Source organism: Apium graveolens, chromosome 3, assembly GCF_009905375.1.
Source record: "Apium graveolens cultivar Ventura chromosome 3, ASM990537v1, whole genome shotgun sequence".
NCBI lineage: Eukaryota > Viridiplantae > Streptophyta > Magnoliopsida > Apiales > Apiaceae > Apium > Apium graveolens.
In genome coordinates, this window is record NC_133649.1 from 189,879,480 (window position 1) to 189,951,568 (window position 72,089).

The 72,089-nt window shown below is 38.2% G+C and overlaps 1 protein-coding gene across 1 annotated transcript; it reads left to right on the forward strand.

Annotated features, from left to right (window-relative positions):
• Positions 1-35,861: 35,861 nt before the first annotated feature.
• Positions 35,862-49,289, forward strand: LOC141714753 (uncharacterized). The gene is made up of 2 exons (XM_074518254.1): positions 35,862-36,119; positions 48,762-49,289. Exons 1-2 carry the CDS (start codon positions 35,862-35,864, stop codon positions 49,287-49,289), a joined length of 786 nt encoding a protein of 261 aa, XP_074374355.1.
• The last annotated feature ends 22,800 nt before the right edge of the window (positions 49,290-72,089 follow it).

Here is a 72,089-nt window from a genome sequence, read left to right on the forward strand (position 1 = left end):
TTTTCGAAGGAATAGGTCGTTAAAAGTTGACCTCTAAATAAGATGATTTATTCATCACTTTTAACTCAATTGATCTTTGGGAGTTGTCGGAGTTTTGAATTTAAAATCATTTTCAAATCCCTATTTGTAGTAGGGTGACACATATATTACTCACTTGTTCTTTATTGAACGAGGAAGCAAAACTCTTATGCTTCTAGACTAAGTTCCCTAAGGTTTTTATACGTTTCAAATGATTAATCTCTTTCAAGATTTTTGAATAATTTAGAAAGTACCTTTGGGAACTATGTCTATTTTTAAATAAGTTTTTAGAAGTCCGAAGATATTAAATATCTAAGGTCTCATAATAATTTAAGAGGGATTCAATGAATTGATAAAATCTTATAAATAAAACATCTCTGTATAAGGTTCAATGAATTGATAAAAACCTTCTATATAAAATATCTCTGAATATGGATCAATGAATTGATAAAATCTTAAGTACAAAGTATTTCGAATTAAGGTTCAGTGAATTAATAAACCTTAAATACAAAATATTTCTGAAATACAAAATATTTCTGAATGAGGTCCAACGAATGGAGACACCTTAATCAACTAATCAAAACAGGGTTTGGTATCCTATAATTGCTCTTTGAATAGTTAAATCTTTATTAAATAACGTGAAATGATTTATAAACTATTCAGTATATTTTTAAATACTTTCTGGATATTTAATAATCCCTTAAGTATCGCTTTATAAAATAATCAATCAAGTAAGGGTGTCCCTTAAATGAATAAACCAATATTTCTCGAAGTTTAAGTCAAAATCTCAATCGTTCGCTTGATATCTATATTATGCGAAAGGTACTTTATTTATGGAAATAGAAATCTTTCGCGTCCGGCTCTCTCCGGAATTAAATCGCTATTAAAATATCTCCAACTCCCATTATCATATATTATATTTGAAATACATTTCAATTTCTCATACTCGTGTAAAACGAAATTTGTTTTCGTAACAATCGCATAATTCGTATGCATTGATATCATAGACAAGCATATATATTTGAAATGTAAATCATGACATCAATATCACAATAGTATATATATAGCATGGATAGTATGAGATAGGGTTTCAAAAACTTGCCTCGAGTAATCGAAGTGGTATGGTCTCTGGTGTTTGGTTGGCGATCTATAAACAAGAACCAACGGTCTAAGTTAGTACGCGATTAACGTCTCGCTTTTATTAAGCAACTTTCGCAACTACTCAAGTATAACGAATCTTCGATCGTCACATTCTCAACACTTATATTCTCACTTTATAACATGGTCGAGTTTTGAAATCGATCGTTCGCTTTAGAAAGTCCATTTCGAGTTTTAAGCTGGAACGTGAGAAAACGGGCGTCAAAACTAGGTTTTTATGCGTTTCTCGCTTGCGCTCACTTTACCAAAACATTTTTATAAAATCGAAAAATTAATATTTTCTCAAAATTCTTTTTGTACAGTCTTCTCTACTGTCATATCCATTTTTTATAAGTTTTCCAGAATCTCAGAATTATTTTAAGTCCTTCAAAATTACCATGCAAGTGGACTTAAGTGCAGTTGGCTAATCACAGAAATGTTTTACACTAAAACGACCATAACTCCTAAACCGTAAATCTCCTCATGATGATCTACACATGTATAGAAACTGAAAAACAATATCTATCTATTCATGGCCAGTGGTTTTCAAATTTTAACCATTTTCATGGCCGAATGTCCTGCAGAAAACAGATCAAGTGCAAGAATGCCCAAACTCAATTTCTACTACTTGATCTTAACACAATCACTACCTATAACCATCATAAACACAAGTACTTCTCAAGATCCACCCACATGAACCTTATATGCTCTATCTAGTACCACATACATGGATTACAACTCAACATCTCAAGCCTTTAGCAAGAACATAATCAATACAAACTCAAACAAACACAATCCTTTGGATCTTAACACTACAACAAACATAACTCTTAAATCCAACCATAAAACCTTAAAGGGTTGAAAGTTATACCTTCTTGGACACTAGTAAGGTTAGTTCTAGGATGATTGAGGCTTGGTTTTCTTAGAAAACACTTAGAAGGGCTAGATCCTTAAGAAACAAAACCAAGAAACAAGTTAAAATTTCGGAGTAACCTTTCTGCACCTCATTCAAACATTTTTATAAAATTGAAAAAAATTAATTTGAGGCTGAAATTTGTTACGAAGCTTACCCATGATATAGAGAAGCTATGGTAAAAATTTCATGATATTTGAATGAGTATATTTTGAGTTATGAATTTTTCTTTCTCCCTTGCTCAGAAAATCCGAACTGCTGGAATGAAAAATGGGAGAGCTTTAAGTGAGGGAAAAGGGGTTGTTTTCTTTTGTGGCTAAAGTGTGGGAGTGTATAATGAATATATGGGATGTATGCAGCAGATTTGACAATAATTTGGCAAAGGTATGGGTTGGTTTGATTGTGTGGTGAAGTGAGAAAAGGGAGAAGTATGGCTTGTGTACTTGTTTGTCTCCCATCACTATTCAACACTATTCCACTAACTATTCTAGTTAGCTTCTAATCATCTAGTTACACTCCTAACTACTAGTTAGGACTTGGTTATGCATGGCCAACTTGCATGGGATTTAATTTCTCATTCGTTTTTTTATCGTAAACGCAATCATCGTTCCATTCCGATAGTTTCCACGTATAACGACTTGTTTCGTAGAGATTTCTTTTATTGCTTATAATCCTATAACCAATTCAATTCCTTCTCTTGATCATAGAAACACCTTGATATATTATTTATTTCACGTAGTATTCCCGGTTCTACGCCATTCTTTACGGATACGAAAACACGTAGTATAATTGTGAATCTTCGAATTTCGTCGGCTTTTACATTCACTTATTTTCCTCGATAAACAAGAATATGATCTCGGATTCTCAAAATTCCACTATTCATTTTATGATGATCCCCATACGTATTAATTAATTAGCTCAAGTTACTATTCACAGAAGTTTTAAAATATTACAAAAATCAGGGTTCTTACAGTCTCCCCCCCTTAAAAGGATTCCGTCCCGGAATCAACTCACAAATAGATGGGGGTACCTTTCTCGCAGGTGGCTCTCTAATTCCCAAGTCGACTCCTCGACCTTGGGATGTCTCAATAAGACTCTGAATAGCTTGACACTCTTGTCCCTGAGTACTTGCTCTTTTCAACCAATGATTTCAACTGGTTGCTCAATGTAGGACAGATCTAGTACTTACTCATGTTTCACTATATTCTTGGTATCCGCATTATACTTTCTCAACATTGGCACATGAAAAACACTATGAACCTGTTGAAGGTTTGGAGGTAAAGCCAATTCGTATGCCACGGTTCTATTTGTCACAAAATCTCAAAGGACCCATATATCGGGAACTCAACTTCCCTTTCTTTCCAAATCTCATCAGTCCTTCCCATGGTGACACTTTCAAAAATACCTGGTCACCCACTTCATACTCTCTGTCTTTTCGTGCTAAGTCGGCATATTTACGCTGTCGGTCATCCTCTGATCAACTCAACTATGTCCCTCGTTCTTTACACCAAGTCGGGACCTAGTAACTTTCTTTCACTAACTTCATCCCAGTACAAGGGTGAATGGAACCTCCGACCATACAGCGCCTCATGTGGGGGCATTTCTATACTCGCATGATAACTATGATTGTAGGCAAACTCTATCAAAGATAGGTGTTCATCTCAATAACCTTAAAAATCAATTACGAAATTTCTCAACATGTACTCCAATGTCTGAATGATTCACTCACTTTGTCCATCGGTTTGGGGATGGTATGCAGTACTCACATTCAGTTTGGTTCATAAGCATTCCTGAAAGCTCCTCAAAAAAATCTGGAGTTGAATCGGGGATCTCTGTCAGATACGATAGCTACAGAGACTCCATGTCTTATCACAATTTCCTTGATGTATAGCTCTACTAATCTATCCACCATGTAGGTTTTCTTGATTGGAAGAAAGTATGCTGACTTGGTCAGTCGATATATAATTACTCATATTGCATCACGGTTAGCCTTAGCTCGGGGAAATCCTACCACAGAATCCATGGCTATTTGTTCCCACTTTCACATAGGAATTCCTAAGGGTTGTAGGAGTCCCCTCGGTCGCTGATGTTCCACCTTCACTCTTTAACAGGTCAAACACTTACTGACCCAATTGGCCACGTCTCTTTTCATGTTGGGTCATCAATAATATTCCTTTGGATCTCGGTACATCTTGGTACCTCCAGGATGAATTGAATATCTAGAATTATGTCCTTCGCGTAAAATTTCATCTTTTAATTCTCGAACATTCGGAATCCAAATCCGGTTCGCATACCTCATAATTCCCTTCTCATCTTTCTCATATTTGACTTCTTCTCAGTCAAAGATTCTCACTCTTCATTCATCTTCTCTTCCTGATAATGTCCCATCTTTTCTAACAATTCCAGTTCTAATTTGATCTCAATTAGTCCATCAGTCCCTTTACCAGTGACTTCACCTCTATCTCCATCTCCTCGAGTTCTCTCACTAGTTCCTCCGGCGTTGTCAACATCTTGAGTATCTCTTTACTACTAAAGGCATCGGCCACCACATTGGCCTTCCCTGGGTGATATAAAATCTCACCGACATAGTCTTTCATTAACTCTAACCATCTCCTCTGTCTCCTGTTGAGTTCTTTCTGAGTAAATATATACTTAAGGCTCTTATGGTCGTGTAGATCTCACAATTTTCTCTGTATGGATATTGTCTCCAATTTTTCCAAGCAAAACTATTGCTGCTAATTCTAATTCATGAGTAGGGTATCTTACTTTATATTCCTTCAGCTGCCATGAGGCATAAGCAACCACTTTCCCATGCTGCATGAGCATGCATCCTAATCCTTTATGTGACGCATCACTATAGATCACAAATCACCCTTTCCATCGGGCAATGCCAGCACGAGGGATATTACCAAACTTCTTTTTAATTCCTGAAAACTTTCCTCACATTTTTCATTCCACACAACCTTTTTCGTTTTGCAAGTAGGCCTAATCAAAGGTCCTGATATCTTAACGAAATCCCGTACGAACCTCTCATAAAACCAGTTAATTCCCAAAAAGTTCCTACTTCCGTAGGTGTGGTTATTTTTTTCTCATTGAAATACTGCCTCAACATTGGTAGGGTCAACTAACACTCCTTCACTGCTCATCAATTGTCCTAAGATCTGAACTTCATTTTGCCAGAATTCGCACCTTCAGAATTTGGCAAACAACTTTTCTCTTCTCAATGCTTCTACCACTATCCTCAGATATTCCGCATGTTCTTCTTCCGTTTTAGAATAGACTAAAATATTATTAATAAAAAAATAATGACGCACACGTCCCAATACTTTTTAAACACTCGATTCACAAAGTCCATGAAAGCTACTGGGGCATTCTTTGGCCCGAATGACGTCACCAAGAACTCATAATGTCCATACCTCGTGCGAAATACGGTATTTGTCCCCTGTTTTAATCTTCAGTTGGTGATATTCCATTCTTAGATCGATTTTCAAAAAATGTACCACTCCTTCAAGTTGGTCAAACGAATCGTCAATTCTAGAAAGAGGGTATCTGTTCTTAATAGTCAGCTTATTCAGTTCCCTATACTCTGTGCACAATCGCATACTACCATCCTTATTTTTGACAAACAACATTGGTGTGCCTCATGGTGACACATTAGGTCTCATCATTCCTTTATTCAACAGTTCTTGCAACTGTGAAGTCAATTCTTTCATTTTAACCGGGGCTAGCCTATATGGGGCTTTTTGAAACTGATGTCGTTCCTGATGCTAATTCGATAGCGAACTCTATCTCTCGGTCAGGTGATAATCCTGAAAGGTCTTTGGAAAACACATCCTCAAACTGGTTAACAACTGGTATGTCACGTACATCGGGGCTTCTCTCTTGGTACCCGCCACGTATGCTAAATACGGTTTGCTATCTTTCCTTAATAATTGCTTTGCTTGAGCAATATTAAAAAATTTCTGGGTCTGACGCTGACCCTTAATCACAATTTTCTTGCCGTTAGGCATTCAGATTTTAACTTTCTTTCCTTTATAATCAATCTGAGCACCATTGCTCGACAACCAATCCATTTTTAAGACCACACCAAATTCTCTCAGCCTGAAAGGAATTAAGTCCAACTTAAAGCCCTTCCCTCCTAGTTCCCACTTGCAGATTAGATGAATCTCATTAATTGGAATAACCTCTCGATTCACTATTTTTATTCGCAATATTTCTCGCGTTGGAATCACATTAAGTTTTAACTTGGCCAAAAATCTCGCGATATAAAATACTTAGTTGCTTCAGAATTAAACAGAATATTTGCAGTTACCAAATTGAGTAAAAGGTTACCTGCTATCACGCCCTTGCTGGGTTGGGGCAGTTGCTAGAATAATGTCCTAGTTGGTTGCAATTAAAGCACCTCAGTAGCTCTTTTCCCAATTACATACCCCGGGATGTTTCTCCCCACATGACTTATGATCCTGTAGGGGTGACCGAAACTGGTTATGAAACGTAGTCTTATATTGACCACCTCCCTGGGCGATACTCTTGCTTACCGGTTCGCTAAAGCTATTTCCGCCAGCTACGGTAGTGGCGAACCTGGTACCCACTACGGGTTGGGACACAACTCCTCTCTCAGTCCTAATCGGAAACTTCTGTTTATCGCTCTGCCGCCTTGGCTTCCGAACTCCTCTTCTTGCTCTCTTCCTCTTTTTGACTTTGCTCACTCTCTGCCTCTACAATCGAGGCCTTTTTGCACATAGTCTGTTATCTAAAGTAATGACACTCGGTCCTGAATCCATTGTTTCAGCCCTTGCTGAAATCTCCTCGCCTTTTTCTCTTTCGTGTTCACAAACTCCGGCACGAATCTCGACAGTTCAATAAATTTGGCTTTGTACACAGCCACTGACATCTTATCTTACTTAATCTCTAGAAACTTCAACTCCATCTGAGCCTCCATAAACCTGGAAAATACTTTTCCCCATGTGATAATCACATCAGTCTCCAGGGTTCCTTTAGGTTTCCACTAATAATTTGCTTCTCCTTTTAACATATAAGTGGTGAACACAGTCTTTTGCGTCTCTTCTATGGGCACTATCTCAAAGCTTTTTTTCCATTTCTTTCAGCCAAGCTCTGGCCTTAATAGGTTAGCAGTCCCTTGAAATTTCTGGGGGTTTTAACCACTTAAAGGCCTTAAAGACATTAGTAACTGGAACATGATCCACCTGGGTTGAGGGTGACAATTTAAATTCTCTCGAAGAAGATTCATAATTTGGTCCATGGGGTTTCCTCTCTGGCCTTCCCCCTCGTTAGTATCCATAGTTTCTTCTTCATTGTAATACTCTAAGCCGAATTCATTATATTCGACTTCCTCGTGTTCTTGGTTATTTTGGTTTACCAATTCAGCAGGGTTTGCTCTAGTTTCCAAATATGTCGGGGTGGCATCTTGATGCTAATATAAAAGATCACCAATATAACATTATTCACGTCTCTACTCATTATGTTAAAGTCGCTTAATAACTCGCTTTGTCACAAATACATTCTTCATTCCTCTTTAGTTACTCGCAACGTTGTGCCCACGCACCTGATTTGATGCGTTAACAAAAGACGACATCCTGTCGAGAATATACACGTAGCTCCTAGTGACATCCCACTCTTGGAATTCTGCGCCAGACTTATTGGTCTTCTCCTCTAGTAGTTCGGAGCTTGCTGCGTTGATTGCAGGAGCATGAAACTTTTCAAAAAATATTCTGTCGATTCTCGCTTTCCGTGCCGAACCATAATGGCTTAACGGATGAAATGATTTCGTATTATCGCATAGCATTCTCATCTTGGGACACGCTAAAATCTTCCTTATAGGACATAGATTCCTCAATGGTATAGCGAATACCCTTCTTGGTAGAATCGATGTTCGTCATGTATTGAACCCTTATTATCGGAACAATACTTTCAACCAATTCAGGTAACGTAATAACCTTAATAGTAAAAGAATTAAGCATCTTGATTCTTGCCTAATATGTCTCCTCAAGGACACTCTATAAAGAGCTATGAGTGGCAAGACTCGGGTTTTCCAATCAACCCATGGTATTGGGGTATCGTCTTCATCCCGCTTTCTCCGGAGACTTAGCTCCACTTCGATATCAACATTATAAAAGAATCATGTACAATTTTCTCCTTTCCTCATTCTGTCGATCTTAAACGATTCCATCAATTTCCGTATAACACTTCACATAAACACTTCAACATAACTCCTGGTAGTCCATCAACAAACTCTATCGGCTTAACCAATAGACTCTATTTCATATATAACTCTTAGAAATCTTTTCTCTGAGTGCTACAACTCATTCTCTTCCCTTCATGTTGGCTTTTCAATCGACTGTTAATAACTCAACCAATGCCTCAACTCTTAAGGCTAAGGTCCCCTTGGGTACTACCGTCGCGACTACTCCATAGTAATCCGACTACGAACTCGATGAGAGTTCTTGTTAACTTTTAGATCCTCAATCTACCCATTTTACTTTTACTGTTTCCAAGACTTATAACCTTTGGCTCTGATACCATTTCTGTAACACCCCCAAATTCAAGGTCGTGAATTCGGGTCGTTACGATCACTTATTAATTAAATAATTCTCTTTTCACAATATTACTCGACCTTTTATTCAAACTCACATACACACAGGTTATATGCTTGGAAACATTATCAAATAAATCATTTCCACTTATCTACCTGACGGGGCTGGCGCACAAAAAGCCTACGGAACTCACGAGCGTTCCTTACCCGCCTAAGGACAGCAGTCCTGGTCTGATCCATGCTGGTAGTCTGTTGTGATATGATATATAAAAGCAAGGGTGAGCATTAAAGCTCAGCAAGGTATATATCCCCATATTTAAGTATGTAAGGATAAATAAAACCAATAATTATACTTTGTATCTCCAAAGCGTTCTGAAAGTTTATATGCTTATCAAATTTATAATATTCTCAAAATCAACTACAATAGTATATCCAATGAATACTTGTATTCATCTCTTTCTCAAAATCATTTTATACTCGTACTCATTTTATTTCAAAATCTCAAGATGTTACTCGAACCAAGATTCTCATATGGGTGTGATATATATTCGTCAACATCCCAATTTAAAACTCAGCCTTATCGGCAGATTTCACAAATGGATTTGATATATAATCATCAACATCCTTATTTAAACTCAGCCTTATCGGCAGATTTCTCAAATGGATTTGATATATATTCATCAATATCCTTGTTTAAAACTCAGCCTTATCGGCTCTCTGTTGTATATTTCACAACAGTTTTTCCAAAATGGAAGAAAGGGACTATACTGGAATAAAACACGTATCGGTGATCAGCCGAATACGAAATTTTCTCTACTAGTAGAAGGAATACAAACCTAGCCGCCTTTGGGCTCATCAAGACACTACACGGTGGTTTCCCATTGCCGTGCAAGTCCGAAAGTCAATGGTCACATAGACCATATAACCGTACAATGCGCCACTCCACGCTTGCATAATGCGCCACTCCGCGCTTGGTCACTGCCCGATACCACTCCGTGTCGGGCATGCCACATTTCAGTCCCAAAACAATTATATCTTTTGCTCAAAATCCTTTTTCGAAGGAATAGGTCGTTAAAAGTTGACCTCTAAATAAGATGATTTATTCATCACTTTTAACTCAATTGATCTTTGGGAGTTGTCGGAGTTTTGAATTTAAAATCATTTTCAAATCCCTATTTGTAGTAGGGTGACACATATATTACTCACTTGTTCTTTATTGAACGAGGAAGCAAAACTCTTATGCTTCTAGACTAAGTTCCCTAAGGTTTTTATACGTTTCAAATGATTAATCTCTTTCAAGATTTTTGAATAATTTAGAAAGTACCTTTGGGAACTATGTCTATTTTTAAATAAGTTTTTAGAAGTCCGAAGATATTAAATATCTAAGGTCTCATAATAATTTAAGAGGGATTCAATGAATTGATAAAATCTTATAAATAAAACATCTCTGTATAAGGTTCAATGAATTGATAAAAACCTTCTATATAAAATATCTCTGAATATGGTTCAATGAATTGATAAAATCTTAAGTACAAAGTATTTCGAATTAAGGTTCAATGAATTAATAAACCTTAAATACAAAATATTTCTGAAATACAAAATATTTCTGAATGAGGTCCAACGAATGGAGACACCTTAATCAAATAATCAAAACAGGGTTTGGTATCCTATAATTGCTCTTTGAATAGTTAAATCTTTATTAAATAACGTGAAATGATTTATAAACTATTTAGTATATTTTTAAATACTTTTTGGATATTTAATAATCCCTTAAGTATCGCTTTATAAAATAATCAATCAAGTAAGGGTGTCCCTTAAATGAATAAACCAATATTTCTCGAAGTTTAAGTCAAAATCTCAATCGTTCACTTGATATCTATATTACGCGAAAGGTACTTTATTTATGAAAATAGAAATCTTTCGCGTCCGGCTCTCTCCGGAATTAAATCGCTATTAAAATATCTCCAACTCCCATTATCATATATTATATTTGAAATACATTTCAATTTCTCATACTCGTGTAAAACGAAATTTGTTTTCGTAACAATCGCATAATTCGTATGCATTGATATCATAGACAAGCATATATATTTGAAATGTAAATCATGGCATCAATATCACAACAGTATATATATAGCATGGATAGTATGAGATAGGGTTTCAAAAACTTGTCTCGAGTAATCGAAGTGGTATGGTCTCTGGTGTTTGGTTGGCGATCTATAAACAAGAACCAACGGTCTAAGTTAGTACGTGATTAACGTCTAGCTTTTATTAAGCAACTTTCGCAACTACTCAAGTATAACGAATCTTCGATCGTCACATTCTCAACACTTATATTCTCACTTTATAACATGGTCGAGTTTTGAAATCGATCGTTCGCTTTAGAAAGTCCATTTCGAGTTTTAAGCTCGAACGTGAGAAAACGCGCGTCAAAACTAGGTTTTTATGCGTTTCTCGCTTGCGCTCACTTTACCAAAACATTTTTATAAAATCGAAAAATTAATATTTTCTCAAAATTCTTTTTGTACTGTCTTCTCTACTGTCATATCCATTTTTTATAAGTTTTCCAGAATCTCAGAATTATTTTAAGTCCTTCAAAATCACCATGCAAGTGGACTTAAGTGCAGTTGGCTAATCGCAGAAATGTTTTACACTAAAACGACCATAACTCCTAAACCGTAAATCTCCTCATGATGATCTACACATGTATAGAAACTGAAAAACAATATCTATCTATTCATGGCCAGTGGTTTTCAAATTTTAACCATTTTCATGGCCGAATGTCCTGCAGAAAACAGATCAAGTGCAAGAATGCCCAAACTCAATTTCTACTACTTGATCTTAACACATCACTACCTATAACCATCATAAACACAAGTACTTCTCAAGATCCACCCACATGAACCTTATATGCTCTATCTAGTACCACATACATGGATTACAACTCAACATCTCAAGCCTTTAGCAAGAACATAATCAATACAAACTCAAATAAACACAATCCTTTGGATCTTAACACTACAACAAACATAACTCTTAAATCCAACCATAAAACCTTAAAGGGTTGAAAGTTATACCTTCTTGGACACTAGTAAGGTTAGTTCTAGGATGATTGAGGCTTGGTTTTCTTAGAAAACACTTAGAAGGGCTAGATCCTTAAGAAACAAAACCAAGAAACAAGTTAAAATTTCGGAGTAACCTTTCTGCACCTCATTCAAACATTTTTATAAACTTGAAAAAAATTAATTTGAGGCTGAAATTTGTTACGAAGCTTACCCATGATATAGAGAAGCTATGGTAAAAATTTCATGATATTTGAATGAGTATATTTTGAGTTATGAATTTTTCTTTCTCCCTTGCTCAGAAAATCCGAACTGCTGGAATGAAAAATGGGAGAGCTTTAAGTGAGGGAAAAGGGGTTGTTTTCTTTTGTGGCTAAAGTGTGGGAGTGTATAATGAATATATGGGATGTATGCAGCAGATTTGACAATAATTTGGCAAAGGTATGGGTTGGTTTGATTGTGTGGTGAAGTGAGAAAAGGGAGAAGTATGGCTTGTGTACTTGTTTGTCTCCCATCACTATTCAACACTATTCCATTAACTATTCTAGTTAGTTTTTAATCATCTAGTTACACTCCTAACTACTAGTTAGGACTTGGTTATGCATGGCCAACTTGCATGGGATTTAATTTCTCATTCGTTTTTTTATCGTAAACGCAATCGTCGTTCCATTCCGATAGTTTCCACGTATAACGACTTGTTTCGTAGAGATTTCTTTTATTGCTTATAATCCTATAACCAATTCAATTCCTTCTCTTGATCATAGAAATACCTTGATATATTATTTATTTCACGTAGTATTCCCGGTTCTACGCCATTCTTTACGGATATGAAAACACGTAGTATAATTGTGAATCTTCGAATTTCGTCGGCTTTTACATTCACTTATTTTCCTCGATAAACAAGAATATGATCTCGGATTCTCAAAATTCCACTATTCATTTTATGATGATCCCCATACGTATTAATTAATTAGCTCAAGTTACTATTCACAGAAGTTTTAAAATATTACAAAAATCAGGGTTCTTACATCATGTCTACAGGCTTGACAAAGCACTTTATGGCCTTAAGCAAGCGCCTAGAGCATGGTATGAGACTCTGACTCAATTCCTTCTGGAAAGTGGATTTCACAGAGGCACAATTGATAAGACTTTATTCTACCTGAACCATGAAAAGGACTTACTTTTGGTACAGATATATGTTGATGATATCATCTTTGGCTCTACAAATACAAAACTTTGTGAAAGATTTTCCAAATTAATACAGTCAAGATATCAAATGAGTATGATGGGAGAACTTAGCTATTTTCTGGGACTTCAAGTCAAGCAAACTGAAGAAGGTACTTTCATAAATCAATCCAAGTACACCAGAAATTTACTCAAGAAATTTGGAATGCAAGACTGTTCAACTACATCCACTCCTATGTCCACTGCAACCAAGTTAGAGGTATGTGGAGCATCAGTAGATATTACTAACTACAGAGGTATGATTGGATCTTTACTCTATTTAACTACAAGTAGACCTGATATTATGTATGCTACCTGTCTTTGTACAAGATTTCAGGCTGATCCAAGATAACTTCCTCTAATAGCTATGAAAAGAATTTTCAAGTACCTCAAGGGTATAGCTGATCTAGGATTGTGGTATCCTAGGGAATCAGATTTTAATCTAATAGGTTACTCAGATGCAGATTTTACAGTATGCAAAATAGACAGGAAAAGCACTAGTGGAAGCTGCCAATTTCTTGGAGGCACATTGGTTTCTTGGTTTAGCAAGAAACAGAAATCAATTTCTACATCAACTGCAGAAGCATAATATATTGCTGCAGGAAGCTGTTGTGCACAGATTCTTTGGATGAAGAATCAGTTACTGGACTATGGGTTAGAATTTTCTAAAATACCCATTCACTGTGATAATCAAAGTGCTATTTTGCTATGACTGGTAATCCAGTTCAACACTCAATGATAAATCACATCAGCATTATGTACCATTTCATAAGGGAACAGGTGATGGAAGGTACAGTGGAATTGCATTTTGTTCCAACAGATCAACAACTAGCAGATATCTTCACAAAACCACTATGTGAAGCTACTTTTATAAGACTGGTAAATGAACTTGGAATGGTTTCAGGTTCTTTCTCAAAATCTGCTTAGTTTTTGTTCTCATGCATCAGACTTTATGATCAGTATTTACAGATTGTCTGATCTCAATGTAATCTTTGCTTAAATTGTAACATATTAAATACTAATTGTTATCTGATGTGATTCTATAAACTCTGAAAGTGTTTTAAATATTCTGTGACTATTCACTCCAATGAGGATTATTTGTTAGATGTTGACTTAGTAGTCTTTAACAAACTGTGTATCCCATGTTTAAATGAGTTATTTATGTGGAAATCCATAACACAAGCAAACTCTGATTTTGATCTTAGTCAAATTTACTCCTTGTATCTTATTACTAAGTCACAAACTAGATTATTGCTTCTTATCTGTCAAATTCTGATGTCAGTAAATCTTAAGGATGAACTACATGCTTGATAAGCCTCACTTATCTGAAGAAAATAAAAGAAAAGAAAAATTGAAATCAGGTACTCCTTTGAGATCTAGAGTAAATATCTGACAGGGAAGACCCAAGTGCATTGCTGGTATTAAGTAATATGCATTAGAAAAACAATTTTTTCTTGGTGACTTTTCACATTCTCTGATTACTGGAGAAATATTCTGATAACATCATAAATTCTGATAGCAGTTGTAACTCATTTACGTTGAGAAGCCACTGTCAAAAGAATTTCAAAAGATGCTGAGGAAGGGGATCAGGAATCTCTGATCTCATCAGAACCAATAGTCATTAAAGCCCTTCCAACACCTGAAGACACTGTTCCAGACACAGTGATCACACCTCCTATCTCCCCATTCAAAGAAATAGCTACATTTGAAAATTCAGGATTAAGTCCTGAAATTGATATTCACAGGTTACATATACCAACTGTCTTGTATCTGGAAGCACCACAAGCTAAGGAGTCAACTCCACCTGTTTCTCCATTAAATGCTGATATTCCTACTACTCCAATTCTGGATTTGGATCCTGAAACAGATGAAGTAGTTACAGAATCTCCTTCAGCTACACACACTGTTGTGTTATCATAAGATGAGGAGATGTTATCAAGTTCTGGAGACAGTGCTCCAGTTAATGTTCCAATTCTTGGAAAGGAGGCACTACTTAAATTTGTTGAAGAAGATGCTCTTGTTCCATGGGAAGAAAATCACAGAGGAGTTGAATGGACCAAGAAGTGGAATGAACCTGACTTCATTCCAAGCTCAAATATTCTGAAAGATCATATTTTAAAAGCTGATGAGTTGCTGACAAATTCTGATTTAAAACACAACTTAAAGTCACTACTCTCAGTACCAAATCTCTTCCAAGGTCTACACTCCACAACTCAAGCAAAGGTTGATAAACTTCAAGAAACAGCGGATAAGCTAGACATGGAGATCAAATTAGACAACAAGAGATTTATCAGACCTATTCAAGAGAAAGTGGAAGCAATTGAGAAAGTTGAAAAAAAGCAGCAGGCCCAACTGGATGAGGTCTTGCAAAATCAAGCTGCTCAACAAATTCAATTAATTGAAATCCAATCTTCAGTGGAACTTCTTCTCTCACTACTCCCGACAGATGATGCCAAAAAGGGGGAGAAGGTAGTTAAACTTAAATGCTCAACTAGCCAAACTCTGAAGAAAAATGATGATTCTAAAGATGACCAGGGAAATCCTAGCAAAGGCAAATATCAAGGTCAAGTTCAAAGCAGCAAAGTTTCTTCACATAAACTAATTTTTGATTCTAGCAAATCTTCTACACAGAAGAATACAAGTTCTGAAGCTGTGAATGCTCAAGTTCTGAAAGCAAGTTCTGATGATCAAAGTCTGATGACAAAGCCTGATATTCTGGTTCAGTCTGGAAGTCAAGACTCTCAGAAGTTTTTACAAACTCTGAAATTTAAGGGAAGGGAGACTACTGTCTACTATAAAGATCCCAAGATTCAGACACTTGATGAAGAAATTGCTAGAAGATTGTTTCTCAAGGATAATCCTGGAATGAATTTAGAGACTCTAAAGGAGGAAGAAGTTAGATTTGCAGCTGAGAAGACAAATCTTAAATCTAAAGCTTCTAATGCAAAGAAACCTCCAAGGCCTAGGGAAAAAGGCATTGTGATCAAGGAAAGGTCACCTTCTGAGGCTTCAAAGCCCAAGACAAGATCACAAGTTGAAATTAATCCCGAGGCAAAAGGGAAAGGAAAGATTGATGAACCAACAAAGAAACATGAGATGAAGATTACTCAAATCATGATGAAACCTGTGTGTAAAATGGTTCAGGTTTTTGATGATACAGCTGTAGAAGATGAAACTGTTGAAACTCTGAAAAGAAAGAAGATAACGGAAGAATCTAAGACAACCTTTGACATAGCTCAAGTTGTTCAGAGTGAAGACATTTCAGAACATCAAGGTATAAATGAAACAGCAAATCATGATCAAGTCATCAAGACATCAACCTCTGACAGAGCTCAAGTTGATTTGAACAAGATGACAATTGCTGATAAGAAGAAGCTGCTATGGAACAAAGCTACTCCAGTGGAACCTAAGTCTAATCTAATGATTAATCAACTTGCAACATTTGGGTTAAGAGCCAAGCAACCTAGAGATAGAGCTGGATTAGGTTCTGATGAAGAAAAGATACAAACAGGAGTAGAAGTTACTCTCAGAGATCCTTTCATGTTGACAGGAAAACCATATGAACAAATCAAACAAAAGCACCTTGACAAAGTGTTGTCTACTCAAATTGTGATGGATGCTCATGATAAAGATGATCTAAAAGAGAAATTGATCTTATTTCTCAATGATGGCAGAACTTATAGACTAGCTGTACTGATGTGCTAAAGAAGTCTTTCAAAGAGCTTCAACATATTCACTACCTTGTGGAAGTAAAATCCGATGTTACAAGAAGATGGTCAGAATATATTTTGAAGGCTATAAGAAATCTTCTTAGAATCTCTAGTACAAAGGCTTCTCAGTACATTCCAAAAATAACTGAAGATGATGGAAGAGAAATTCCTATGAGGAAGAACTCTGCTAAGGTGGAAGTTATTCTGAAAGGAAAGTGTCTATGCTACAATGAAGACTCTTCACATCCTAGAATTATCAGACTTGGAGATGGTCTTGAAAGAAAATCTATTCCAGCACTCAGAACAACCATTTATCAGATTGGTGACACTGAAGATGAAGAACAGATGCAAGTCAAAGCACAGTTAGTTGAAGTTATGAGAAAAGCTGAAGACAAGCTGGTAAAAGACTTTACAAGAAATCACTTTGGATTCAGATTGATCCAGTGATATTGGTAAAGCTACATGTACTGTAAGTTGTAGTTAGTTGTCTAAATAAACTCTCATTACATTTGTACTTAAATGTTTTTGATATCATCAAATTTATTAACTTGTATATTTTTCATAATTTACAAGTTGGGGGAGGTTGTTAGATATATTTGTGATATCATGTCTAAACTAATTTATTTAGTTTCAGAACTTAATATCAGGACTTATCAGGACTTACTGGAAATCAGAACTTACTGAAGTCAGAACTTATATCAGAACTTAAGGCCGTCAGGATTTATATCAGGACTTAAGTGCGGGTACTTCAGATAAGGAATGCAGCTGATTTACAGTAAGCCCTGATAAGTCCTGATATTAAGTTCTGAAACTAAACAAATCAGATTAGACATGACATCACAAATATATCTAACATTGTACCGCCAAAACAATCTCATCTGTTAATATGATATAATTAAAAATATACGGTTAAAATTATATCTTATTAGAACAAGTATATTTTTTCATACAGCCAAAAATAGAAAATAATTATATTATTTTAATAATATTCAAATATCAATTTGCAATACAATAACCTAATACAATCCCAAGTAGAATATAATAAGAGATTTAACCAATCATAAATATAAAAAGATTATATTGTTCTACTACTATTCAAATATTAAAATATTATAGAATATGATTATATATTGAATTCAATTTCTCATCTGAATATTTATCAATGTATACATTTTTGTTGCAATAATATTACAATAAAGGATCAAAAATAAAAATAGTATTACAAACAACGTCAGAAATAACGATATACACATACATTAAGAAAGGTAAATTTTTAAAAAAAGAAGCTAGAAGTAGCCTCTTTGATTGGTAGTCGGCAGTGCTACAGGCTATAAGCTAGTATTGAAAAAAACGGTGATGCGGTAAATTGTGACCCATCTTGTAACGAGCTATCTGGTAATCAAAATAATTAATCGAATATTAATTACATATATTAAATAATATATAAATTTACTTTTCTAACCTTAATATATTAGCTTAAGAAAAATACTTTACATTTAAGTCGTTCTCCCGAGTTAAAATTGAGAGAAAGAGAAGATAATGGAATATAAATTCTCCCTAGTTAAAATTAAGAGAATAGAAAAGAGGATGGAAAAGAGATTTTTAAAATTTAATATTAAAATCTTGCTCCCAAATTTTTTAACCGTAAAAAATAAAAGATTGAAGGAGAAAAATTTTACAAACCTCTTCAAAAGTTTATTCCCATAAATGAGATGATTGAGAAGAAGAAGTTTTATCTTATACTTGTAAAATATTTCCCTCCATCACATTATGTTCCAATGAACATGCTAAAAAACACTTTTTTCTTTTCAATTGCTCCCGTCCTCTACCAGTGGGAAGCACGGCCTTTTTTAAATTTTAAAAATCAAATCAATAAACCACCTTGTAATATTTAATCTTTAATTGGAAAATTAATTGATTAAATAAAAAAAATTATAACTGTGAATTCAATCATGGCTTATTATCTTTCTTTTTCCTTTCTTTATTCTTAATCATTGTCAGCGTGTAAATTATCATCATATAATAATGTGCACATTTCTAAGGTGGTTTATTTTACTTTGTAAGTAATAATTTTTGTAATATTTTTTTAAAATTATTTTTCCTAATATTAAAAGTAGTTTAACAATAATTTTGCAAATTTCGGAATTATTAACACAAAATTATAAGATTTAGGGGATGCATTCAGTTTAGATTTTGACATATTAATAATAATTCATGTAATTTTGATGATTTTCATTTATTTTAATTTTACGTGAAATTTGACGGAATTGATGAAGAACTAGCATTTTATCCTTACCATACATTGAATGCATATGTTTCAGTTTTCTAGTAATTATGTTTATATATTTACAAGTAATCATCATAATAAAATTTTATTTTATTTTTTATGTTTGTTTTTAAACCATTACATTAAGTTTTTAATTATTTTATATTAATAAACATTATCCAATTTAACATATATTCACGCCTAAGAGATTGGACTCTTTTAATGAGCTGTTAATCTCCCTTATTTATTAATTACGAAATTAATAAATAATCAGAGTTTCGGGCCTCGTTAATTGGGCTTCGTTACTGGTTCATTCCAGATCTAATTAATTCAACGTTAATTATATTTCTAGGCTAATTTTAGGCCCATATCATTTTCCCCCCAACTTCTGGGAAACCGTAAAAGATTTCACAAAAGTTGAGTTCATTTGTTCCCTTATAGGGTGTCATTTTTGCGTAAAGTGTGGAGCGACCTACACATTTTCAACGATTTGCCTTGCACACGGCTTCAGGGTTATTTTATAACCTCTCTATTGTTTTCCTTACCTTATTCCTTCTTTTTAGGAATTTTCTGGTATTTTTCAAGAATTTTCTCTTTATTCACAGGAATTTTCCCTTAATTTTGGGGATTTTTCCTTAATTTACAGGAATTTTTCCTTAATTTAGGGGATTTTTCCTTAATATTTTACCATAAATAATTTTTGAAAATTATTTTCTAATTTTCCCTAATTTTCTGGGATTTCATGCTTATTTTCCCTATTTATTGGGAATTATTAGCAATTTTCCTAATTTTATCCCACTTTTCTAATTAATTAAATAATCAGAAAAATAGAATTTTGCTGCTCAATGCATCCTAGGCGTTGTTGATCCACGCCTAGGAGACAGTTTCCTAACAACGTCTAGGAACAATGCACCCTGGGCGTTGTTGGAGGCTGATACTTCCTGGGCGTCGTTGATCCACGCATAGGAGACAGTTTCCTAATAACGTTTAGGAACAATGCACCCTGGGCGTTGTTGGAGGCTGATACTTCCTGGGCGTCGTTGATCCACGCCTAGGAGATAGTTTCCTAACAACGTCTAGGGACAATGCGCCCTGGGCGTTGTTGGAGGCTGATACTTCCTGGGCGTCGTTAATCCACGCCTAGGAGACAGTTTCCTAACAACGTCTAGGAACAATGCACACTGGGCGTTGTTGGAGGCTGATACTTCCCGGGCGTCATTGATCCATGCCTAGGAGACAGTTTCCTAACAACGTCTAGGAACAATGCACCCTGGGCATTATTGGAGGCTGATACTTCCTGGGCGTCGTTGATCCGCACCTAGGAGACAGTTTCCGAATAACGTCTAGGAATAATGCACCCTGGGCATTTTTGAAGGCCAATCCGTTCATAATTCCTAGGCGTTGTAGACCCACGCCCAGGAGACATCCTTCCTACAGCGTCTAGGAAACTTGCATCATGAGCGTTGTTGGAGGTTAACACGTCCATAATTCCTAGGCGTTGTAGACCCACGCCTAGGAGACATCCTTCCAACAGCGAGTAGGAAACTTGCGTCCTAAGCGTTGTTGGAGGTTAACACGTCCATAATTCCTAGGCGTTGTAGACCCACGACTAGGAGACATTTTTGACACTACGCCCAGGAATCATGCCCTCTAGGCGTGGTTGGACTTTCAAGCCTTAATTTATTCAGTGAATTTTGGTTTTCTTTTTGGTTTAGAACGTTCTAGATCTTTTCAAAATTCAAACTTTATGGGCTTCCCGCCTCTACTAGGCCCATTTCTTTTGGCCCAGAAACGTTTGAGCTTCCAAACACTCATCTATATAAGAAGTCAAGTGTGAGCTCATTTCTCACACTTCACTTCCATAAAATTTTCTTCACCTCTAGATTTTTCACTCTGCAAATATTCTCTCAAGAATAGCCACCGCAAAGCAAATTCCGGCATTCTACACCACCGCTTTCTGGGCTCATTTTGAAGATTCCGTTTGAATCTTCATCTTCTTTGATTATTTTCAAGAGCTTTATGGGTTTCAGTCTTCATCCATGGCGGATTCCGGTTCATCCCACTCCCAGGTTCCCCAAGCTGTTACCCATCCATCTAGGGCCAGCCGAGGTAAAAAATCTCTCATCCATTCCTCAGTTATTTCTCTTAGAGATCTTTTAACCGAGTTTGGGCAAGCCTTCCCTAACATGTTACACTTAGATGCATATAACTATCCTTCTAGATTTGGTTCAGAACAAGTAGGTACCATAGCTCGCCTTTTTGGTATTTCTCACCCTTATAGGGCCGATGCTCCAGGCCCAAATGATAGGGCCTGCTACCCAAATCCTGGGGCCATTCGGGTCTATAATGAAACCTTTTATGCTGGTTTTCATCTTCCTCCTCATCCTTTCATTTTTCACCTTTTGGCTGACGCTCGAGTCTGTCCGACCCAACTCACACCGAATTCTTGGCGTTTCATTCACTGTTATATGGCCCAATCACGTAAACACGGTTTTGAGCCCAACGTTTATGTCTTTCAATATTTATTTAAATTTGTAAATGCTTCTGAGGACCAAGGATGGGTAAAAATAGTTCATAGATCCTTGGCTCGCTCCTGCTTTGTTTCTGGCACCAACCCTGACTCGTATCTAACTTGGAAAAGCGAGTGGTTTTATGTATTTCTGGATTCCGAGGAAGGTTGGGACCATTTTTTTAGGCCCAACTTCTCAAAACGTATAGACGGGTCTTTAAGAGACCTAAAATTGGGGATAGATGAGGATGCGGCCATCAAGGCCATCACAGCTGATAACTTGCATCATTGCGCTCTCATCCTTTCAGAGGGTAATTTGCAAGATTTAGGTCTAAGTGACCTAGGTCCCGAGGGTATTTCTTTCCCCTTTTATTCCATTTTCTTAATTCCTTATTTGTCCTTCTTCTTACGTGCCTATATTTTTTTGTAGCTAGGTCAGCTCTGGACACGATCTTCAAGAAGCGGGAGGCCCGTGCTGCCAAGGGCTCTGCTGTTGAGCCTTATCGTGACAAGCGGGTTAGGATTGGTGACGGCCCTTCAGTCACGGTTAAGGAGGCCGTCCCTACCTTTTTATCCCAAAGGCCCCTTAGCCTTATTGAGGATACCTCTCCTTTCACCGTCACTTGGGGCCTTTAGAGGAGGGACATAGTGGTAGGGAGTTCCGAGGCTGCCGCTGTTTGGTCCGAGAGTGTGATTACACCTCATGACAAGGCTGAGATAGTAGAGTCTTCTGATGACCTACAAATTGAGCATCTGGGTGCTCAGGCCGTGGCTTCTGTAAGCTTCTTCCTCGTCTCCTTTTTGACTATTTTTCAATTCTTTCATACTTACTTACTGTATTATGCTCGTGTAGATGAATACCTATCTCCAGGCTGCCCTTCACAATCTAAAGGATGTGAGGACTAGCCTGACCATTGCTAAGAGAGATAGGGACAGGTACCTCAAGGCTTCTGAGGCCAACTTCACTCGTTTCCGTGAGGTAGAGAAGGACCCGGGCTGAGCTGGATGCTCAGAGGACCCGGGCTGAGGTGATAGCTGAGTATAATGCATCTCAGGATTTTCAAGATGTCTTGAATGCTGAGTACGATGCTAACTTCCCAGAGACCTTTTCTAGCTGCTGGGAGCAGATAGTGGAGGAGATTGGGAAGAAGATCCCGGAGGTGACTCTCCAAACCTATCCAGTCCCTGCTATTCCTGGGCAAGGGCCTCTTCTTGAGGATATTCCTCTCTCTCCTACTCTCACTACTTCTGTTGAGGCCACAGCTACTTCTCCTCGAGATGTTGATCCTATGGGAGACAAGCCCATTCCCCCTTCTACTTCTGCCGATGAGGGAAACATTGATGATGACTTTTTCAAGGATCTTGAGTAGTTTGTTTTTCTTATTCGGCCCATCGTGGATTTTTATGTATTGACTTATTCGTATTGGGAACTTATTACCCTTCGGGGTTTTATTATGTTATTTTAAGTTATTTGTTTGTTTTTCTACTATCTCTTTCAAGTACTTGTACTATTAGTTTGCTAGCTTTTTAAAAGCTGTCCCTTATTTTCCTCGTACTTGTACTAAAATAGATAAGCAAACTCAACCATATATAGTATGCACCAAACAATTCTATGATAAGATGAACTAAACAATTATAAAACAAGTTTATGGCAACTCTTGGAATTCATCCCCTACACAACTCCTAATAATCCTAAAAAATAAAGCTAAAACATGTAAATCCTATGCAAGCAAAGCTTCAAGGTGCATTTCAACCTACTTGTCATCTTGACAAGTGAGAATCATGTTTAATGGCTTCACACATAGTAAACCTTCAGGTTTTGTGCATGCCAAGTTCTCGGAACTTCAATACCATCCATAGTCTCCAGCTTGTAGGTTCATCTACCCTGTACACTCTTGACCTTGTATGGCCCTTCCCATTTTGGGGCAAGTTTCCCTTTCTGCCCTACACCAGAAGCTTCCACCTTCCTCAAGACTAAGTCACCCTATTTGAAGAACCTTTCTTTAACCCTTAGGTTGTAGTAGAACGAAGCCTTTTTCTGATACTCCACTATCTTCGCATGTGCCTTGTCTCGGACTTCATCAACTAGATCCAGGGCTAATCTTTTCCCTTCCTCATTCTCCTCAGCATTGAAAGCTCGTATCCTGGGAGAGGAATATGATATCTCTACGGGAACAACTGCTTCTGCCCCATATGCTAACATGAAGGGAGTTGCTCCAGTCGTGACTCTACAGGTAGTCCTATAGGCCCATAGTATTGGGAGTATTTCATCTACCCAGTTATTCCTCGACTTCTCGATTCTTTTCTTTAGTCCATCCAGGATTATCCGATTTGCCACTTCCGCTTGCCCATTGGATTGCGGATGAGCTAAAGAGGTGAATCGTAACTCAATTTCATTCTCTTCATAATACTTCTTGAAGTCCTCATTATTGAATTATGTTTCATTGTCAGTGACTAGGATGCGGGGAATTACATACCGGCACATGATATTTTCCTACAGGAACTGTGCAACCTGCTTAGTTGTGATTTTGGCCAAGGTCTTGGCTTCAATCCACTTGGTAAAATAATCGATGGCTACAATCAAAAACTTCCTTTGTGCCGTGGCCATGGGAAAAGGCCCAAGTATATCCATTCCCCACATAGCAAAGGGGATAGGTGAGTTGATGGATGTCAGCATCTCAGGGGGTTGTCTAACAACAGGTGCATGCTTCTGACAGCGGTCACACTTCTTCACATATTCTTTGGCATCTACCATAATTTCTGGCCAATAGAAGCCTAAACGGGTTATCTTATGAGCTAATGCTCTTCCCCCCAAGTGTTGCCCACATATGCCTTCATGTACTTCTTCAAGAGCTAAACGTGCCTCATCGGGCCTGAGACACCTTAAGTAAGACACCACAAAAGATCTTTTATATAAAATCCTATCTATTAAAGAGTATCTTAGTGCTCGAACAACCAACTTCCGTGCTTCAGTAGCATCATTTGGCAACCATCCGGTTTGAATATGAGTCTTAATGGGATCAATCCATGAAGTCCCCAGACCTATAGGAGCTACAAGCTTAACATCAATGCTCCATGTCTTCAGAACGCGGAAGTATACACTTCCCGAACTTTCCTCTATCTCGGATGAAGCAAACTTTGATAACGCATTTGCCTTAGCATTTTCCTCCCTCGGAATATGTTCAATATGGCATTCTTCGAATTGGGTCATCACAGCCCTTACTAGGCGGACATACTTAGCCATCGTATCATCCCTTTCCTCAAACTCTCCCTTTACCTGGGATATGACCAGGTTCGAGTCTCCATAGACTTTTAAGTTCTTGACTCTAAGTGTCCCTGCTAAACCAAGGCCAGCTATCAGAGCTTCATATTCTGCCTCATTATTTGTGGTTGGGAAGTCTAACTTCATGGCATACTCAATCAAGAACCCATCAGGGCTTTGTAAAACCAAACCTGCTCCACTTGAATTTATTTTTGATGCTCCATCGAAATAAAGGACCCAATATTCTTTCTCCTTATCAACCTTTTCCTTGTCCTCCTTATCTATTTCCTTGTCTTGAGGTATGGTATCCTCTTGCCCCCCGACTTCTTGGTCGGATATGGTACATTCCACCATGAAGTCAGCTAATGCCTGGGCTTTTATTGTCATTCGTGGCTTATACTTGATGTCGAATTCTCCTAGCTCTATCTCCCATTTGATCAGTCTCCCACTAGCCTTAGGACTATGGATTATATTTCTCAAGGGTTGATTCGTTAGAACCTCAATTTGATGAGCCTGAAGGTAAGGACGAAGCTTTCTCGAAGCCATTACCAGGGCTAAAGCAAACTTCTCAATGGTTGAATAATTCAACTCAGCTCTATGCAGAATCTTGCTGACATAGTATACGGGTTTCTGGATTTTCAGTTCCTCCTTAACCAACACAGCGCTCAAGGCACTCTCTGAAACGGCCAAGTACAAGTATAAGACTTCATTCAAAGCCGACTTGGCCAACAACGGGGCCTGGGCCATATATTTCATTAATTCCTCGAATGCCTTCTGGCTTTCCTCATTCCATTGAATTTTTTTGACCTTTTTTAAGGACTTGAAGAATGACAGGCACTTGTCTCCTGACTTTGAGATGAATCGTCCCAGCACAGCAACCTTTCCTGTGAGCTTCTAAACATCTTTGACAGTTTTTGGTGGCTCCATATCCAGGATTGCCTTTATTTTATCGGGGTTGGCCTCGATCCCTCTCTTGGAGACCATCAATCCCAATAAATTTCCCGATCCTACTCCGAAAGCACATTTCGTAGGATTTAAGATCATCTTCTGGTACCTCAGGACCTCGAAAGCTTCCCTCAAACGGGTTATATGATTAGTCTTTACTAGACTCTTGACTAACATGTCATCAATATATACTTCCATAGTCTTGCCAATAAGATCCTTAAAAATTTTATTTACCAACCTTTGATAGGTGGCTCCTGCATTCTTGAGACCAAATGCCATAACAAGATAACAATAAACACCAAAGTCAGTGATGAATGATACCTTTGAAATGTCGTCCTTATGCATCCTGATCTGATTGTATCCACTAAATCCATCCATGAAGCTCAGCATCTCATGCCCAGCAGTGGCATCTATCAAAGTATCGATACTTGGTAACGGGAAACAGTCCTTATGACAGGCATCATTTAGATCAGTGAAGTCCACACACATCCTCCACTTTCCATTGGCCTTCTTCACCATTACAGGGTTTGCTAACCACTTCGGAAATTGAATCTCCTCAATGAAACCAGCCTCTAAAAGCTTCTCCACTTCCTGTTTTATAGCTTCTTGTCTTTCTGGAGCAAAACTTTTTTTTTGTTTCACTGTCTTCCAATTTGGGTCCACATTCAGCTTGTGAGTAATCAGTTCCGGGTCTATGCCAGGCATATCAGCTGCTGACCATGCAAACACGTCACTGTTTCCTGCAAAAATTTTACCAACTTCCCTCTAAGGGGCTCCTCGAGCGTGGCTCCAATAAAGGTCACCTTCTCAGGATCTTCGGGAGATAAAGGAATTGAAATCAAGTCTTCTGCTGGCTTTCCTCTTTTCTCATCATTCTCTCGGATATCCAGATCTTCAATAGGAAGAACCTCCCCCCAACTCCATCTGCCCTCAAAGAGGCCACATAACAACTTCTAGCCATTTTCTAATCTCCTCTCTCTTCTCCAATCCCATCCCGGGTTGGAAACTTCATAACTGAATGATAGGAAGAAGGGACTGCCTTGAAGGCGTGTATCCCTATTCTTCCCATGATAGCGTTGTAAGTCGAACTAGCCTTCACCACTACAAAGTCCAACATCTGAGTTGCTTGCCTTGGTTCCTGTCCTATGGTTGTGGGAAACTTGATTATCCCTTCTACAGGGCACTCCACCCCCGTAAATCCATAAATTGGCATGTGGGTTGGGGTCAATTGGGAGTCGTTATATCCCATCCTTAAAAAGGTGTCATAGAGCAATATATCCACTGAAGCACCATTATCCACAAGGACCCTTCTCACCGGGATGTTCCCTATTATCGGGGTTATAACTAACGGGTCATCATAGGAAAATTTCACACCCTCCAGATCAGAATCATCAAAAGACATTGTTACTCCCGTCCTGGCCCTCTTCGGGGCTTCTCCAACAATATGCATAACTTCCCGGGCATACGCTTTCCTGGAGTTCTTGGATAGCCCGGCAGCGGTTGGTCCTCCAAAAATTGTGTTTATCACAGGCCCTCGGGGTCGTGATCCTCCGAAGATTGTATTTATCACCGGTCCCCTGGGTTGGGGATTCCGCCCCTGATCGTCTTGGTCCCTTCTACGATCTTCAAAGTTCTTTCTTCCATTGTGATTCCTATCGCCTCCATCTCCAGTATACTTGTTCAATCTCCCTTTTCTAATAAGGAACTCAATTTCATCTTTTAGTTGCCTACACTCATCGGTGTCATGACCAATATCCTTATGAAATCTACAATACTTGCCCTTATCTAACTTGGCAGGATCGGCCTTGAAGGGTTTAGGCCAGCGAACATCTCGATCTTTCTCGATTTCCATTAAAATTTGGCTCCTTGGAGCATTAAGCTTAGCATATTCAGTGAACTTTTGCCTAGGTCCTCCCTTTTTGGGGGTCGAATCAGAGTTTTGTTCGGTTCTAGGGTACTTGTCCTTAGCGATACATTCCAGGTCGGTTTCCGCTTCTTGCCTCCACTGGGCTCATTACTCACTAAAGTCTTCCTCATGCTCTCTTCCACCTTGATGTACTTCCCGGCTCTATCATGGAGCTACAACATGCTTTCAGGGGGGCGTTTGGCCAAGGACATCCTGAAGAATTCATCCCTAGTTCCCTATTGTAGTGCTATCATGGCTACCTTGTCATCAAGGTCCGGGACTTTCAAAGCCTCCTTTGTGAAATGATTCAGATATTCTCTCAAGAATTCCTTTGCTCCTTGTACAATACTCATGAGGGATGCTGAACTTTTCTCATGCACTCTCCCACTGATAAACTGCTTAATAAAAGCTTGACTTAACTCTCTAATGGACCCGATAGAGTTCGGGGGCAAATGACTATACCATCTTTGAGCCATACCCGACAGGGTTTGAGGAAAGGCCCGACACTTAATAGCGTCATTCACGGGTTGCAACAACAGTGCATTAGAGAACGTCCTGACATGATTAGCGGGATCTCCCGTGCCATCATAAGCTTTGATAGTGGGCATCTTAAACTTTCCCGAGATATGGGCATTCATTATTTCTTCAGTGAATTGTGGGGTAGGATCATCCGGATCTCCAAGGGGAAGAAGAGTGCTTGGATCAGCTTTTGGGACTACAACCCTTCTCTGTATCGGACCTTCCAGGTCTATAATAGGGGGAGGATTCCTCCCCTTTGGGGATAATGGGGGTCTGGTGGTCTGGTGCACCTCCAACTCGCGCTTCAGTCTTTGAATCTCAGCCTCGTGAGTCCTGATCCTTTCCTGTACTTCTTGGGGATTCATCCCTTGGGTACTCTTAGGACGTTGGCTACCATCAGCCATCGGCTCTTTGCCAGCACGTCTCCTTCTTGGGGCTACTTCATCATCCGAAGATTCAGATTCTTTCTCAGTGTAAGGACCAGAAAATTCCTGATCCTCATGGATATGAGCCAAACCTCGTATGTAGGGGGAGATCGCCCTCGTGCTTCACTCCGTCCAGCATGTCCACTTCCTCCAACCTCGGGGTAAAGGGGCATCCCATAAGGGGGGTTAGTAGTAACAACAGTTGAATAATCGTACCCAATGGGTCTAGAATTCACAGGTGCATGTAGTTGTTGAACTTGATGATTCGTAACTTGAGTAACCGAGGGAATCGTTCCTTGTGGCTGAGGTTCAGTTGCCCCTATCTGGGCTCCTCCTTGTGTGGCTGCATAAGTTGAATGAGGAGGTACCTCCACAGTTGACGAAATCACTTGGGTTGTCTCCATTGGTGTTCCTCCTTCGAGGGCTCTAACTGTTCTCTGTGTTTTCGCCATTATTTTTTGTTGTGCTTTCCCACAGACGGAACCAAATGTTATGGATAAAAAACTAAGGTTATTATTTACTGTATTTGTTACTAAGGTTCGAGAGCTCAAGGCCTTTAATGGCTGCTCTCGTGTTTCGTAGCTTAACTCTGCCTTTACGAGATGCCTACGTATCTCTGTGAATTAGAGAATCAAGCCAAAAAACGTAATTCTGATCTATGGGGTGAGACCCCTTATATAGATGTTGAGAGTCCTTGAATTGGACTAAGGATATGAGACTTGTTGATCATGTTCTCAGACTTTGGATAGACTTTGAAGTCCTAGAATAGAGGAATCAGATTCCTAGTTGGTGTAGGTGCCCTTGTGGCTATCTTTTATAGATTTATATCACTGATTGGACTATTTTAATGAGCTGTTAATCTCCCTTGTTTATTAATTACGAAATTAGTAAATAATCAGAGTTTCGGGCCTCGTTAATTGGGCTTCGTTACTAGTCCATACCAGATCTAATTAATTCAACGTTAATTACATTTCTAGGCTAATTTTAGGCCCATATCATTGGCATTCTTAGAAAAATCAGACATTTATTACTTGATAAAATCCTTGATCATTGAACTATGGGGATGAGTAGGCAAAATAGAAGGACCGATTACTTGGTGAAGTGGAAAGATGAATCAGAAGTGGATGTTACATTATAGAGAGATGTGACTTTGTGGAAATTTGAAAATCAGAGTATAGAGTACTTGGAAAACCTCTAATAAGGACATTGGCGCTTGAAGGGGGGTTTATAAGCACTTAAGGCTGGAGTCAGTTTTGGCTTGGCGGCGACTGATCCCCAAAGCTGTCAGGACCAGGCACTTGAAGCCAAAGTGGGCGACTACATATGATTAGGCGTTAGACGCCGAATTAGGCGACTACATGGAGCTTGATTGACGCTTATATGATGGGCTTATTTATACTTAAATGACACTAGTTGGCTTGATAATAATCAGATTGTATTAGGCTGGATATGTGGCTAGTTGGGTAGCCAAGATTCATTATATTATTGGATTCAAAGGCTGGGTTAATTATTGGGATCATGTGGGGGAAATAAATTTTGGGCTACAAGTGGCATGCCTATGAGATAACATAAATATGGTAACAGTTGGACTGCATATGTGTGTGTGTGTGTACACAGGGGTGGCCTTGGCTATAGGCGGACTAGTCTTGTGCCTAGGGTCTCCAAAATACAAGGGCCCTCAAATATTTTATAGGTATGTATATATATAATTGTGTTTTTATTATTTTCTTTATATTATTGATCAAGCTATTTCATCATTTGTTACCATGTACATATATATGATTTATTTTAAAATTATGAGATATATTAGTCATACAATTTTAATATATATTTTTTAATTAGGTTTCAACAATTACAAAGTTTTGAAGAAAAATTTGGAATTTTATGGAATTTTGAGAAGTTAAAGTCCATTGAGCCTGAAAAGTTGAGGACCTTTTGTGATAATCTTGCAAACATTACAAATTATGGTGAGAATTGAGATCTTAATGGTGATGATTTGTATGAAGACTTGACTATATAAATTTGATTGATATTTTTGCATCAAAAAATGCAAGACGTGTTATATTTAAGTAATATAATAAAATTAGTTTGCATAATATTTTGTTTTTCCTCTTATTAGTATATTTGTAGCTCTCGATATATATTTTGTACATGATTTATTAATTTATAAGGGCCCCATAATTTGAGTTCGCCTAGGTCCCCTCAATTCTCAGGGCCGACACTGTGTGTACATATATTGATGGGTGCCTAGAGATTGCTAGCAATTGCACTGCTGGAAATTACTTGGATGAGAGTAACTACTCATGTAACTGCTCAGCAAGGGAGAAAATCATGGGGAAATATAGATAGACATATATTTGATGTAACATGTATCTTGTATTCATTATTCTACATATAGAAAACTGTGTAGAGAAAGATATGCAAATATTGTAGTCTTGGCTTATATTCTGGTTGTGATGACAATGAAAAGGTTTGGAGTTTGTCTCCTGTAAATATTGTTGTGTGCTTATATGTACTAATGTATATAATCACATTAGAATAAATCAAGTGTTGGTGATATAAATGAAGTGTATTGGCTGCTGCTCTTGTGTGATAAATGTACTCTCAGTGGTGACCTCAGGACAAAGCATGCATGAAAAGGAGCAATGGAGGATTGTTTTTACTAACGTATTTATTGTAGGTACTCTTTGAAGAATTCCCTCCTTGAGACGGTAAATGAGGGAAATGTCCGTGAAAAGCTTGAAGGCCTCCAGGGGTATGCCTGATGATTGAAGGCCTCCTCCTGTATTCAACGGGTGTTCTCGTTGGGGATGCGGGGTTAACTTTGGTGTGTGCTTTGGGAACTTTGTTCTTGTATTCAACGGGTGTTCTTGTTGGAGAACTTTGGAGTCATCCTGCACTTTGCACCCAAGGGCTTGGGATCCCCTGTCCTGTTATCTGGTGGGTTATCCTCATTCGGGGGACAGGGATGCATCCGGCATTTGGGGTGAACCGTGGCTATACCTGCGTCCGTAAATCAAGGGAGATAGCTATAGAATGTGTTATCCTTGCGTAGGGAAATGCATTATCCGTGAAGTCCTATGATTACAGACGAGCCTTGGGCCTTTGCGGTCGGGCCTCATGGTTGGACATTCCTAAAGCTAGCTGAAGACGGATTCTAGATGGGCTTTTACTGGGCCTAGGGATAAGAAGTCTAAGCCCATTAGATTTCTTGTTCCCCAAGAACTACGTCAAGCTTGATCCCTATACAACGGGTACGTAGGCACATTGAGAGGGGTAAGAAGTTGAGAGCTGATAAGGGAGACACCACTTACTCTGATCAATCTAAGCCTAAAACAACCACAAACCACCACACACCGCTTGATTTTCGGGCGAAGAACCACCATCATAGATCTTAATTCCGGTGAGAAACCTCAATCTTTGTTGTTACCAGATTCCTCCATCAAAAAATTGGCGCTAGAAGGAGGGGCTGCTGATTAAGATCATAATTTTGGGAGGAAAAGATGTCTTACAATCACGATGGAAGTTCTTTTGATGGAAGTGATAGCAGATCTGAAGGAGAAGACGAAGGAGGCTACGCTCGCCATGAACCTTATGTGCCCAGAAACATGGCAGATCGACCGAGAGCTCCAGATGTGGAAGGAACACCTCCAGTTCTCATCAGCAACGCTGATATCTTGGAACAGTTATACCGCATGGGGGATACTCTTAACAGTTTTTGCTCAAGGCTGAATACGGTGGAGCGTCGCAGGACGAGGAGGGGTTGTCATTTCCCCCGTCGCGGCCACGCCGTGGGAAAGGCACCCATAGTTGAAGGAGATGCTCAGGCCAGTGGAGAAAACCCGCAAATCACTCGGCGATGCTTGGAATATTCTGATGATGTAGAACCTATTGTGGAGTTTGTTGATGAGGACACTAACGGTAGAGAAAGGCCTCGTCTTGGTAATCAGGTTATGCTGCACCCACATAGGTCTGGGCGTACGATGGCGAGCGTCGTTGTGCGGAAAATACTCAGAATCAAGATAAGGAAAGAAGAGATTTTTCGACCTTAAAATGAAGGCTTGGCATAAGGTTGGAAGATGATGATTTGAGAATGCTGCTGGTAGAATGGCAAAAGGAAGGAAATGCTGGAGAAGCGAGGCCCTGTGATACAACGCGTGTGCCCTCTACATACCCTAGGGATTATAGGGTGCGGCACCGCGAGCACGAGCGCGCCCCTCCGCGAGGAAGGTTTGGGAATTATGGCCGAGGTTATCAACGGAATGGACGAGGAAGAATGGGATACCAATATGGAAGGGCACCACCCCTCCGTGACTGCGCAAGCTCCTTCCCCTTTTGCTGCTGTTCTGAGGGAAGCGCAACTGCCTGTAGGATACAGGAATAGAACCAATGACTTGCATTTTCATGGAAACTCCGACCCCTTGGAATTCCTGGGGTGTTTCAATATTGAGATGGATGTATATCAAGTACCTGACTTGGCACGATGCCGTCTCCTAGCGGCTACCTTCAGAGAAGGTGCTCAACAATGGTTCCAAAAACTTGGTCCAGGGGTGATCACATCTTGGGAACATATGAAAACTTTGTTTCTAACTCAGTTCGAGGATGCAGTGAAATATACGCCATCGGTTACCACACTGGCCAGTATGAAACAGAAGGAAGGGGAAACCTTAACCTTATACTTTAAAAGGTTCAATGCAGAGTCTACCTTGGTGAGAGGCGTGACAGATGAGACATTGAAAATACTCCTTATAGCTAGTCTGCGTGTGGGAACAGATTTCTGGAAACACCTGCAAGGAAAATACCCTGTGTCGTTAGCTGATGTACTCGCGCAGGCGGAATCCTTCAAAGTGATTGAACAATCGCTTGCTGAAACAAAGAAGAATGATAGTAGTCATAACTCCAAGGGGTGAGCTAAGAGGAGAGATAGATCCGTGAGTCCTGATTACTGGCGGAATTCCTGAAGCCCTAATAGGGTGAATACCTTGAACACGCGGAGAGAATGGAGTCCACCGTCGAACTATGAAAGGAGGGTAAGTAATTACACTCCACTAGCAGCGTCCATTAATCATATCTTCGAGGTAAATAAGGATAGAGGGATCTTCAAGACACCAGACCATCTGACTTCATGGCAGAGTAGAGACAAGAAGAAGTATTGTGATTATCATGAGTCACCGGTCATGACACCCACGAGTGTCATCACCTGAAAGATGAAATTGAAGAATTGATCAAGGCGGGATAGGGAGAATGGATTGATAAGGTGAAAAGACGCATGGGAAGTGATGACAAGGGGAAAGATGGAAGACAGCCCCCGCGGGCGGAAGATGCTAAAAAGACAGCGGAGGTTAAGTTCCAAAGAGCTGGTAGTATCAGGGCATTTTTTGGAGGACACCCCTTTGTCAGTGATAGTAATCGGGAATTGGAAAGAAATGCAAGAGAGGCACGACACCCGCCGCTCACCAACATTCATAGCTTGGAAGATAGACCTCCAAAAATATTCAAAGGGGAGTCCACTGATATTACATTCAGGGAAAGAGAATCAAGGTGGGTGCATCATCCCCATAACGATGCGCTGGTGATTACTATGCTTATTGGGGAAATGAACGTACATCGAGTTTTCTTGGATAATGGGAGTTCTGCTAACATCCTGTATTACAACACGTACAAGAAACTGGGTTTCCCGGATAGCGATATGTATTTTGAAGATGCACACGTCTATGACTTTACAGGAGAAGCAGTGAGAGTTATGGGTTCGGTTAGACTTCCTATCACACTTGGGGAAGGAGCTCTGTCGGTCACTCAAATGATAGACTTCCAAGTGCTGGATCAGGACTCTGCGCACAATGTGTTGGTGGGCAGACCTTGGCTGAAAGTATTCAGGGTGATAACCTCGATACATCACTTGATAATAAAGTTCCCAACACCCAAAGGAGTGGGCAGTCTGAGAGGGTCGCAATATAAGTCACGCGACTGCTACCATAAGGCTGTCAAAGAATTTCACAGGAGAAGATACGAGGGAAAAAGTCTTCCATTTGAGGATGCAGAGGACATTCAGAAAAAACCGAATGGATAGGTTTATGCCCATTATTTTGTGGAAGATCCTGAGGAAGAAGAAACTTATGCTACCGAGACCCCAGTTTAGACGATGGGGATTGTTTTGAAGATCCATAGTATGGAAGAATTTATGGTGAACCATATGGAAGGGATTGTGCAGAAGGAGGTTAACAGAGAAAAATTGGAAGGAAGAAGTGAAATTTTACAAAGACTCGAAAGTAGTCTCAAGGTGGATGCTCCTCAAAATAAGGATGCACCCTTGAAGAGTAAAAATGAAATTGAGGTTGATGCTCCTCAAAACGAGGACGCGCCCTCCACATCTGCATTGCACAAAGTCACGCCTTGTTCTGAGGTGGATGCTCCCACACATGGGAATGCGCCCTCGGATGCAAGAGTGGAGGTCGAGGACCCCCGAGATTTTGATTTTGACCTGGATCCCAAGATCCCCATGCCTGGCGAGAAAACGGGGCCGGCCAAAGACACAATATCTGTTCCGGTCGATAAAGATGACCCAAGCAAGGTTTTGAAGATGGGATCTCAGCTAAGCGATGAAATGAGGGAAAACCTTACCCACTTCTTGATTAAAAATCTCGATGTCTTCGCATGGAGTCATTCAGACATGGTGGGAATCGACCCAGAGGTAATGTGTCATCGATTGAACATCTTCCCTAATTGCACGGGCATACGACAAAAGCGTCGCCTGGTGAGCGTGGAAAGGGCGATAACATTAAAAGAGGAGGTAGACCGGCTGTTGGAAGTGGGGTTGATCAAAGAATCCTTCTACCCCGAGTGGCTAGCAAATCCAGTGCTTGTGAAAAAGTCGAACGGGAAGTGGAGGACATGTGTAGATTTCAAAGATCTCAACAAGGCCTGTCCAAAGGATAGTTTCCCACTCCCGAAAATTGATCAGTTGGTTGTCGCGATGGCAGGGCATGCCTTGCTAAGCTTTATGGATGCATACTCTGGTTACAACCAAATTCCCATGTATGGTCCCGATCAGGAGCATACATCCTTCATCACTGATAGGGGGCTATACTGTTACATAGGGATGCCGTTTGGGTTAATCAATGCTGGCGAAACCTACCATCAGTTGGTAAACATGATGTTCAAGAACCAGATTGGGAGAACCATGGAGGTGTATGTGGATGATATATTGGTAAAATACAAGGAGTCAAATGACCATATCAAGCACTTAAGGGAATTGTTTGATATTTTGAGGGAGTTTCGCGAAGTTGAATCCACAAAAGTGTGTATTCGGCGTGGAGTCGGGCAAGTTTCTTGGGTTCATCGTCAATCATAGGGGAATTGAAGCCAATCCCACAAAGATCAAGGCACTGCTGGATATGAAATCACCCACCAATATGAAACAAGTGCAAAGTTTAACTGGGAGGATCACCGCGTTGAATAGATTTGTTTCCAAATCATCCGACAAATGCAAGAAAATCTTTAAGGCAATTAAATTGGCAGGGAAAGACTTCGTATGGACACCAGAATGTGAAGAGGCCTTTAGAAAGATCAAGGAACAACTGGGAAACCCTCCCATATTGTCAAAACTATTAGATGAAGAATCTCTAATATTGTACCTTGCAGTGTCTGAGTATTCAATCAGCGTTGTTCTGGTAAGAGAGGAAGATGGGCAATAGTCGCCTGTATATTATGATGTGGCAGGGAGGACAGCTCGATATAAGATATCGAAGGAGCTGTTCGGTTGTAGGATGTATGAGGGATCCTCTGTGAATGACCATGTACTTAAGATGATCAATTTGATTGAACGTCTTGGACAACTTGGTTTTTTCATGGATGGGGAGCTGAGCCAAGACTTGGTCTTGCAATCACTTCCAAGTTCGTTCTAGCTGTTTGTTGTGAACTTTCATATGAATAAGCTGGATGTCAGCCTGCCTGAACTCCACAACATGTTGAAGACTGCAGAATCAAATTTTCCCCCTAAGAAGAGTTCTGTTCTTCTAATTGGTGAAGGTTCCAATCCTAAGAAAAGGAAGAAGAACCCTTCCAAGAAGAAGAAAGTAGGTGAGAAAAATCCGGTTCCACCAAAAGCTGAAGAGCCCAAGAGCAAAGCTGTTTGCTTTCACTATAACAAGGTGGGGCACTAGAAGAGGAACTACAAGGTTTACCTTACAGAATTGAAGAAGAAGAAGGGTAGTGAGACTATCGCTTCTGATTCAGGTATGTTCATGATCGAAGTTAATATGTCACTAAGTCAAATTTCTACTTGGGTATTAGATACCGCCTGTGGTTCTCATATTTGCAATTCGTTGCAGGGACTAAAGGGAAGTAGGACTCTTGAAGAAGATGAGGTGATTCTATGTATGGACAATGGAGCCAGGGTTGCCGCCATATCTGTAGGATCATTTAGTTTATATATGCCAACAGGCAAGACTATTATTTTGAATAATTATTATTACGTTCCCTCTATTGTGAGGAATATTGTTTCTATTCCTATGTTGGATTTGGATGGTTTTTCATTTATTATTAAGAATAATGAATGTTCTATTTTTAGAGATAATGTTCTTTATGGATGTGGTACTTTAAATAATGGTCTGTATGTATGTGACGTAGAGCATAATTTACTTCAGATTGAACAAACTAATAAAAGAAAAAGGGATGATGAAAATCTCACTTTCTTGTGGCACTGCAGACTTGGTCATATTAGTGAAAATAGACTGCAGACATTACATAAGGAAGGGTTACCTGACCCCTTTGATTTTGAATCGTATCCTACATGCGAGTCTTGTCTATTGGGTAAAATGACCAAATCTCCATTTAGTGGACATGGAGAGAGGGCTGCAGATTTGCTAGGATTGGTACACACAGATGTATGTGGACCAATGTCTACGCAAGCCATGGGTGGATTTTCATCTTCATTACTTTCATAGATGATCGATCTAGATTCGGATATGTGTATTTGATGAAACACAAGTCTGAAGCCTTTGAAAAGTTCAAAGAATATAAGCATGAGGTGGAGAAACAAACCAAACATAGTATTATAACTCTTCGATCAGATCGAGGTGGTGAATACTTGAATGGCGAGTTTCTAGATTATCTCAAAGAAAATGGTATAGTCTCCTAGTGGACTCCTCCATATACTCCACAGTTGAATGGGGTATCTGAAAGGAGAAATCAAACTTTGTTAGACATGGCTCGGTCCATGATGAGCTGGAATCTCGATCCGTAAAATGTAATTTTATGGGATATCCTAAAGAGACTTTAGGGTATTACTTTTACACCGATCATAGGGTGTTTGTCTCCAGACATGCTACCTTCTTGGAAAAACAGTTTATCCTTGAAGTAAACAGTGGGAGCAAGATTGAACTTGATGAAGTTCAAGAAGTACAAACTACTATGTTTCAAGTGGAAACACCTATTCAGACTGAACAACCTTCTGTGGAACAGCCCATTCGTAGGACAGGGAGAGTGTCTCACCAACCTGAGAGGTATTATGGCCTTATCATTGAGAATGAAAATGAGTTGTCAATCATTGATGATGACGACCCTCTGACCTATAATGAGGCTATGAGTAGTTATGACTCAGAGAAATGGCATAGTGCCATGAAATCCGAAATGGAATCTATGTATACCAACCAAGTATGGACTCTGGTTGAGGCGCTTGAAGGTGTTAAGCCTATTGGGTGCAAGTAGGTATACAAAAGAAAGATTGGAGCAGATGGCCAGGTGGAGACCTATAAGGCCAGGCTCGTGGCAAAAGGATTCAAACAAAGGCAAGGGATTGACTTTGATGAAACTTTTTCTCCTGTAGCCCTATTAAAATCAATTCGGATTTTGCTTGCGATTGCTGCTTACTACGACTATGAGATCTGGAAAATGGACGTGAAAATGACCTTCCTCAATGGGGAACTTGAAGAGGAAGTGTATATGACACAACCTAGGGTTTTCTTTCCAAGGGAAATGAACACCTAGTGTGTAAGCTGCTGCGAACCATATATGGTTTAAGGAAAGCTTCTCGTAGATGGAACATCCGTTTTGATGAGACAATCAAAGAGTTTGGTTTTATCAAAAACATAGATAAACCATGTGTCTACAAGAAGGTTAGTGGGAGCGCGGTAACATTTCTTGTATTATATGTGGATGACATACTTCTTACATGAAATGATATACCGATGCTACAATCAGTCAAAGTATGGCTATCGAAGAACTTCACCATGAAGGACTTGGGAGAAACATCCTACATTCTCGGTATGAAGATCTATAGAGATAGATCTAGAAGAATGATAGGTCTTACCCAGGGTACATACATCTAGAAAGTGCTTAAAAGTTTTAGCATGGAAAACTCCAAAAGAGGTCTCATACCGATGAGCCATGTAGTGTCCCTTTCTGTAAAGATGTCTCCTAAGACACCTGAGGAAAGAGAGCGTATGAGTAAGATTCCTTATACTTCAGCAATAGGATCTATCATGTACACGATGTTGTGTACTAGGCCTGATGTTGCTTATTCAATTAGTGCGATGAGCAGATATCAGTCCAATCCAGGTGAAGACCACTGGAAAGCAGTGAAGAACATCCTTAAGTACTTGCGAAGGACTAAGGATATTTTTCTTATTTTTGGTGGTGAATCTGAGTTGAAAATAGAGGGTTATACTGACTCTAGTTTTCAATCAGAAAGTAATGATAGCAAATCCATGTCAGGGTACGTGTTTACTCTGAATGGTGGTGTGATTAGTTGGATGAGTTCCAAACAGTCTACAATGGCTAACCCCACAGCGAAAGAAGAATATATAGCTGCAAGTGAGGCTGCAAAAGAAGCCGTTTGGATGAGGAAATTTGTTTATGAGTTGGGAGTTGTTCCTAGCATTGAAGAGCCTATTGTGTTGTATTGTGATAACAACGCAGCAATAGCACAAGCCAAGGAACCTAGATCTCATAAAAATTCCAAACATGTCCTGCAGCGCTTTCATCTGATTAGGGAGATTGTTGAAAGAGGAGATGTCAATGTCGAGAGAGTTGACACACATAACAACATAGAAGACCCTTTAACAAAGCCACTTTCTCAAAGTCACTTTGATCGTCATAAAGATAAGATGTGTATTAGAGACCAGAGTGATTGGCTTTAGTACAAGTGGGAGATTGAAAGAAATGTGTCCTAAGTCCAATCATCTATGAGGATTTAGAAATAACTTTTATGTAATCTATTTTAATTTCATTGATATTAATAAAAGACTTATTTTATTTTTATTGTGGGCTTTATCTATTTTAAGTGTTAAAATAAGATATACCACAGTTTAGAGTAAAGCTTTTTATGGATTGTGATGAGATCATAGAGACCTAAAAGATGATAACTCTAAACTTAAATAGTTCCTGGTCGTAGGATTACTAACTGGTAATTAATAATCCGAAAAGATCGGTACATACTATGCTTGCTTCATTATGAAGGATGTCTGTTCTCATAGACATTTGTGTGGTGACACTATAGCTAGTATGTAGGTGCTTATTATAGAATAAGTTCACTGAACATGACTCACACAGCTGAACAACTGATGGAGTTCACTCATATATCAGCAGATGTTCACATAGTGATAGTTGTACAAGTATCCTTAGACTTGAGATCGTTATAGTTATCTTATGTACACTGAACTATACTTTGGTTTAGTTCTTAATCTCCAGGAATAATAATAAGGGCTCTACTGGGTGTAGGAATTTGTACACGAAGATAATGTATGATCAATAAAGGATCTACCCCTTTCAGTGAAAAGAAGAGAATGTTCAATGCTGATCCACTTATGCTAGTTCAGGAATCTCTGGCCAGAGTGAATGAAATTAGAAAGTAGTTTCTAATTCACAGTAATTAGAACTAAGCATAGTGAATGGGAAAGCATATGATTAAATAAGATAGGCTTGACATGAGTTCCATGCCTTGTATTTAATCATGACATTGCAGGGTAGAAGGAATTAATTGTACGGTAACTATTCACTGAATAGGTTCTTGGTATTCTAAGCAGTGAATTCGTATTATCCGGATAGTCGCGATATGCTGAGAAGTATCCCTCACGATGTAGAATAAACATGATTAATTTATTAATTAATCATATTTAATAAATTAGAGAATTTATATAAATAATGATAAAATAGTTTTATTATTATTTATTTCTACTACCGGCTTAATATTGAACCTACAGGGTCACACCATAAAAGAGAATGATTTAATGGTGGAGGAATTAATTAATAATGGCTAGTAATTATTTATTTGTGAAATAAATAATTAATCAACAAATTTAATAATTGATTAAATGAGATTTAATTAATTATAAATTAATTAAGAAAAGTTCTTAATATTATTAATTAAGAATTTAATTTTGGAAATTAAATCAAGTGAAAGGATTATTTTTCTAAAGTGTTTAGAAAATGGATTAATGATTAAAAGGTGTTTTAATTATTAGTTAATTGCTTAATAAGAAGAATCAATTAAAGGGTTAATAATAATAATATTTTATGGGAAAATTTTCAGTTGAAAATTTTGCCTATAAATATATTATTATAAACCCTATTTTGCCTTAACCTAAAAAAGGTTAAGCAAACCCTAATTCTCCCACCCCTTCCTCCTCCATTACATTGATCTCTTGGTGGATACCGGTGGAGTGTTTCACACTTGAGGAACAACTGCTAGGGATCTCCGCTCATCGTTCTTGGATCGCTATTAAAGGTTAGTAATCGATCCCTCGATTTATTCATGATTTATATGCGATTATATGGATTTTATATCAAGAAAAATGGTTTACCATGCTTCTGTGATGTATCAAATCCTTCAATGGTATCAGAGCTTAGGTTGTATGCATATAGATCTGTGATAAAAATTTCAGAATTTTATGATCTTGTATGAATTTATTATGATTTTTGCAAGTTATATCATTGATTAATTATGATTGACTAGAAATTGTTTCTCAAAATTGTTTTGACTGTAGATCTGGGTTCTACAAGTGTTGTTGATCGTCTGGGTATTTTTTTCATAATTTTCTGATGAGTGGATTAATTATAATGATTTTTTGAATTTGTTTTAATTAAAATTCGTAATTAAATATTATGTATATATGTGTAATCTGTTATGTATATATATATATATATATTATATGCTGATGGAAATCAAAAAGGTTGTACTGATATTGGTGGCACATCGTTCAGTAGGCGGCGGCAGCGGCTGATTATTAATAATAATAAAAAAAAAGCTGACAGGCGCAGAAGAAGGAGCACGTGGGAAAGGGGTGTCGCGCATTCCGGGAATGCGTTACACCCAGTGGCGCATTCACGGAATGCGTTACACCTTTTAATGGCTTAAAAGGGTTGTAACGCATTACCGGAATGCGTTAAAGGGCTTGTAACGCGTTCCTGTAATGCATTACAGCCCATCTATTTTTTTATTTTTGATTTCTGGGAGTTTCGTAACTCCATTTTGGGCGTGCAATATATCGTTGGATTCTTTTTTCTGAGACGGATCTAATGGAGTGGTCAAATTCTTTTATATAAAAGTTTTGAACTTTTTATATTCCCGAAAGTGTTTTAAAGCATTTTTTAATTGTTTTAATTGCTTTTAAATGCTATAATAAATTCATACATCATTATATCAATGTGTGACATGATAATTGCTTGCATGCTTACTTATTTATTTATTTTTTATATATGAGATATATGCCTATGTTTACCATGCGATGATAGATTTAGGTGAACTTAAATCAATATAAGGCGTGCTCTAGAAAATCTAGAATATGAATCATTTCTTGCCTTAACAATAATATTATGAATACAATCATGAGATTCTTGTGTTTATGAAACACGTAATTTAATATGAATTTTTAATATTGAGAGAAAGGATGATTCTGTCAAAAGCAGATTTCTATCTGTGAGAAAGGGGTATTAAGTGAGGCCTCTTGACAATGCTCCCCCCGATCTGGGAATCATCAGATTATCGATTATTGATTTGAAATATTTAATTTAAAAGGAAGAATCTCTTTATAATATTATTATGATTATAACATTATATAATCCCTCTAAAATTAAATAATATCAAGTAGTAACTGGCCAATGACACACAACGGGCTTGTGTCGGTCAAAGCCTTCCAACATGGTAGAAAGTAGTTCTTATTTTTGAATCATTGTCGTTCGTTCTACAGCCGAGGGCTTTGATTTCAAAATAAGAAATACTTGTATATTATATAGAGATGTGTGCATTGAATTAGAATCTAAAGGTCGTTATGTGTTGCAGCCGTGGGCCGTTGGAGACTGATTCAATTGTATGAAATGTTGGGTTAGACTTGACTTAGAATATTGAGTCTGTCATCCTACAACCATGACTCAATTATTTAAAAGGCTAAAGTTTTATTAGGGAATAACATAAGATGTAATTGACAAGAGTTGTTTTCCTTTTGAACATCACATGACGTTTCATGCTATAGCCGAGGTTGTGTGATGGAATGTAGGATCCCTATTCCCTCTAGCATTATGAATGCTTAATTTTCACTTATGGGTTGTATAAATTAGATAAACTAGTGGGAGCCACTTATGAATAAAGACCCGATTCATATAGTGTTTTGAAATGAAATTGAATATTTGCTAAGTGTTGTTATGTGTTCATCATTTACAGATTTACTATATACGTTATGTCTTCTGCACTATCACTCCGGAGCATACTAGATGCTCACCAGTTGACTGGTCCTAATTTTGCTGACTGGCTTCGAAACTTGAGAATTGTTCTCAGGGTTGAGAAGTTGGAATTAGTGCTTAACTCACCTAAGCCTACTGAACCTGCTAACGATGCACATAATGATGAACATATTGTGTATCGTAAGTGGATAGATGATACAAATGTTGCTCAATGCATCATGCTAGCTTCCATGAACACTGAGCTACAGAAGCAACATGAGCATATGGATGCTCACACTATCCTTATACATCTACAAGAGTTGTATGATGTGGCAGGGAGGACAACTCGATATGAGATATCGAAGGAGCTGTTTGGTTGTAGGATGTCTGAGGGATCATCCGTGAATGACCATGTACTTAAGATGATCAATTTGATTGAACGTCTTGGACAACTTGGTTTTGCCATGGATGGGGAGCTGAGCCAAGAATTGGTCTTGCAATCACTTCCGAGTTCGTTCTCGCAGTTTGTTGTGAACTTTCACATGAATAAGCTGGATGTCAGCTTGCCTGAACTCCACAACATGTTCAAGACTGCGGAATCGAATTTCCCCCCTAAGAAGAGTTCTGTTCTTCTAATTGGTGAAGGTTTCAATCCTAAGAAAAGGAAGAAGAACCCTTCCAAGAAGAAGAAAGTAGGTGAGAAAAAGCCGGTTCCACCAAAAGCTGAAGACCCCAAGAGCAAAGCTGTTTGCTTTCACTATAACAAGGTGGGGCACTGGAAGAGGAACTGCAAGGTTTACCTTGCAGAATTGAAGAAGAAAAAGGGTAGTGAGACTACCGCTTCTGATTCAGGTATGTTCATGATCGAAGTTAATATGTCACTAAGTCAAATTTGTACTTGGGTATTAGATACCGCCTGTGATTCGCATATTTGCAATTCGTTGCAGGGACTAAAGGGAAGTAGGACTCTTGAAGAAGATGAGGTGATTCTACGTATGGGCAATGGAGCAAGGGTTGCCGCCATATCTGTAGGATCATTTAGTTTACATATGCGTACGGGCAAGACTATTATTTTGACTAATTGTTATTACGTTCCCTCTATTGTGAGAAATATTGCTTCTATTCCTATGTTGGATTTGGATGGTTTTTCATTTATTATTAAGAATAATGAATGTTCTATTCTTAGAGATAATGTTCTTTATGGACGTGGTACTTTAAATAATGGTCTGTATGTATGTGACGTAGAGCATAATTTACTTCAGATTGAACAAACTAATAAAAGAAAAATGGATGATGAAAATCTCACTTTCTTGTGGCACTGCAGACTTTGTCATATTAGTGAAAATAGACTGCGGACATTGCATAAGGAAGGGTTACTTGACCCCTTTGATTTTGAATCATATCCTACGTGCGAGTCTTGTCTATTGGGTAAAATGACCAAATCTCCATTTAATGGACATGGAGAGAGGGCTACAGATTTGCTAGGATTGGTATACACAGATGTATGTAGACCAATGTCTACGCATACCATGGGTGGATTTTCATACTTCATTACTTTCATAGATGATCGATCTAGATTCGGATTTGTGTATTTGATGAAACACAAGTCTGAAGCCTTTGAAATGTTCAAAGAATAGAAGAATGAAGTGGAGAAACAAACCAAACATAGTATTATAACTCTTCAATCATATCGAGGTGGTGAATACTTGAATGGAGAGTTTCTAGATTATCTCAATGAAAATGGTATAGTCTCTCAGTGGACTCCTCCATATACTCCACAGTTGAATGGGGTATCTAAAAGGAGAAATCGAACTTTGTTAGACATGGTTCGGTCCATGATGAGCTATGCGAATCTTCCAGTATTCCTATGGGGTTATGTATTGGAAACATCAGCATATTTACTGAATAAGGTGCCTTCCAAATCTGTTCCTCAAACTCCATATGAGATATGGAAAGAAAGGAAACCGAGTCTTAAACATGTTAAGATTTGGGTATGTCTAGCTTATGTCGAGAAAGTTGACCGAAATAAGCTGGAAACTCGATCCGTAAAATGTAATTTTGTGGGATATCCTAAAGAGACTTTAGGGTATTACTTTTATACCGATCATAGGGTGTTTGTCTCCAGACATGCTACATTCTTGGAAAAGCAGTTTATCCTTGAAGTAAACAGTGGGAGCAAGATTGAACTTGATGAAGTTCAAGAAGCACAAACTACTACGGTTCAAGTGGAAACACCAATTCAGACTGAACAACCTTCTGTGGAACAACCCATTCGTAGGACAGGGAGAGTGTCTCGCCAACCTGAGAGGTATTATGGCCTTGTCATTGAGAATGATAATGAGTTGTCAATCATTGATGATGATAACCCTGTGACCTATAATGAGGCTATGAGTAGTGTTGACTCAGAGAAATGACATAGTGCCATGAAATCCAAAATGGAATCTATGTATACCAACCAAGTATGGACTCTGGTTGAGGCGCCTGAAGGTGTTAAGCCTATTGGGTGCAAGTGGGTATACAAAAGAAAGATTGGAGCAGATGGCCAGGTGGAGACCTATAAGGCCAGGCTCATGACAAAAGGATTCAAACAAAGTCAAGGGATTGACTTTGATGAAACTTTTTCGCCTGTAGCCCTATTAAAATCAATTCGGATTTTGCTTGCGATTGCTGCTTATTACGAGTATGAGATTTGGAAAATGGACGTGAAAACGGCCTTCATCAATGGGGAACTTGAAGAGGAAGTGTATATGATATAGCCAGAGGGTTTTATTTCCAAGGGAAATGAACACCTAGTGTGTAAGCTGCTGCGAACCCTTTATGGTTTAAGGCAAGCTTCTCGTAGATGGAACATCCGTTTTGATGAGACAATCAAAGAGTTTGGTTTTATCAAAAATATAGATGAACTATGTGTCTACAAGAAGGTTAGTGGGAGCGCGGTAACATTTCTTGTAATGTATATGGATGACATACTTCTTATAGGAAATGGTATACCGATGCTGCAATCAGTCAAAGTATGGCTATCGAAGAACTTCACCATGAAGGACTTGGGAGAATCATCCTACATTCTCGGTATGAAGATCTATAGAGATAGATCTAGAAGAATGATAGGTCTTACCCAGGGTACATACATCCAGAAAGTGCTTAAAAGGTTTAGCATGGAAAACTCCAAAAGAGGTCTTATACCGATGAGCCATGGAGTGTCCCTTTCCGGAAAGATGTCTCCTAAGACACCTGAGGAAAGAGAGCGTATTAGTAAGATTCCTTATGCTTCAGCAAGAGGATCTATCATGTACGCGATGTTGTGTACTAGGCCTGATGTTGCTTATTCAATTAGTGTGACGAGCAGATATTAGTCCAATCCAGGTGAAGACCACTGGAAAGTAGTGAAGAACATCCTTAAGTACTTGCGAAGGACTAAGGATATTTTTCTTGTTTTTGGTGGTGAATCTGAGTTGAAAATAGAGGGTTATACTGACTCTAGTTTTCAATCAGAAAGTGATGATAGCAAATCCATGTCAGGGTACGTGTTTACTCTGAATGGTGGTGCGATTAGTTGGAAGGGTTCCAAACAGTCTACAACGGCTGACTCCACAGCAGAAGCAGAATATATAGCTGCAAGTGAGGCTGCGAAAAAAGCCGTTTGGATGAGGAAATTTGTTTCTTTGTTGGGAGTTGTTCCTAGCGTTGAAGAGCCTATTGTGTTGTATTGTGATAACAACGCAGCAATAGCACAAGCCAAGGAACCTAGGTCTCATAAAAATTCCAAACATGTCCTGCGGCACTTTCATCTGATTATTGAGATTGTTGAAAGAGGAGATATCAACGTCGAGAGAGTTGATACACATAACAACATAGCAGACCCATTAACAAAGCCACTTTCTCAAAGTCACTTTGATCGTCATAAAGATAAGATGGGTATTAGATACCAGAGTGATTGGCTTTAGTACAAGTGGGGGATTGAAAGAGATGTGTCCTAAGTCCAATCATGTATGAGGATTTAGGAATAACTTTTATGTAATCTGTTTTGATTTCATTGATATTAATAAAAGACTTATTTTGTTTTTATTGCGGGCTATATCTATTTTAAGTGTTTAAATAAGATATACCACAATTTAGAGTAAAGCTTTTTATGGATTGTGATGAGATCATAATAATGAGACCTAAAAGATGATAACTCTAAACTTAAATAGTTCCTGGTCCTAGGATTACTAACTGGTAATTAATAATCCGCAAAGATCGGTACATACTATGCTTGCTTCATTGTGAAGGATGTCTGTTCTCATAGACATTTGTGTGGTGACACTATAGCTTGTATCTAGGTGCTTATTATAGAATAAGTTCACTGAACATTACTCACACAGCTGAACAACTGATGGAGTTCACTCACGTGTCAGCAGATGTTCACATAATGATAGTTGTACAAGTATCCTTAGACTTGAGATCGTCATAATCATCTTGTATACACTGAACTATACTTTGGTTTAGTTCTTAGTCTCCAGGGACAATAATCAGGGCTCTACTGGGTGTAGGAATTTGTACACGAAGATATTGTATGATCAATAAAGGATCTACCCCTTCCAGTGAAAGGAAGAGAATATTCAATGCTGATCCACTTATGCTAATTCAGGAATCTCTGGCCAGAGTGAATGAAATTAGAAAGGAGTTTCTAATTCACATTAATTAGAACTAAGCATAGTGAATGGGAAAGCATATGATTAAATAAGATAGGCTTGACACGAGTTCCATGCCTTGTATTTAATCATGACATTGCAGGGTAGAAGGAATTAATTGTACGGTAACTATTCACTGAATAGGTTCTTGGTATTCTAAGGAGTGAATTTGTATTATCCGGATAGTCGCGATATGCTGAGAAGTATCCCTCACGATGTAGAATAAACATGATTAATTTATTAATTAATCATATTTAATAAATTAGAGAATTTATATAAATAATGATAAAATAGTTTTATTATTATTTATTTCTACTACCGGCTTAATATTGAACCTACATGGTAACACCATAAAAGAAAATGATTTAATGGTGGAGGAATTAATTAATAATGGCTGGTAATTATTTATATGTGAAATAAATAATTAATTAGCAAATTTAATAATTGATTAAATGAGATTTAATTAATTATAAAGTAATTAAGAAAAGTTCTTAATATCATTAATTAAGAATTTAATTTTTGGGAATTAAATCAAGTGAGAGAATTATTTTTCTAAAGTGTTTAGAAAAGGGATTAATGATTAAAAGGTGTTTTAATTATTAGTTAATTGGTTAATAAGAATAATCAATTAAAGGGTTAATAATAATAATATTTTATGGGAAAATTTTCAGCTGTAAATTTTGCCTATAAATATACTATTATAAACCCTATTTTGCCTTAACTTAAAAAAGGTTAAGCAAACCCTAATTCTCCCACCCCTTCCTCCTCCATTACATTGATCTCTTGGTGGATATCAGTGTAGTGCTTCACACTTGGGGAGCAGCTGCTAGGGATCTCCGCTCTTCGTTCTTGCATCGCTATTAAAGGTTAGTAATCGATCCCTCGATTTATTCACGATTTATATGTGATTATATGGATTTTATATCAAGAAAAATGTTTTACCATGCTTCTGTGATGTATAAAATCCTTCAACGGCCATACTTCCAGGCCCATGGAATTGAAGTCCGTACAGCACATCCGCTATGGCAAGTCCTTCACAAGCCAGAATCATCGGGGAGAAGGTTGAAATGGGCTATGGAGTTGGGACAGTTTGACTTGGAATACATACCCCGTACAGCAATTAAAGAACACGCCTTAGCTGATTTCTTGTTGGAATTTGATTCTGCTGTTGATAGTAATGCTTTGGTAGTTATCCAGCCCCCTCATAATGAGGAATCTTTAGAAGAGTTCCCACTTCCCTGGTGGATCTTGCATGTAGATGGGGCAGTTAATAACGGAGGAGCAGGTGTGGGGATAGTACTCGTGTCTCCGGAAGGCCATCATCTGATGAGTGCAATTCATTTAAAATTTTATGCAACGAATAATGATGCAGAGTATGAAGCATTGATTAATGGCCTAAAGATCACTTTGGAAATGGGAGTGCAAAACCTAATTGCGAGGAGTGACTCGGAGCTGGTGGTAAATCAGGTGAATGGGGGTTTCAAGCTTGAGGACCGCGGACAAAATTGTACTTGAGGTGCATGCAACGCCTGATTGGAAAGTTCAAAGAGGTGAGGTTGGAATGTGTACCGCGGGAGAAGAACAGCAACGCAAATGCTTTGGCAAAAATGGGGTCGCAGCAGGAGGCTGTGTTGTTGGGATCTATACCTCTAGAAATCCAGGAGATCCCTAGTATCTCGGAGGTAGAGGCGATGCAAGTTAATGAGTTTCCCAAGGAAACATGGATGATGCCCATTCTTGCTTATATTCACAAGGGAGCACTCCCCGAGGATAAGTTCAAGGCTCGACGACTCCGCTACCAGGCTACAAGGTATGTGGTGTATGATGAAGTTCTGTATAAGAGAGGCTTCAATCAACCGCTGCTTAAATGCGTTGATGAAGAAGAAGGAAATTACATCTTAAGGGAGGTGCATGAAGGAATTTGTGGTAATCACTCAGGGGGTAGCTCATTGGTAATGAAGGTTTTACGCCAAGGGTACTATTGGCCTACGATGAAAGAAGATGCTGCAAATTTCATCAGAGCATGCGATCGCTGCCAACGCTTTACAAATTATTCATCTATGCCCGCGACGCTCTTAACACCTATTATGAGCCCCTGGCTATTTCCCATGTGGGGAATATATTTTATTGGAGAATTGCCCAAGGCTAAAGGGGATGTCAAGTATGCAGTGATTGCAGTGGATTACTGTAACACCCCCAGATCCGGGGTCGGGGATCCGGGTCGTCACGGTCTTTCTTTCCACAATATCACTTCACTTAATTAATAATAATAACCTTATGCTGTGACCCCACACTAACACACACACAACCCGTTATAGTCTCAGATATGAAATTTAAATAAGTACAAGTCTTTGAATCCACAATTTAAAAGTTATTACAACCCAAAATGATTACTTGATAAATTTACAGTTAATTGCCATTATCTGCCACAAGTTATAATTATACATAATTTGATTCTCAAAAATAGAATGCCTGATCTACCAATAGATCTACCTCTGCAGCTATAGCAGCCACAACATCATCGGGAAGACGCGGGACGCTTCCCACGCGCTTGCGCTGGGTCTGCTGGAGTCTGGCCATCTTTCCTAACTGTTGTTGTGTGATGAAGAAATAAAGCAAGAGTGAGCCTTACAGCTCGCAAGATAATATATAGTGATAACAATAATATAAGTATCTAAATGGATACTTACTAGAATCTTTTATCATGAGTAAGATAATTACTTACTAGATATAAGTAAAAACAAGGGATGAAGTTACCAAATACTTCACTATACTTATATCATTTATAAAGCTACTTGAACTACCACTGTTCAAAGTATAATGAGCTTTCAACAGTTCATCACATAGATGAGACTACCAGACAAGATTTGAATAGATTAAATCTTTGAAATATTATTAAAGGAAATGAAGTTATGATATACTTCATTTAGTTCTGATATATATAAATATATCCACATATACATCTTCTTTATACATTTCCTGAAAACCTCTGTCATGTAAAGTATGAACAGAATTGCAATATCCAATAAATTTGGAAAGGAAAAGAATTTGGCATAAACCAGATATCTTGCTGATCAGGCAAAGATACCCATAAGTAACCTTTTCTACTAGTAGATGGACGAATTCCCCACTGGTCATCACCCTGGTCGCAATAGGACCTTATGCTGGACTGCCACTCAGCCACTTATGCATTTGATGGACTCCCATTGAGCCACTTACACTATCATGGACGCCCACTGAGCCCATGTTGCTTATGCCGACTCAATAGATGGACTTACTTCCCGAACATTGGGTAAGTAATCAATTCATTTACCAAAACTTCAACCTTGTTGCGAATATAAAATACACCATAGAGCCCGATCCCTCAGGTTTTGAGCGAGTATTTAAATCCCCTTAAAAAGGAAGATCTTAAATATAAAAATGAGTTTTGGGATTCGCTCTAACTTTTAAAAATCATTTTGAAGACTCGAAAACACTTTATAGAGTGTTTGGAGTAAAGCTGATTTAATGAAGTAAATCAGTCCCCAGAATATTTAGAAAATGACTGAATATTATTATTTAAATAATATTCCCATAAAGAATAATCTTTATAAAAATAATTGAAGTGGAAGTATTAAAACTTATACTTGAAACGAGTATTAAATAACCAAAGATATACTTATATGAAAGTACTATCTTTATTTGAATAATCGAAAATAAGTTTGATTATTGACACCTTATTCTTTAATAAAATAAAGAATATACCTCAGCAAATAATCGGAGTCATAGATCCTCAAATGAATATTCAAATAATATTCATTAAATAATATAAACTGAGTCATAAGCCCTCGAATGAATATTCAAATAATATTCAATAAATAATATAAAAGAGTCATAAGCCCTCGAATGAATATTCAAATAATATTCAGATAAATAAATAAAAGGGTCATAAGCCCTCGAATGAATATTCAAATAATATTCAGATAAATAAATAAAAGGAGTCATAAGTCCCCGAATGAATATTCAAAATAATATTCATTTAATATAAAGGAGTCATACGCCTTCGAATAATATTCGAAATAATATTCAATAATAAAATAAAGTTAAAGTTATCGAATAAACCTTATTCGATTAATAATTTTGAAAACTATGACCATATATATATATAAGTATATATATATATATATTTATATCCATATATACAAAATCTACTCGGGATCCTCGACTCCCGGTTTTAGAAAATATTTTCACCTTTGGGTCCCTGTACTAAGGGTATATGCAAATTACCGCTATCCTCTAGCATAGGTATTATCAACTGAATCAACAGATATATATGGAAAGAATGCGAAACAGGCATGCATATATATATACCATAACAGCATGCTTCAATATATTGCATCATTTGCTAATTAACCAACATGCATCTATCGCAAGATAATGCAAATACATATATTCATCACAACAACAGTTATAACGGGTAGAAAACTTGCCTGAGCGACTTGGGGTGATAAAAGGCTCGGGACGAGTCTGGTAACCTATAAACAATAAGTAAGTTGGAATTAAACCAAAGTCACTTGTAAATCTATACTTTAACTAACTTAGACTTTAACGCTTGTTTTGCGCTTATTGATTCTCTTAAGTCACTCGAGTACCCTCGGCCCCACCATTTTTAATAAATTAACCATTACGAGTTTTAAAGCGATTCCTTCGCGAGTGTCTTACCAACTGCCTAACACTCTTACCATAATTGTTTCATATATTAATTAACCCTTTTTGGTCTTTAACCTATGTTTCAAAGTAAGGCGAGGGGAAATGATTCGTTCGCGAAACGTCGTTACTTGAAACGGTCGTTTCTCCTAAACCGTACATCGGAATCAAACGAACTACATATCAAAACGAAGCTCGTAACATGAACTATCTAAACATGGCAATGGTCATAATCTAGCAGGGAGTTCTCGGGTCCAAATGTTATGAACAAAAGCAGTCTAAAGTAAATTGGACATTACGACGGCTATGTTTACGCGATTACCAATGTTTAAACTACTCCAATTAACCACCAACCAACTCATAACCATCAATACAACAAAACTTCACCGAAACCATACCACATCAGTCCATAATCTCCAAGGTTTTCAACTCAAACAACCACAATCAAGACCTATGAACTATAATCAAGCTTCAATTACCAAAACACTTCCAAATCAAACCAAACTACTAATAATCACAATCCATGCTTCTCATTTCACAAAACCAACCATTAAACTTACTAACAAATAAATTAAAGGCTAGGGTTTGAAGTTTATACCTTCCTTGGGAGGTGTTAAGTTGCTAGGAAGCCTTAGGGAGCCTCCTACAAGCTTGATCTTTCCAAAGAAATCAAGAACACAAAGTTAGGCTTTGAAGTTTCTAAAAGTCCGATTTAAAGAACTGTAAAAATGAGGGTCTTACCATGATTATTTGGACGAGACTTGTGAACAAGAGTTATAGGTCATCTCAATACCTTTCCAATGAGCTATAGAAAACAATATTTGAGTGAGAAATTAAGGAGATACAGTAGTTTTAGTGTGCTGGTTCTGTTTTGGCCGAGAGCATGAAGAACAATGCCTTGGTTTCTTTTTGATTTTGATGAAAAATGATTTGCTTGGCTTGGTTGGTTTGATTTTTGTGTTTGTTTTAGTAAATTACCTAGTTGCCCTTGATTTTATGTGGTTCTCATTCAACCACACCTCCTTCCTTCCCATGTCATGCTTGTGTCATCCTCATGATGTCATCCTCCCCTCCTTGTCCCCTTCTCATTGGTTGGGTGACATCATCCTCTCTAATCCCTTTGATTAACTTCCTAATTGTTTGCCTAATGACCGCTGATCTGTTATACGGTTCGCTTAACTTTCGTTTTCGTTTATCGTTTGAGGGATCATACCCGGGATCTTATTACTTAGGTCCCCTTAACCTTTCTCAATACATTATATTCCTTTTTATGATCCTCTATTATAATCCTTTAATTTAAATCATTTTTATCCTGTTACCTTATATCAACTCTCTCCGTATCTAGTGTATTTCCGGGAAAAATCAAAGTGTTCGGATTTGGATTCTGACGATCTTTACATACACTTATATCCCATATAAAGTACTAATAAAATCTCAGAATATCCATATCAGAACCCCTACATAGTGTGGCATTAAAAGTTTTCTCATTCAGCAAAAACACTATTCATAAGGGTTTCAAAAATTTCCCAAAAATTGGGGTTATTACAGTCTCCCCTCCTTAAAAGGATTCCGTCCCGGAATCAGATAGAAATGAATAGGGATACCTTCTTAGTATTGCACTTTCTAACTCTCAAGTCAATTTTCCCACATTGTGGTTCTACCATCAAACTCTTACTAGTTTGATAACCCTTCTCCTAAGCACTCGTTCCTTCTTAATCTATACCCTTCCTGGTTGCTCCATATAGGTTACGTCTGGTTGCATGTCTATGCGCTCCTATGCCCCTATTTATCTGGCATCTGAATTACACTTCCTTAACACTGATACGTGAGACACGTTACGACCTGCTACATGTTCGGGGTTAGGGCTAGCTCCTATGCTATCCTCCCAATACGTCTTAATATATCCAAGGGTCCAACAATTCGTGAACTTAGCTTTCATTTCTTTCCGAACCTCATCCTTCCTTTCCAAGGAAATACCTATAACAACACTAGGTCCCCTATTTCATACTCTTTTTCCTTTCGTGTCAAATCAACATACTTATCATGTCCATCTTGGGCTACTACCAGCCGTCCTCTGATTAGATCTATCATATCCTTGGTCCTTTGGACTACTGCGGGTCCGAGCATCTTGCGCTCTACAACTTCATCCTAACATAAGGGAGATCGACATTGTCTTCCCTCAAGGATCTCATAAGGCGATACCTCAATACTGACATATGATCTATTGTCGTAAAAAAACTCAACCCGTGTTAAGTGATCATTCCAATTTCTTTCAAGTCTATTGCACGGACTCTCATTATAGCTTTTAGCATTAGAGCTTTTGCTTCTCACTACCCATCCTTTTTCCCAGTTCGTAGTCGCTACTATCTTCCGTTCCTAATATTATACTAGTTATACTTTTGCTCGTTAGCGTTCTATAACCTTTTAATAACCACGTCAACCTTAGTATCACGAATGTGTTTCCATTCCGAATACTACCACAACTTTATTACTCCTTTTTCAGCTGTTTCTATTTCCCAAAGTTTGATCAATCAAATAGAAGTAAAGGAATTTGTTGAGAGATCACTATGATCCTGAACACTTGTTATATCGCATAGTTAGTACATAAGGTGGCCAACCTTTAGTACTTGACAAGCAATTAAACAATAGTTGGTATCCTACTAGGCTTCTATCACACAGATAGACAGTCATTCGGCAATACCTCCCCTTCTGGAAGGGTTGTTCTTCTCAACTTACATGAAATGAAAAGAAGAGAAAAGAACGAACTGAAGAGAATTGTATATATAAAAAAAAAAAATATACTGCCACAAAATATCTGGCTTGGAACCTACCTCTGAACTATAGAGGTTTGTCATAGGAGAACAAAACATATATGTATTTATATCAACATCAAGTATTATAGCATCCTATTTCACATGCCTAAATATTTTTGCTATTTCGTCCATCATTCTATGGACCCATGCTCTTCCTCGAGCTTATACACAATCACCTTTGAAACTCCCTCGACATCGAAAATCGAATCTGGGATCTCATTCTATACATCATCGTTACTAGAATTCTATGCTTGCACCGCAACCTTCCTCGTATAATAATACGACTCTCTATTGATAAGAAAGAATAATAATTCACTAGGTAGATACTCTACTTAATTAGTCTATCAATGATAACTTATACACTACCACGACCCGATTAGTGGTACTCAATCTCAACACCCATTCCAATACAACTCTCACGGTTGTAATCAGCTCATTACTCGCAGAATCATTGCTGCCTTACTATGGTCCACCACTGACCTACTGTAGTCATTCATTTTCCATGAAGTCTTAATAGCTAACCATACGGAGTCCATACATCTCGTATCTAATTCTCCTAAGGAGTTAACATAACCACCAATCACAATTCATGAAGAACACTCCAAACTCTGACGTACTTTCATGACATGAAGTAGATAAAATTGCAGAAGAGTTTCAATCAAAGCAACGATAGCAGGTTAATACCATTCTTAATCATATGCCTTAAATAGAAGACTTAACTCAAAGGTTCGTCTAGTCCTTTTTAAAACATGGTCCTGGCTTATCTCAAGATAGGACCTCCTAAGATAGATAGCCCGCTCATGGCGATTACACGAATTAAACCTTTACCAACTACTATTACGGTTGGGTATTGCACAGTCATCAGAAGGAATGTCAATCTTCCAAACATAATACAACCTTCACAGTTTTAACCATCCTCACTGTATTATTTTGGCACAAGCGCCTATAATTATCCTCTTACCTTTAAAGTGTCGGCCACCTCTTTGGCCTTTCCTGATAGTAAAATTTCCTTACAGTCAATTTCATTTTAACCACTTTCACAAATTTTCTACCCTATTTCCGATCACTGCTTGAGTGAAGATGTTTTCCTTAAAATCTGATAAGTAAAAAAAAAATCACCATTTTTCCATAAGTTATTGCCTCAGTCTTTAGAGGTTAATCACTGTCATGACTGACTCTCAATCATAATTAGAACATCTTTTATCTTAAGTCCTAATTGCCCTGAATAATCTCGACCATTACTGGTTCGATCCATACTTTCTCGTGGTTTAACACGTGCCCCACTTGGCAACACTATAATTACGTCATATTTCCTTTATCCACATTTCTATTCTTGAGAATTTTGAATATTACCTTTCTCCTTGTAAAACCTCTAAGGTTATCCTTGAATCGTTCCTCCTGTATTCCCTAGATACAGGGCATATCAAAATACCATATACTAATACTAGAATCATTGTCTATATACTTTTGAAAAAAAAATTCTTCACTGATTCTTTAAAGGTTGTTATTACCTTAATCCTTTCCAATTCATACTGTCAAATTTCATACTATCCCTATTAAGGGTGAAATGCCAACCTTTATGCATTCCTCTAGGATTCATTTTAAGTTACCGATGTTCTATCCTTAATTCCACCTTTGAAAAGGTACATGCATCCATCCATGGATAAACCAAGTCATATATCCTTGATAGATTATCTTCTTCATCATTCCCACCTCGATAGTCTATACCTAACTTCATAATAGCATCCTTATTCAAATTGAGGTCAATCCATATGGCCTCCAAAAGATAACAATGGTCATCCGCTTTTCTTTCCTGATTTGGTAATGATAACATGGATGTTCTGGAAGATATTGGTCATGTTCAACGTGAACTTCTTCTTAATAATTCCTTATTTACTTTTGTTGTTTATCTCAACAGTCACCTCAATGTTGGGATACCTCTCATACCTGGCGTCTCCCTTTCTGAGTATCGAGCCACCGGTCTTACATTTCACATTATTGAAGGTCACTTCCTTCATCCAATTTTCCTACTTTCTTACTTTCTTGTCTCCTTAGTCTATCCGCGTCTTATTATTTATCCTTCGAACTATCTAAAGGTTTCCTTGAATCCTCCCAACTTAAAGGGGATAAAATGTACATAACTCGTATGCCTTCAACCATCAACTTTAACTCATGGTGAATCACCCTCATCCTGACGATTACATACTTTTCTATGTCTATTGCTACGAGTCTTTAGGGTTTCCTCATACCCAACTCCCTTATCATACCTCAAACTCTATTGCCTTTATATTCCTTTCCACTTCAGTTTCTTTTTATTTTCCTTTCTCTTATCATTATTTCATGAACTAACACAACATAAGTATTGATTCCAAACATCCCGTCATTCTGGATCCGTGTCCTCAGAACGAATCTTGATAACTTTTACAACTTAGATTCATAATTCATCATACTCATCCACTTTTGTTCTAGCTCCAAAGCTTTTACACTATCTCCTTATCTTTGGGAATTACTTTCCCGAAAACAATTGACTGAACTTAAATCAGTTTATTCTAACCTCTGGCTCCGTGCCTTTCTTGGTCTTTCACCAGCGGGTGGTCTCTCTCTTAGGAGGGTAAGTGACAAAAACAGTCTTTTGTGGTTCGTCAATCATTCAGAATCTCAAATGATTCCTCTATTTCCTTTAGCCAGGCTCTTGCCTCGACTAGGTCAACCTGTTCCTTAGAACTCTGAGAGCTTAGAGACTTAAAGGTCCTGAAAGAATTTCCTATCGCATTGTTTCCTCAAGGTGGTGGTTGGGGATAATAGTCTAAGTTCTGTCTAGACAGGTCCATGAATTGCCGTATAGGAGTACCGTCTCGGGTCTCCTTTCCTTACTCGACTTTCTGTTTCCTTAGTATGAAATGTTTCATCCTACTCCCCATAATTAGGGTCATCTTTTAATTTAAAATCCTCATTTTCCACTCCATTATGTCATGGGTTCCTTCTATCTTGATGGCGACCTCCCTGACTATCACGTTCAGGGTTTGCTCTAAATCTTATTCCTTAAACTATGGCTCTCATCTAAGTTCTCATCCTTACGCTCTTGAACTTTCGGAACCCAAATTCTATAGGAATACCTCATTATTCCCTTATCATCTTTCTCTGGCACCGTATGCTCTTTTCCAATAATTCGGTCTCTATTGCAATCTCAAACAGCTTTTCGGTACCGGCTCCGGTTACCTTCACTACTATTTCCAAAATCTCTTATAAACTCTCCCAAAGATATTATCATCTTGAGTCTCTCCTTTTTACTAAGGGCATCAGCCACCACATTGGATTTCCCCGAATGATAAAGAATCTCCCAATCATTATTCTTGATTAGCTCTAACTGCCTCCTCTGGCATATGTTGAGCTCTTTCTACGTGAAAATGTACTAGAGCACTTATGGCTTAGGTAATTCTCGCACTTCTCTCCATACAAGTAGTGCCTCCAATCTTTAGGGTAAAACTATTGCCACGAGCCTAAGCTCATGGGCGGGGATATCGAATTTCATATTACCTTAATTGTCTTGACATGTACGCGATTACCTTACCGTGCTGCATAAGCACGCACCCAAAGCCCTTGTGTGAAGCGTCAGTACACTTCACAAAATCTCCTTTTCCATCCGGCAATGCCAGCATAGGGGCCATCACCAACCTCTGTTTCAGTTCTTGAAAGCTGTTCTCGCATTTCTCTGTCCATTTGAACTTCTCAGTCTTACGAGTAAGCCGCGTTAAAGGGGTTACTATCTTTACAAACTTGAACGAACCTCCGGTAGTGATCGGCCAATCCTACCTCTGGTAGTCGACCTAACCATGGTCATCAATTCATCAGTGGTCCTTTATCCAATCTTGTCAGGATCCTCCATGGGATCCTCCTCAACAACTATCCCTTCTAGGACAACATCCTCAACCGCTACATCCTCAATATCAACATCATCCGGTCCTGCATTAGGACACTCTATTGGATCAACAATCCGATCTCCAATTAGTAATAAAACATCATCGCGCTGTTGCTCCTCAACCTCAGGGTTCGGAGTCCCGCTTCCATATACGATAACGAACTACGCTCCTATCACGATATTTATAAGGGTTCCCATAAGGGTTTTAACTGTCAGTACTACATTAGGTAGCCCGACTATGAACTTGGCAAGAGTTCTTATTATCTTTGTGAACTTATTATCTTAACGTCACATCATCTCTGAGGTTTATAACGCTTAGCTCCGATACCACTTCTGTAACACCCCCAGATCCGGGGTCGGGGATCCGGGTCGTCACGGTCTTTCTTTCCACAATATCACTTCACTTAATTAATAATAATAACCTTATGCTGTGACCCCACACTAACACACACCACAACCCGTTATAGTCTCAGAGATGAAATTTAAATAAGTACAAGTCTTTGAATCCACAATTTAAAAGTTATTACAACCCAAAATGATTACTTGATAAATTTACAGTTAATTGCCATTATCTGCCACAAGTTATAATTATACATAATTTGATTCTCAAAAATAGAATGCCTGATCTACCAATAGATCTACCTCTGCAGCTATAGCAGCCACAACATCATCGGGAAGACGCGGGACGCTTCCCACGCGCTTGCGCTGGGTCTGCTGGAGTCTGGCCATCTTTCCTAACTGTTGTTGTGTGATGAAGAAATAAAGCAAGAGTGAGCCTTACAGCTCGCAAGATAATATATAGTGATAACAATAATATAAGTATCTAAATGGATACTTACTAGAATCTTTTATCATGAGTAAGATAATTACTTACTAGATATAAGTAAAAACAAGGGATGAAGTTACCAAATACTTCACTATACTTATATCATTTATAAAGCTACTTGAACTACCACTGTTCAAAGTATAATGAGCTTTCAACAGTTCATCACATAGATGAGACTACCAGACAAGATTTGAATAGATTAAATCTTTGAAATATTATTAAAGGAAATGAAGTTATGATATACTTCATTTAGTTCTGATATATATAAATATATCCACATATACATCTTCTTTATACATTTCCTGAAAACCTCTGTCATGTAAAGTATGAACAGAATTGCAATATCCAATAAATTTGGAAAGGAAAAGAATTTGGCATAAACCAGATATCTTGCTGATCAGGCAAAGATACCCATAAGTAACCTTTTCTACTAGTAGATGGACGAATTCCCCACTGGTCATCACCCTGGTCGCAATAGGACCTTATGCTGGACTGCCACTCAGCCATTTATGCATTTGATGGACTCCCATTGAGCCACTTACACTATCATGGACGCCCACTGAGCCCATGTTGCTTATGCCGACTCAATAGATGGACTTACTTCCCGAACATTGGGTAAGTAATCAATTCATTTACCAAAACTGCAACCTTGTTGCGAATATAAAATACACCATAGAGCCCGATCCCTCAGGTTTTGAGCGAGTATTTAAATCCCCTTAAAAAGGAAGATCTTAAATATAAAAATGAGTTTTGGGATCCGCTCTAACTTTTAAAAATCATTTTGAAGACTCGAAAACACTTTATAGAGTGTTTGGAGTAAAGCTGATTTAATGAAGTAAATCAGTCCCCAGAATATTTAGAAAATGACTGAATATTATTATTTAAATAATATTCCCATAAAGAATAATCTTTATAAAAATAATTGAAGTGGAAGTATTAAAACTTATACTTGAAACGAGTATTAAATAACCAAAGATATACTTATATGAAAGTACTATCTTTATTTGAATAATCGAAAATAAGTTTGATTATTGACACCTTATTCTTTAATAAAATAAAGAATATACCTCAGCAAATAATCGGAGTCATAGATCCTCAAATGAATATTCAAATAATATTCATTAAATAATATAAACTGAGTCATAAGCCCTCAAATGAATATTCAAATAATATTCAATAAATAATATAAAAGAGTCATAAGCCCTCGAATGAATATTCAAATAATCAAACTTTACTCATTCTCACCAACCCACAATCATACTTTACTCTTTTTCTCTCTCTCCAAAACCGCCATTACCGCCGCTGCAAAAAGCTAGGTTCAAAAACCCGACAATTCCACCGGCCATTTCCCACGCTTTTATAATCAATCAACCCCCCAAGTTCCAAGGTATGTAAATACTCTTTTATTTCTTCATTTCATCGAGTAAATCTATTGTAACAAGCAAAAAACCGTTTGTGTTCCCCCTTCTCACTTTACTGTTCTCCATTTTCTTGTGTATATATATGTGTATGTGTATGATAATCCCCGTATTTTGCTATCTTTTGATTTTCATTTAAGTGTTTTTAGGGTTTCATTGAATTTCCCCTAAATTGATCATAGCCGATTAAAATTCCACCGCATGGTAACCATTTTGGACGCGTCTTCCAGTTAGGGCGTGTCCTACTTATTTTTATCACCATTTTGAGTTCTCAACCAAACTCTATTTAGACGCACTATCCACCTAGGACGCGTCACCTTAGTACGTTTCCTCCGATAGAATCTTAGGACGCGTCTTCACGACACCTTCTCTTTTCCCTTGCTTTTATATATTTTCAATGTCTTGTCTTTTGTAAACATGGACGCGTCCTCAAAATTTTCTTCCTTCTTATTTCAGATGGAGGACGCGTCTTCATCTTCTCCTTTCCACCCGTTCAAGGTTCTCAACAAACGCCTTGGGATTTATTCCCCACCTTCTATTTCTTTCACACCTGAGCTCCTTGAACTTCATAGGACAAATTCCTTTCTTGGAGCAGAAACATGCGTCTTTGAACTCCTCAAATCAAAAACCTCAATAATATCAGACTCCAGTTCTGATTCCATGGATCATGTCCCTATAAGCTCTAGAATAAAAAATAAAGGATTAAAACAAAAAAGAATTTTGATTCTCAATACTAGGTCAGCCATCGAAGATTGTTCTGATGATGAAATTATCCCCACAACCAGCCAACAGCCCTCACGCGTGATTGTTTCTGATGAGGACGCGTCTCCCGCTCAAGCAACATCTCCAACCCGGGACGCGCCTCCTATTGAGGGAGCGCCCTCTCCTCACAGCGAGGGCGAATTTGGGAAGAGAATCCCTCAGCCTGACAAGTACCCCATCTCCCCTCAAAAATCTGTCTCCCCATTAGAGCATTGGGAGCCAAGCGATGTAGAGCTCGATTTCGACCGGAAAGAGCTAGAAAACCTCCCTGAGACAGAGAAGAATGTTTGGAGGAAGAGGGAAAACAAATTAGCTTGTGTTGGCATGAAATCTACTACAACAGATTTGGAGATTGACTGGACGATGAATTATTATGACATGGAGGGAATCTGGGTGCGTCCTCTCAGGATGATGAGGCCCCATATCTTTAATGTGAAAAATCTGAGGATTCCCAGGATGGTCTTAACTCCAAAACTCATCTCTTTGGGTGTGGGCGCGCCCTTACACCCGTACATCAAGAAAATCCTAAGATGGTACGATGTAGCCCCCGTCCAACTCTCTCCCAACTAATATAAACTGTCATGGGCCCTATACATCATGTACCACAACTTGGAGTTGGGCGCGCCCTCTATGAAAGAGTTCAGTTACTTCTTCAGCATCTGAAAATCTATCCCTGGTATCACTTATTTGTTGTCAACAAATGGTTGAATAAAAAAGGGTTTAATGAAGGAAAGATCAGCCACGAGAGGGATTGGATGGAAACTTTCTTCTACATCTACGATGTCAAAAGAGCCTGGGTTCGCTTCAACTTAAAACCAAGTAAGTAATTCTCCTGTAACGCGTCCTTTCAACTTGGACACGTCCTCCTTTTACAAAATTTTTTATCTCCTTTCCAATGACTTCCGTTCTTCCTCCTTAGATAAAAGAACACAGAAAGAACTCACAGGAAGGAGGAAAAAGAGAGCAGAAAAAGTACTGAAATATGCTGAAAAGCACTTCAACCTCAAGGATATGATTACTAGGAAAACTTGAAGAAGATAGGGGCTTTGTCCCCACGAGTAGGCTCTCTTTGCAAGTTTCGAGATTTTTATAACAGGAAACCCGTCCTCACTACTTCCGAGAAGGCTAGAAGACTCAACGCCACAGAAATAGTCCAACTGGACATTAGTAGGCGAGTGAACTTAGAGCAAGGTAAGGACCATTAGGGATAGGACGCGTCATGCATCTACGACGCGTCATGAATATGTTCACCTTTTTTCTTACACACATAAATTTTAACTTAATCTGGTTTACAGACGTTCCCTACATCCCTGTTTTTGTTTTGGGCGCGCCTTAGTATCAGGGCACGTCATCCTGTAATATTTGTGACTGATATCATTAGCATGTCACTTATATCTTCCTCATAGTCCATGTTATAGTTGCTATGTCCTTAGGTAGGACGTGTTATATGGTTAGGACGCGTCATTGTCACCTTGTTTATCATATATACATGCATTCTTCATGCCTTTACATGCATTTTACTTGACACATGTATATGTATTGAAAATCTATAAATTATGTTATCGGCGTGTCTTACTATCAGGACGCGTCTACATTACTCGGCTAATCATTTTTCCATGTTCATGTCACAGATATGACTTCTCTCCCAAAAGGATTTGCTATTGGGGACACCAAAAAGCTGAGAGCCAGGAAGCAAACTCTTGTTAAGTCTGATCCAAAGGTCAAAGACCCCTTTCCTGCTATCACTCCTCCCCCTCCACTAAAAATCATTGACACTACAGTGTTGGACATTCCTGTTAAGGAGGATGCGCCCTTAAAGCATCAGAAGACAATGCCAGATGAGCAATCCTTTATTCACAGATATCTGGGCGCGTCCTCGGCTCGCGACTTTACTGAAGATGAAGTTCGAAGCTGGACTTCAAGACAGAGGAGCAAACAGAGCAAGCCATGGTGAGAGCCGTGGTCGAGCGGCTTAGGGCACATCTTGCTGTCATTGATAGTGCTAAAATCCAGGCTGAAGACAAGATCAAACTTCTGGAAAGGAACACTGCTTTGCTCATCCAGGAGAAAGATGCTGAGATCAAGCAGCTGCAGGAGGACAAGACGCGTCTTGAGGGTGAGAATGTGGTGCTGGAAGGTAATGTCACCTCTATGGAGAAGGCTATGGAGGATGTAATCACTCTGAATTCCACCATACAGCTGGAGCTTGACACTCTGAATGATGACAGACTACATGGCTGGAAAGAAGAGAAGAAATTAGTGTATCAAAATGGTTTTGCAGTCGGGTTTGAAGAGTGGTGTTCTGGGTTCATAACCAATGACCCATAATACACTTTTTCCAAGTTCGATGAAGACACCCAGAAATGGGTAAATGATTTCAGAATCAGGGCTGCAGATTCCATTAAAAATAAGAGGATCATCCTTGGCCTGGAAGAGGATGACGCGTCCCTTGTGCCTTCTCCACTTAATACCCAGCCTCCTCCGCCAGACAACCAGGACAAGCCTCAGGACGTGCCTCCTGCTTAGGGCGTGTCTTATGTTTATTCATGCAGTTTTTATCAAAACTACTTCAAGGGTGAGGGCCCTTTTAAGCCTTGCAAGTTGTAAACTTTGATTATTATTTTATGGATTTATCTGCTTGTATTTTTCATAAGGCTTTCCCTTTCTTAATTACCTCCATGTTCATCCTTTTACTTTCTTAATGTTGTTTTGTCATAAATATGGGCGCGTCATATGCTTAGGACGCGTCGCCTTTGAAATCTTGGTGTGATTCCCTTTACTATCATAAGCTAAGCAGATGTCCTTAAAGGACACGTCCTCATTATTTGGACACGTCTCTATTTACTTAGTTTGTTTTTTGAATAGTCTTGATAGTATATTCTCCCCAAGCATGATATCATGCTGTACTTTTGTATTTAGGTAAGGCACAAAATATGAGGGGTGCGTCCTAGTGTCTTGACGCGTCTACCCTTTACTTTTGAAGATAATATATATATATATATATATATATATATATATATATTCTTTTCTCTAAGGCTGGACGCGTCCTTCTTGAAGACGCGTTCTTGTTTTCAGTTATGGAGTGCCAAAATTGGAGCATAAAATTAAAGGAGCATCAATTTAGGTTACTTGGGCGCGTCCTTAGACCCAAGACACGTCCTATTTTCCATTTTTACTTGGGTTTTCTTAAAAAAATTTCTTTACCAATCATTGCTTCCACGAATATATGTACAGAACTACTCCTCAGGGTGCGACGCGTTATACGGCCAAGCAAATAAATAAGTAAATAGCCTTTGAAAATTTCAAAGTTTTTATTAATACTGCGCTCTGGTGTCAAAAAATGCACCAGTCCCACAGCTACTATACTCTGTGGGGAATTTATTCAAAAAAATGATCCTTCAACAAGTTCTAAGGTAAGTAGTACATGTATCACCCCCGTAGGCTAGGAGGAATTTTATTGCTTCTAGTCTATAATTTGGGCACAACCCTAAGTATATAATAAAAAAATACGTAAGGGGCCAAAGCCATGCCTTACTGATAATACTTTCGGAGATGTTTCGCTTTCCACGCTCGCGGAACCAGCTTTCCTTCCATAACCTCAAGGTGATAAGTCCCTTTCCACAAGATTGCTTTTATCTTGTATGGTCCTTCCTAATTAGCTCCAAAACACTCCATGTTGGGGATTTTTTGTGTTTGGTATCACCTTCCTGAGCACCAAATCCCCTACATTCAGCAGCTGCCCCTTTACCTTCTTGTTATAATACCTTGCAGCACTTTGTTGATATGCTGCAAGCCTCAGCTGAGAATTTTCCCTTGTTTCCTCCAAAAGATCCAAATGAAGCCTCTGATTAACCTCTACATCTTCCTCCATGTAACGATCTCTGCGAAGCTATCCTGAACCAACTTCCACAGGGACCATAGCTTCATAGCCGTAAGTCAGCATAAACGGAGTTTCTCCCGTAGTAGATCGTGGAGTGGTGTTGTAAGACCACATCACTTTTGGGAGTTCTTCTGGCCAATTCCTTTTGCGCTCTTCCAGTTTGGTCTTGAGGGTATGCTTTACTATTTTATTCACGGCTTTTGTCTGCCCATTGCTTTGAGGATGATAGACCGCTGCAAACTTCTTCTTAATTTTCAGATCTTCACACAATTGTCAAAATTCCTTACTGTCAAACTGCTTTTCGTTGTCAAACACAAGCTTGTAAGGGTTTCCAAACCTGCACACGATGGAGTTGAAAACAAAGTCTCTGATTTTCTTTGCGGTGATAGTCGCCAACGACATTGCTTCTTCCCATTTAGTAAAGTAATTGTAATAACCCCAATTTTTGGGAAATTTTTGAAACCCTTATGAATAGTGTTTTTGCTGAATGAGAAAACTTTTCATGCCACACTATGTAGGGGTTCTGATATGGATATTCTGAGATTTTATTAGTACTTTATATGGGATATAAGTGTATGTAAAGATCGTCAGAATCCAAATCCGAACACTTTGATTTTTCCCGGAAATATACTAGATACGGAGAGAGTTGAGTATAAGGTAACAGGATAAAAAGGATTTAAATTAAAGGATTATAATAGAGGATCATAAAAAGGAATATAATGTATTGAGAAAGGTTAAGGGAACCTAAGTAATAAGATCCCGAGTATGATCCCTCAAACGATAAACGAAAACGAAAGTTAAGCGAACCGTATAACAGATCAGCGGTCATTAGGCAAACAATTAGGAAGTTAATCAAAGGGATTAGAGAGGATGATGTCACCCAACCAATGAGAAGGGGACAAGGAGGGGAGGATGACATCATGAGGATGACACAAGCATGACATGGGAAGGAAGGAGGTGTGGTTGAATGAGAACCACACAAAATCAAGGGCAACTAGGTAATTTACTAAAACAAACACAAAAATCAAACCAACCAAGCCAAGCAAATCATTTTTCATCAAAATCAAAAAGAAACCAAGGCATTGTTCTTCATGCTCTCGGCCAAAACAGAACCAGCACACTAAAACTACTGTATCTACTTCATTTCTCACTCAAATATTGTGTTCTATAGCTCATTGGAAAGGTATTGAGATGACCTACAACTCTTGTTCACAAGTCTCGTCCAAATAATCATGGTAAGACCCTCATTTTTACAGTTCTTTAAATCGGACTTTTAGAAACTTCAAAGCCTAACTTTGTGTTCTTGATTTCTTTGGAAAGATCAAGCTTGTAGGAGGCTCCCTAAGGCTTCCTAGCAACTTAACACCTCCCAAGGAAGGTATAAACTTCAAACCCTAGCCTTTAATTTATTTGTTAGTAAGTTTAATGGTTGGTTTTGTGAAATGAGAAGCATGGATTGTGATTATTAGTAGTTTGGTTTGATTTGGAAGTGTTTTGGTAATTGAAGCTTGATTATAGTTCATAGGTCTTGATTGTGGTTGTTTGAGTTGAAAACCTTGGAGATTATGGACTGATGTGGTATGGTTTCGGTGAAGTTTTGTTGTATTGATGGTTATGAGTTGGTTGGTGGTTAATTGGAGTAGTTTAAACATTGGTAATCGCGTAAACATAGCCGTCGTAATGTCCAATTTACTTTAGACTGCTTTTGTTCATAACATTTGGACCCGAGAACTCCCTGCTAGATTATGACCATTGCCATGCTTAGATAGTTCATATTACGAGCTTCGTTTTGATATGTAGTTCGTTTGATTCCGATGTACGGTTTAGGAGAAACGACCGTTTCAAGTAACGGCATTTCGCGAACGAATCATTTCCCCTCGCCTTACTTTGAAACATAGGTTAAAGACCAAAAAGGGTTAATTAATGTATGAAACAATTATGGTAAGAGTGTTAGGCAGTTGGTAAGACACTCGCGAAGGAATCGCTTTAAAACTCGTAATGGTTAATTTATTAAAAATGGTGGAGCCGAGGGTACTCGAGTGACTTAAGAGAATCAATAAGCGCAAAACAAGCGTTAAAGTCTAAGTTAGTTAAAGTATAGATTTACAAGTGACTTTGGTTTAATTCCAACTTACTTATTGTTTATAGGTTACCAGACTCGTCCCGAGCCTTTTATCACCCCAAGTCGCTCAGGCAAGTTTTCTACCCGTTATAACTGTTGTTGTGATGAATATATGTATTTGCATTATCTTGCGATAGATGCATGTTGGTTAATTAGCAAATGATGCAATATATTGAAGCATGCTGCTATGGTATATATATATGCATGCCTGTTTTGCATTCTTTCCATATATATCTGTTGATTCAGTTGATAATACCTATGCTAGAGGATAGCGGTAATTTGCATATACCCTTAGTACAGGGACCCAAAGGTGAAAATATTTTCTAAAACCGGGAGTCGAGGATCCCGAGTAGATTTTGTATATATGGATATAAATATATATATATATATACTTATATATATATGGTCATAGTTTTCAAAACTATTAATCGAATAAGGTTTATTCGATAACTTTAACTTTATTTTATTATTGAATATTATTTCGAATATTATTCGAAGGCGTATGACTCCTTTATATTAAATGAATATTATTTTGAATATTCATTCGGGGACTTATGACTCCTTTTATTTATTTATCTGAATATTATTTGAATATTTATTCGAATATTCAAAGTATGATTGTGGGTTGGTGAGTGGTATTTATAGAAAAGGGAATGGCTGACGTGTACAACAGCTGTCATGCAACAGTCAATTTTGGGAAAACGAATTCTGGACGCGTCTAATGTTCATGACGCGTCATGATGTTAAACAAAAGGGCAATCCAAATTTTGCTTGAGATCTCTAATTAAAATTCCAATTTTGTTTTCAACTGCAAATGAAATTTGGGGGATAGTTGTTATACCCAAAATTTGGTACTGGATCGATGCAGGTCAAACGTGGATTAATTAAGGTCAAATTCGGTATTGCGTTGTAGAAGGTGAGGACGCGTCAAGACAACCAGGATGCGCCCAACTTTGAGGATGTGTTTTGTGAAGGATGGTTTTATGATAAGAAAGATTGAAGGTAAATGATTAGGACCGAATGTGCCCAGGCATTGTGGACGCGTCCACCATGGTGGAGGTAACTAGCAATTGTGTTCTCTAACCAATGATGCGTCCTCTCTTTATGGAATATTATGTGAGGTAACTACTGGAAAAATAATACAGGTTTTAAGAAGAATAAAGACGCGCCCAATATCGTAGGACGCGTCCTATGTGTGATAAATGTACTCTCAGTGGTGACCTCGAGACAAAGCATGCATGGAAAGGAGTAATGGAGGATTGTTTTTACTAACGTATTTGGTGCAGGTACTCTTTGAAGAATTATTTCCTTGAGACGGTCAAGGAGGGGGATGTCCGTGAAAAGCTTGAAGGCCTCCAGGGGTATGCCTGATGATTGAAGTCTTCCTCCTGTATTCAACGGGTGTCCTCATTGGGGATGCGGGGTTAACTTTGGTGTGTGATTTGGGAACTTTGTTCTTGTATTCAATGAGTGTCCTCATTGGAGAACTTTGAAGTCATCCTGTACTTTTCACCCAAGGGCTTGAGATCACCTATCCTGTTATCTGGTGGGTTATCCTCATTCGGGGGACAGGGATGCGTCCGACATTTGGGGTGAACTGTGGCTATACTTGCATCCGTAAATCAAGGGAGATAGATATAGCGGAGTGTTATCCTTGCGCAGGGAGATGCATTATCCGTGAAGTCCTGTGATTACGGACGAGCCTTGGGCCTTTGCGGTTGGGCCTTATAGTTGGACATTCCTAAAGCTAGCGGAAGATGGATTTTAGATGGGCTTCTACCGGGCCTAGGGATAAGAAGTCTAAGCATATTAGATTTCTTGTTCCCCAAGAACCCGTCAGGCTTGATCCCTATATAAAGGGTACGTAGACAAATTGAGAGGGGTAAGAAGTTGAGAGCTGATAAGGGAGCCACCACTTACTCTGATCAATCTCAGCCTAAAACAGCCACAAACCACCTCACAACGCTTGATTTTCCGGTGAAGAACCACCATCATAGATCTTAATTCCAGTGAGAAACCTCAATCTTTGTTGTTACCAGATTCCTCCGGCAACAATTGATTTGAAAAGTCTACAAAATCAGCTTGAAGAGTACAATATCAAAGGCCAAGATTAACTGACAAAGTAAAGTCACAGACATGCACGATTTGCAAAGATATGCTAAGCCAGAAATAGAAAGTTTTAGTTAACTTAAAGTAGGGTTTAGTATATGCTTTTGCATATTGTGTAAAACCAGTGTTTACTGGTCTATAAAGTAAACACCAGATATGCTTTGTTTTTTGAGAGCAACAAATATAGATCTGAAAAATCTTGTAACTCTCAAGAGAGAAGCTGAGTTCTTAACATAACAAGAACCATGAAATTTGTAGCAAAACACATACTTGATTTTAATATAAAATTAAGTAAATTTTGAAAGATAGTGTGTTCCTGAGTATGTTTAATTATTCTTGTTAAAACATATTATCTTTACAAGTTACATTTCTTATCTTCTTTGTTCACCAAGCTTAAGAAAATCAAAAAGTCATTAAAATTATCTAAAACACATTCACCCCATGTGTTGTATACATTACCTAACAAGTGGTATCAGAGCCAAATCTGAAAGCAAACAGATTAAAGATCTTGGAAGAATGAATATACAGAAGCTAAGCAGTATCAAGATCCGCATCTTTGAAAGATCTAATTATACATTATGGAAGAAAAAAATGATGTTGTTTATCAGGATGGCCAATCCACTATACATTTAGATCCTCAAAAATGGGCCTTTCACTCCCATGATAAGAATTGAGGAATTTACAGATGGAGACATGGTCATTCCAACACATTATGCTCCTAAAGATCCTTCAGAATACACTGAGCCTTTGAAAGAAAAAGTCTCTCTAGATAGTGGCTTACAGCTGATCTTGATAGAGTCACTTGACAATGTAATGTACAATAACATTGTCAACTGTGACACAACCAAATAAATCTGGGAGAAAATTGAGATATTATGTGAAGGAACATAGGAATTTAGGTCAAACCAAAGGAGGATTCCGGTTTCTCGGTATGAAGGGTTTATGGCTAAACCAAAAGAAGGAATTATTAAAGTTTTTGAAAGGTACAACAAATCGATAAATGACTTGCAGCTATATGACGAGTATTATGAAGCTGAGGATGTTAACCTAAAGTTTTTGCTAGCCCTTCCTAACCATCTTGAACAAAAGATATCAGTTATAAGAGAAGGAAGATATTTAAGCAGAATGACTTTGGAAGTTCTATATGAAATCTTAATAACCTAGAACTTGAGATGCTGCAAAGAAAGTCATTGAAAGCACATCATGGACATGTTGTTGATGGTTCAAGTGCTTTAATTGTAAATGACAGAGAAGAAAGTGAAGATAAGCAAGATGATCAAGTCTCAGTTGTTCAATCTATGGAAAAAAGAACAAAGGACCTCAGAAGCAAGTTATATTGGAGCTAGAGGAAGATGAATATTACACCTTGGATGAGCTTGATAAAATGGACCAATCCATGGCCTACTTGGCAAGTAAATTCTCCAATATAAGAGTCAAGAAACCAAGGTTCTTCAATAGCAAGGGACAATCTTCCAATAACAACAATTGGAAACCAAAGACTCAGTACAATTCAGTTAGCAAAGGTGGCTACAAAACAGGATCTGTGGACAGATCAAAGATAAGGTGCTTCAACTGTGATGAGTTGGGTCACTTTGCTACTGAATGCAGAAACCCTAAAAAGGTGAAGAAAGACAAGGCATATCTTGAACTGGAAGCAAAGTATGAAGCTCTCTTGAAGAAGTAGTCTGGAAAAGCTTATATTGCAGAAGGAAAGAGTTGGGATGACACTGATATTGATGATAAGGATGAAGAAGTTGGAAACTATGCACTGATGGATTTT

Excerpts from the sequence above, each read along its gene's own strand:
- LOC141714753 (XM_074518254.1), top strand. The coding sequence starts at position 35,862 with ATGAAACAAGTGCAAAGTTTAACTGGGAGGATCACCGCGTTGAATAGA. Across the intron at positions 36,120-48,761 it reads ATTCAATCAGCGTTGTTCTG|GCCCATGGAATTGAAGTCCG; the intron begins GTAAGAGAGGAA and ends CCATACTTCCAG.